General features: G+C 40.8%; 1 protein-coding gene across 1 annotated transcript; it reads left to right on the top strand.

Annotated features, from left to right (window-relative positions):
• The first annotated feature begins 15457 nt into the window (after positions 1 to 15457).
• On the top strand, positions 15458 to 55845 carry ptchd4 (patched domain containing 4). The gene is made up of 3 exons (XM_028041007.1): positions 15458 to 16520; positions 24714 to 25209; positions 49908 to 55845. Exons 1-3 carry the CDS (start codon positions 15921 to 15923, stop codon positions 51575 to 51577), a joined length of 2766 nt encoding a protein of 921 aa, XP_027896808.1. The 5' UTR covers positions 15458 to 15920; the 3' UTR covers positions 51578 to 55845.
• The last annotated feature ends 1122 nt before the right edge of the window (positions 55846 to 56967 follow it).

Here is a 56967-nt window from a genome sequence, read left to right as displayed (position 1 = left end):
GGCAGCAGAGAGTCAATAATATCAGAAACACGCCAATGACAGCAACAGCACGGCCTGAGTGACCATGATGGATAGGAATTCCAACCAATCAATTTATCCTGAGAGATTTCCGATAAGTTTGGCCCCGACCAAACCACAGGGTCCACAAGCTAATGTGAACAGACAGACAGATACTGTATTGATCCTTTGAGGGAAAATGTTCAGCCAGTTAGGCCAATTTAGACTGAGTCAAATGACTCTAAAGTTGCTGTTACGTTTCTATTTTTTGATAAACTGGTTGGCATAAACACTGTGGGTTTTAGTGTCAAAAAAAGGGAAAACAGTCAAACATCCAAGTCCCATTGTAGCCCTGAAGTGTGTGTGGGCGTGTGGACGTGTGCCCAGGTGTGATTGTTAAAGTAAATTCATGATAAAAGTAGTTTCTAATCTCTCACTATGTCATCAAGGGACTTGATATAAAACAACTAAAACAAATAGAAGTAACTACTAGAGATAGCAGGGCTCCTGCTGCCTTTCCTCAACTAAAATAGTTTTGTGCGAAGTATCACCTTTGATTCCAGTGTTAAACAAAGTTAAAGTTAGATGTTAGAAGCCAGTAGGTGAAAGAGTGCAACATTGTATTGTTTGCTGCAGGAACGTTACTGTTAGCCGTTGATGACTGAGCCCCTCTCAGGTGGGAAGCCCTGAGAAAAAAAAGCCAACTCTTTCGGCTGCTGGCCGATTGGATAATGATGGCTTTCCTATTGCCGTTTGATCTGCCTCAGATTAGGTGGAGCGCACCATTAATGCTGTGGACTTCATCTGATTTATTTCCCAGCAGCCAGTGTCCTTGCAAACATCTGTCAGCCCTGCCAGGGATGGATTGGCTGCCAGAGAAAACGCATCACAGGATGATGAGGTCCTCGGAGAATCGTGGCGAAATGACACCGGCTGAACAGCGTGGAGAAGGGGCGACTTGGAACTGGAAGGTGCCAAGTTTAATCCCGTCTGAAATAAGCGAAAATGAATGAGGGCTCCTTTCTTCTGCTGTTTACACTGCAGCATGAAATTCATCTCCAGCTGCTTCGGTAGCCCTAATTCTTGGCACAAGGACCGAGATATTTCAAGGATGCCACAGATGCGGAGCTTTAGAACCTGTTTCTGACACCAAATCCTTTTTAGAGGCTTAATTTAGTTTAATTTTTTTTAAAAAAACATTATGGATGATGAAGTCGACTGTAACACTAGAGAAGCTGCCAAAAACACTTGAAGCATAATTTTGAAGTGATTTTAAATTAGCAAAAGCGTTTTGTTGAGAGAAAACTACCAGTAGATAGATTAACCTGGGTGACAGTCTGCTCAGGAGTTAGCTCTGGACATCTACTGTAGCTCAGTTTAGCAAACTGGGATTTTCAGCTACTTCCATTCACTTCTGCTAAGCTACCTGTCTGGCTCTATAATATAATAACACATAATATTACTAATATATTCTTGTGACACTGAGATGAAAGTCACATTGCAAGTAGATTAGAATATCCAGAATGCTTCTAAGTCCCTGCGTATGATGCCTGTTTGTTAGGTCTCCATGGTACTGCTCTCAGTAAAGCATCTCCTCACTTCCTTCAAGGACAAATCAGCATGTAAAGCTACACCTCACACTCAAGCTGGAGTCTGGGCAACCAAAATCAGTTTGACCAAAAGAGTTTTTACGTAGAGATACTTTATGGTTCTTACGAGACTCACCTTAAGTTATGAAACCTCCAGATCTGAGATGCCAGTGAGCGACCTTTCACACATTTAAAAATGAATGGTATATTACAATATTTATTAAAGTTGTCAAAGTTTAAAGACAAACAGTTCCGCAAATTAAATATAACTTAGCATTAGCATAACTAGTGATTTTTAGAGCGGCCGAAAACTACCTTCCTTATTCACACATGACTAAGGCCGGCTCTGCAGCATACCCAAAGGCACGGATCAGAAAGGAAGATCTGAATATATATAAGAAAAAAAGTTTGTATTTTAGTAACTTGGAAAAACAAATTATCTCTGTATCATGCTGCAATCCAGGCACCTCTGTAGTGAAACTCATGTTGACACCATATGTTGTCTTCTGTGCAGCTGCTTGGAAGCGAGCGAACACCCACCGACCGTCAAAGCAGCAATTTTTGGATATTTTCCCAGCTACAGTGTCACGATCGATTAGCGGAGATGTGAATGCTTGTCGCACCCTGTCAAAGTGCTGCTGACATTTTGACAGCTTCGCTAGCAGCACCAAAAACAATATCATCACATCCCCATTCCACCCGATCACTAATTCCCCGGATTGGCTCTTTCTGTAATCACAGCATGGTTGGAAGGTGAATTGTCATTTAAGCACTTATTGAATTTCCCTGGTTCCTGCTTATCTGTGCCTGACACTCTCCATCTTCCCCTAATCTAACATAGCCCCTGGTGTTTAGTTATTATTGAACAGGTGCGACATCTAATGTCTCAACATTTCGACCCTTAATTCAATTCAACACAGGTTTATCTCTGAATACACATACAACTTCTGCACATTTATTACATTAAGAGCCAGTTGTACCAACATGAATGAATGAAAAAAAAAATCAGGAAATATAAGGCAAATGGTAAAGTTGCGGAGAGGCTGAAAGTGGAGTTAGATCATAGAGCAGGATCCCAAACTCTGAACATCTAACAGAGGAAACAGACCTAGAAATGGTCCACCGACAGCGACGGGCCATGGAAGGAGAGAATTCATCAGAGGAGAAGACAAGAAGTTCATCGTAACTTTGGAGGAGAAAATCTGTTGACTGGGCAGCTGTGAGATTTAATTCCAGCACATTTTAGCAACAGGGTGAGTACTTTACATCATAAAAACATGTTTGAAAAAAATGTTATAAAAACATCATACAATTGGGAAACCAGTAACCAACATTACATTTTGTCAAGTGCCACCATCAAAATAGTTGTCCTCCCCACAGAGGAGGTTCATTTTCCAGCATGATGATGACCCCTAGAATGCCCCCAGAGCCTCTATGGCATGATTTAATTTGAAGCATATTCATATTTTAGAATGACCCAGTCAAAGTTAAGACCCATATCTAATTAAAATATTTACAAATTCCATCCAATTCTGTTCTCTTCACAATTATTCTCTACTTGTTGCTGGCCTACGCTGAAAACTAGGGCCGGGACTTTAAGCATTGATTTCAATTAATTAATTACACGCAATGTATGTGATAAGACGCAATTACTTAATTATGTAAAAAATTTACATAATTTTTTTTTTATATATAAAAGTCCTGAGTCAGAACCTTTGTATTTGCTTGTTTCCCGTACACCCGTAAATGTGACGCACAGGAGGCGGGGGGATGGGGGGAGGGGGATTTCTGCTTCAAAAAACGATCTAATTGGTTGCTGGAAAAGACAGCTGTTTTGTTCAAGTTGTGCTAAATGGAGTTAGCCTATCAGTGAAGCTATTCAAGCCCAAAATAGCACCTGAATGCTAAAGATGTTGCAGCAGCGCCGACGTCACCAATGCTAACATTAGCATCCACATCTTTAAGAATCATTTTTTTCAAATAAGTTCCAGGAATAATCTGGAGTTAGAGAAATGTTTACAACAGTACTTTAAACCACTTTGAGGGAGTAATAAACTGAAAAAACAGATTAAAAACAATATATAGATCTTTGTTTTGAGCTCATATTGCTTTTTATTCAACAATTTAGCAGTAAAAAGGGTATTTGAATTAAAGTTTTCAATTCAAATGTGGTTTTGCTGTAAAAAGCCTAACATCAGGCCAAAAATAACTGAGAAGCATCCAAGGCAATGTGTGTGGAGACTCTCTGCAGTCTGCTGTAGAGGAGTTCAGTGGTGCTAATCAGTCGCTGCCCACGCTGTTCTCTGGTTCTCGCTCAGAGCTGACCTCCTGGCTGCTTGGCAGCAACCAAACACCACCATGAAAACGCTTTCTGCCCCCTAAACCAAGCCATTTGTTGTACTTGCTGTCGGTTGACATGTGTTAAGAACTGTTCCACCGTGTTTTAGGATTTGTCTGACTTTTTTTTAAACCTTCAGTTCATTCCTTAGCTTTCAGCTTTCAGATTCCTTGTAGTATGCTAGTATTTGAGACATATTTTTATTCAGGGTTTAGTTATGTTTCTCTACATATCTCAGTTTATGTCGATTCTGGAAAGCATTTTTTTGTGTGTGTTAATTTCTTTTCCTTGTTGCTTCTGTGTTCTAACCTTTCGGTCATTTCTCCTGTTGGCTTGTCTCCGGTTTGTTTTCATTTCTGTTTCCTTGTTTCCCACGTTGCCTGTATGTTCTATCAGATATTACTCTGATTTCCTCAGTTTTTTTCTTCGTTAATTTTTAACGTTCGTCAGTGTGGCACTCTTCATTTTTTTAACCTGAACAGCCATGAACCATTGGCTTCCATGGAGGTGTTTTTGCGGTGGCAGTTGAAGCCCAACACGTTTACTTTCACAACGGCTTTTGCTATAACACTTATGTGTAATTATGTGTAATTATAGATACTTAAAAAGAAAAACGATTAGAAATTGCATCGGCTTCATTTCGAATGCAATGGACACAAAGATGGAAAAGACGGAGAGAATTGGCAGGGAAAAACTTGAAAGTAAAGAAAGATGGAGAGAATGCACGACGACACGCTAGCAGTCTGCTAATACACCTGCAGAAAGAGAGGAAAAAACAGAATCAAGAAGCTAAACAACATAAATATTGGATGTAACGACTGAAAACTATACAAGTTAATAATACAAGACCTAGTCCAACTGAAAGACACATGAATCCAAACACCTGTGTGTGTGTGTGTGTGTGTGTGTAGGTGTCTGTGTGTGTGTGTGGGTGTGTGTGTGTGTGTTTTAGTGTTAGCTTGTCCAGGATGCTGCTGCTCTGGATTAAGATGGTTCAGAAATGACTGATGGCTGTAACTATAAAAAAAACATGTTTTTTTGCAGAGACAAAATGTCCGAGAGAAAAAAGCAACACAGTCATCTTCAAAGCAACGCTCTCGTTTCCATTTTATGGAAAAGGAAGGCCTAAAACGGAAAAGGTTTTGTTGGATTTAACGTCGGACAGTAAAAAATAAGCTTGCTTTTTTTTCCTCCTTACAGGGTCTGGAAACCTCTGATTTAATTTCTGCCAGTGACTGCTGCCAAAGCTGACTCTATCCAAATGAAGAGGCCAGAATGTCAGGAACACGGCACTGTTTCAGTGGAACAGGGAGGAAGTCATAGTGGAACTACAACTACAAAACTACAAGTCAGGGAAAACTAACTTAAAGGTGACCTCATTCCAGAGCTTTAACTCCGATTCCTTCTTATTTTTCCTCTTCATTCCCAGATGCCGCCCGCCCCACTTTGAACTGATGAAGAGCATCATTAGTGAAATAAGACATGATTAGTTCCCCATCCAGTTCTTTCATCAAAGCTGCCTTCACCCACTTTGCTTCAGTTTCATGTTCACTCTAATAAAAAATAAAGCTTCTGACTATTTCAACAGCTGTGCCTCGGCGCCGCCTCGCAATTAAGACGGCGTCGGCTGAGCATGCGGAGCAGGAAGACGTCAGAAAAACTCAGCCAAAGACCCGAAACCAAGCAAAGGCTGAAGGAGACGCTGCGCTAACGTGGCGGCTGGTTTACGGGAGAGTTATTGATCTCGCAGCTGGCGGCAAACGGAAGAGCAAAGTCACTCTGATACAATGCCGACAAAAACTTTCAACTGCTTCTATTTATAGCTGAGCCTCATCTCAAACAAATGTGTTTGACGAAACAAAAATGTTTTCTTTTTTCCAGGTGTTTGAGGAGTTTCCTGCATGTTCAGCCTGTTTGAAACTCCAGAAGTTTGATGATGAGCCTGAAGCATGAAGCGGTCCTGAGGACTGCAGCAGTCGTTCAGACGTACACAAGTTTTCTTTTCATTGTCAAGATGTTTAGCACGTTTCACCAGATGTTGTATCTTTCATGGAATAGGTGGAAATGCAGCTTTGAACGAAGAAAAGCTGCCCCTTCAAATGGATATAGAAATTAGCACTGATCACATTTAGTTGGCGAGGTTTACCTCATCTATGGAAGAGGATTAGGGCCACAATGAAAAAAGAATTCTGACTTTAATCTTCTGGGATTAAAAGTCAGTATTTTTTACTGTGAAAGCAGTAAAAATTAAAAAAATTAAGAATAAAAAAACAATCACAGTTGATCCATGAGTTATTAGGGGGAAAATACATTTTCAACATTGGACCAGATTGGTTTGAAAACTCTTGTTCCTAGAATGCAGCAGAGAATACATGAAGAGAATATAATGGGACACGTTTTACGTGTTTACACTTGGAAAGCTTTAAGTTTTCTTTCCAATGTTTCCATCATCTGCATTACGTTTCATCAAAGACAAACTACTGAAATACCTCCCGATCTCCCATATAGTTTTTTGGCGTTTGTAGTTTCCATAAGACACTTTTGAACTAAATATTAACTAAATAATGAACAGTATGGCTGCATTTTAGTCAAAGCCACCCAGCTCTATGAGCCAGACTGATGAAAACCATGAAAAGTGTGCAGCTGTGGAAGATTAGAGGGAGCGTTCCTAAAGTCATTTATTTAGACAGCCATAATTTGTTTCAGTCATTTTTAGCATAATGTGTTGAGCAATTAGGGGAATGACTTTTGATTTTAGCTTTTCATTAGCTTTTTAATTCTGCATGTGTTTGATAGGTGAGTGCGTGCGCATGCGTAGGCGTGTGCGTGTAAATGTGTGTGTGCTGGGCTCAGGTAAGTTGTTAAAGAGGAATAATAACCTCCAAAAAAAAGGTTCTTACCGTCTTCTGATTTGAAACCAAGAGGCGTTACAGAAGGACATAGATTGTTTCTCACTGTTAAGCTAAGTTCTTCTTGTTTTTAGCTCATTAAAGTATTATTTTTTTTATATCAGAATAATCAAAAATTTCGAAGTCTACCTCAGTTTCTTAGCTAGTATAATTGCTATAACTTGGGTTAAAAACTACAGTAGTTTGTTGGATGTTTGGCCCGTTTCTCCTGATAGAACTGAGTCCAGTTTGAAGGTCACATGGTTCACAGACACATTTTCCAGAAACACAGCAATTAAAAAAAAGATTTTTTGCTAAAAAACGTTTTGCACTAGGATAGGTATTTTTTCGATTGTATGTAAATAGATATGTTTCTCTAACCTGCAATGGGAACATTTGCTCTTTCTCAATGCACCATTATCACTGTTCTGTTAATGTCAACAAAACACAAGTTTGCAATTGAGCTGTTCCAACTAGGTAAGAAATGAATATAAAATCACACAAATAATCTTATTTATGCGATAAGTCATTAAAAATTACGGCAGCGGATGAAAACAGTTACATGAGAACCACCTCGTTCTAGTTGAACAACTTTTTATCGAAAATGTGAGGGTTTTTTTATGTTGACGTATTTCCATTAAGCAAATTTCTTTTCTTAATTTCAATTTGCACAATTTTCTGATTAACAGAAACGTAGTTACTGACAACATAGAGCACCACAAGGCAATACTGTCCATCAAAGGACAAAATAAATAAAAGCAAATGATCAGATGGAGAAAACCTGTAGAAGAGTGATGGGAGGCATGAGGAAGATGGAGGACGGTTGCACTGAAAAATCTCCTTCAGCTTGGAGGGCCATATATATCCAGAAACGCTGCGTTTGCATGGTGGTGAGACAGCCTTGATGAGCGCCCGGTGATTAACGAGGCTCAGACAGAACTGGCCCCCCGTCGTTTAACGAGAGACGATTAATTTCTGAGGAAAGTGCTTTCCTGTATTTTCCAACTCTAGCTCACTTTCCACACTGTGTTCTTTCTGGTCAGCGATTGAAAGGAATCCCAAAGGTTCAGACATAGAAAGCCAAACGGCTCAAACAACTGGAACTGTATTTCTTCTTCTTCCTTCCCAGCCTGTCCACTCACCGTCCTCTTGATGGGGATTCACGCATGGCAGCTCAAACCTTACAAGGCCAGACACACATACTCATGTTTGCATGACTATCTTTGTGGGGACTTTCCATTGACTTCCATTCATTTCTACAACCTAAACCTTACCCTAATCATTACATACCTAACCCGTAACGTTAAAAGCAAAATCATCCAGAACCCAAAACGCAGACAAAACAAGAGGACGGTTCACCAAAAGTTTTATTACAAAAATAATGATGTAGAAGGGTGTGGTCACACTGGTGGGTTAGGGATGGGGGATCCACAGGGGTCAAGAGTCCAGCCAGGGGAGGGTTGGGTGAGTGGACAATGGGAGATCCGGGGGTTGGGGGGGGGCTCAGGGGACAAACAGAAGACAGGGACAAAATTCACCAATCAGAGGCTGAGTCGTGAAACAGTCCAGGGTCATGCATGGGAGGGTCTCAGGCAATGAAAATCCAGTAACCAGAAGGCAGGAAGCAGGGTCAGAAACAGGCAGGGTTCATCAACAGGACTTCCAACAGCAGAAGGATTAGGCAAAGATCTGTGATCAAAAAACAGGCAGGATCAGAAAACGCTTTGGAACATGAGACAAGACATGACAGCTGTGACAGTGGCAACAGACGATCTCTCACTGAGCTGGTGAGGAGCAGCTGTTTAAGTAGGGAGCAGCACAGAGCAGGTGAGGGTAATGAGTAATCAGCACAGTTAAGGTAGAGCTGAAGGGCTGGAATCATGACATAACCCTATCCGAAACTCAATTCACACCTCAGTCCTAAATGTAACCCCAGAACCAAAAACAGTGTTTCCCTTTGTGGGGACCAGGCGTCGGTCCCCACAAAAAGCAGTGGGTCCCCACAACATAGTATGTGTCAGGAAAATGGTACCCACAAGGTATTACAAACAAACGCATGCGAACACACCCCTGCACACGCACACACACACTGCAGGAAAATGGGACAAGAATAGGAGAAAGTTTTATATCAGATCTTTAGCATCTTGTTAGACATACACTGAGAAATAAGATAGTTTAATTAAAACACTAGTTTGTTTCGAGCTTTCTCCATCTCTTGTCAATAACTGCGTTTTGACATTTTGAAAATAAATTCACTTAATTGAAACACGGCAATTAACGCAAGGATGAGGTGGGTATTTTTTTGCCCATATCAAAATCACAGAAATAGGAAACACATTTTTGCATCAGAGAAGTCATGTGATCAACAGCTGGATGTTGCCACTGCCGGAAAATTCAAAGAAGAAGATGACAGGAAGTGGCAGGAAGTTGACAGCGCCTCATGTTTTAAAATAACTGATCATATGAACTAACTTATTCACTTGTGATTTTAATTTCTTTTGTTATTTAATGGAAGCATCAGAATTGCGAATTTGTGTTTTATCGATATTAGTGGAATGTTGACAAAGTGTTTTGCACATTTGCAATGGAAACACAGCTATAGTGGTGTTAGCGAAACACTGAATCCCAATTTGTTCAATAATTAAAAAATTGGTGTGTGAATGAGTGTGCGTTCTTTGCTTCAATATGAAGTCAGTGTTAGTCAAATTTACACAAGTTCAGTCCATTTCCTTTTTAAACCGCTTGTGCCACTGCTGAAGCTGAGCTGCTGTTTCAGGACTGTAAACATTTAAAAACAGCTATTTAAAGCATTTAGAAGATTCAGAAAAGCAAAAACAGACAGAAAATTTCAAAGGGGAAACGTCGTAATTTGCTGTAAATGTTTAGAAATCCAAAACATGGCCGTTACGGAAGATACCACTTCTGGTGTGGACGACGTTTGAAATATGTAATCACCGCTAATAACGCAAAAGCAGCAGAGCTAAACTTGTGGCAATGCAGTTGCCTGGAGGATAAAGCTGCTGAATTATGGCTGTAGTTTAACTCCCTGCCCTGACTAGGGAACTGGGGGTTAATGAGGTATGGGGGTATAATTCCCCCTGCACCACTTACCAGGCTTTGAGGAAGCCACTGAACCTTAATAGAGGCTAGTTCCACTGTAAGAAGAATTTTACGTTCTTCCTAAAGGTAAAATTATGTCAGAGCAGTGATGAAACTGGGACAACAATACTTATGAAATCAGTTACAGACAGAAGTCATTTTGCTTTTATTCCTTCTTTGGTTTGCTTCTTCATTCTGGTACAATTCTGGCTAATCAGATCGAGGTAATTTGATCTCAAGCTGAGTTGGGCGGATCGATCCAAAATATCGATAATATCGATGCCAAGTCCGTATCAATTTCGGATCAATAATTTTGTTTCACATTCCTGAAAGTTTGACTTGTTTTGCAGTTTCTTAAGTCTACCGTAAACATGTTTGCGGTATATTTACTTCAAGTGAAGCCCATTAATCATAAAGATTAACAGAGCAGAAAAGAAAGAAGGTGCTTGTAGCGTTCCATGACGCTTTCAGGACAATCAGGGATGATTTCAACAGAGCGCTACGACTGCCACTTAATCACCCCCAATTTGGGTGAAGTGGGCTTACCATGACCAGTAGAGGATCCATTAGAGTCCGGTCTGGAGGGAGCAGTGGAGGACAAGTAGGTTCAATCAAAGCTGTCCTCATTAGGCAAAGCCTGTAGACTTAATTCTTTTAAGCAAAGTCACGCTACAAGGCAAGATGAAATAGTTTTGTCTTATTCAGATTTCTGGAGAGAGAATCATCCTGGAGGCGGCTATTTTTAGCTCCCACCAGATGAAACTTACTCAAGATGAATAGTTAATGAGAACAGAAGGTGAAGGGAGCAGAAGGAAAGAATTCGGTGACAAAACATCTGAGTTTCTGTTCTTGACATAATTGGGTGGACCTTGCGTGGCGGCACGCGTTGCAGTGAAGATCGACTGAGTCTTTCTTGTGTCAAACCAAATGACAACACCTGATATGTGCAGCAGGAGGTCTCGCATTGTGCGGACTCAGCGGTTTTAGATGTGCTGCCATGAAGAGCGGAGAAGGCATTCATTAGCTGTCACTTCTTGCCTGCGTTGCTGATGGAGCGCAGACAGGAATAGAATCATAAAGCCTCGTTATTTAGAGGTATTTTGGGAATCGGGATGGATGACACTTCTGTGATGCTCTTTGTGCCGGCTGCCAGCTATTTTCAGGAAACCTGCACGTGTTCTCTTTGATTCTGGAATCACAAGGATATAATTATTCCACAGCTTAAAGTGGCAGGAAGCAACTTTAGGGAGCTGTGAGGCAGCAAGGAGTTGCAATGCGTAATTGTTGGACGCTTTAAATGGGGATCCTGGAATCTGGAGAAGTCTCTATTTGTTTCCTCCAGGTGGAAGAAGCAAATAGAGGAAAATTATTTTAGTTTTTGGATTTTATTTCCCGTGTCATTGTTAAAGAAATCCAACCATCCATTTCAAGAATATGTACCCCTCTCTATGCTATTTTTTAAAAGTATGACCGGGTTGCCCAGCTCAGCAGTGTAGCCACATAATGCATGAGATTATAGCCAATGGCTTTTTTCCATCTCTAGTTCCATTGGCAGGTTATTGTATATGATGTTTAATATTAATAAGGAAAAACAAACTCAAATTACTGCACAAAAATAACTTCATGAATGAGAAATGGGGAAAATTGGCTCAATACTTTTAACTGTAATTTGATAAGTTCAATTAGCATGACAACACTAAAAACAGAGTTGTGTGCTGCTAAGCTGAGCTAGGTGAAACAGGATAATCGTGTGACTAGTTATTTAGAGATATTTTGGGAATACCTCAATTCCGAAAACAGGTATTGACATGCTAAACAGATCCATGTTTTGTTTTGCTAAATAGTTTTGGCCAACTATTCATTGTAATCTGAGACTGCAGTACATGTAGATGACATTGCAATTTTTGTGTGTCATCCATCTACAGTCTGTGCTCCTGCTTGGCCCCGACAAGGAAAAAAAATCTAGACATGCCCCTGGGTGAGTGATCATAATTTGGGGGATATCTAACTACACTTGTCAATGCTCCCCAGCAAAGTTGATTCAACATATCAATTTTGTTGACAAAATGCTAAATGTTGCCAAAAATATTACATCCCACTATCAGTTGCTGTTGTGAAGAGATTTCCATTAGCGTTTCCATTACAGATTTGCGCAAAATTTGTTCAATATTCTGCTAATGTTTAAAGGAATCCCCCTACAATTTCCCAACTGTTGTGTTTCCATTAAATAAGAAGTGTAAATATAATTGTTCACGAGATAAATCATTAAAAAGTTGCGTCATCATCCTCCTACCACTACCTGTTGTCTTCTTCATCTTTTCCACTAGTTGTAAAATCTGGTTGTTGATCACATGACTAAATCTCCATTGCAGTTTTATGAAGTACATTAATTTAGATAGTCAAAAAAACACCTTATCATAGCTCAAAATGGGCGTTTTGTTCAAAATTGTTGCGTTTCCATTAAGCAAATTTATTTTTCTGATTCTAGTTTGTGCAATTTTGCGGTGAATGGAAACACAGCTACTATTATTCACCTTCCCTGAATTTCTTATCACATTTTTAGGAACGTTGGCCCAATACGTTGTTAATAACAGCAAATCAGCGAGGATTTGGCATGCTGAGGTGAGCGACAGTTCATCAGTTTAGTATCGTCATAATATGCCTTCAGTGTAAGTAATGTTATCAGAACATTTCACTGTTAGATGAACTCTCACAATGAAAACGTTTGTTGAGCCAAGGAGTGAAAAACAGATTTGATGATGTGTTCAGCAAATGGGGCATGTTTTAGTGTGTCTGCTAGCTGGTGTATAAAACTGCATTTAAAAATCACAGTGTAGAGTCTGTCTTGTGAGCAGTATGTGTGTGTGTGCGTGTGCGCAGGCGTGGGTGTGTGTTTACGAAGGTGCTGATGCATGGCTCTGATTAGCAACGAGGTTGTGACACCTTTGGAGGACCCTGCAGGATTACAGGACAACACCAGCATTTGGGAAACAAGCACTCAAGCGGAAAATCACTTTTATAAAGTGACACAGACCCAAGACAAAACATAGGCACACACACACACACACACACACACACACACACACACACACACACATGCAGAGGGATAAATCCTGTTAATTCCTTACAGAAAACTACACAATAGACCCACATTTCCACAAATTTCATAGATTGTGAAGAAACATCTGAATGCAGATGTGATATCTATGGCTTATTATGGCAGTATGGGCAGAAACAGTGAAAAACTTAATTGGCAATTAGCAAGAGTGCAGTAGGACCCTGATTGCCTACAATATTCGTTGTAGGTGCTGCTGCTTTGGGCAGCCAGGGTCTCCAGTAGCAGTCAGTCTTACAAAGAATATAAAGAGCCCTCTGATGGAAGACTATTGTTGTCCTTCTCTCTGCGTCCAGAAAGCCTGCTGTTCAACTTGGGTTCAAAGTTCAGGCATTACTTACGCTTTAGAGATGATATTCAGCAGCTCCCACTGGGAAAAATAACATCTTGTTGCTACGGTTCTTGTTACACAGCAACCAAAGCCAGAGGGCGTAGTTGTCCAAACATGCAACACCTCAGCCAAAAAAGAATAATTATGAACAAAGGTCGACAAAAAGAACAATAACATAACGGAGCTGCTTCAATACAGCGACATATTACTGCCACTGAATATAGAAAAATGATTTGCCTCATATGAAGACTGCTATTTCAGAAAGGTACTTGAAAATGTTATTTGCACTAACAAATCTCATTTATTTGTTAGGAAGGTTATGTGCAGCCAAAAGAGAACCGTTAGTAAGATCAAGTTATGGAAAAAGTGAAGGCTAAATTTTTTTTGCAACTTTGACTGCAAAATTGTTGAAAAAGGATGCCACAAAATCAGCAATTTTACTCCACACCAATTAGAGGTGTGCGATCGGATACCAGTTATATGTCGGGCCAGTATCACCGATATTGATACGGATACCGATACGGATGCCAATACTTTTTATGTATATTTGATATATCATCAAACATCTGACCTTTAGGTGTTTTGTTTGAATTATTTTTTGTTAAAAACCAAGGATAGAATTTAGACAAAGGTTTTTATAAATACTTTAATAACATGTTGACATGACAAACAGAAACAGTAGAAAAATAAAACTTTTTTGTGCTTTTTTCCTAAATATGAAAAAATCCATTTGTAAACAAATAAAAACAAAATAATTTTTGAGGTATTGGGTTGAAATTTCAAGAGGGAATCTGAAACTAAAGCATTGATCTTTCCATGCTAATATTGATCTGTTACTGATACCAACGTGGTATTGATATTACCTCTATTACCTCAACCTTCAGCAACAATCACAAAAATCATTGCAACATCATGAAGGAACTGCATAGCCTCAAAAAGAGTTGAAAAGGGCATGATGATTTATAAATTTGAACTCCATAACATCTCTTAAATGTTCTGAACTGGATTTTCAAATATTCTGCTATGTAACAGTAAGTTCATATTTTTGTTCTAAACAGTTGAATTTTATAGAGATGTTTTTTTTTTTAAAGTGGGATGAAATTTAATCTGGGATTGATCTAGGACACTAACTCCAAAAAGTTTAGGGGTGGAAGTTCATATGAGTTGGGACAGACTTCAGAAAGAACTTAAAGGGGCAGTAGCCCAGGGCTCAAGTTTTGGATTTACTAACATTGCAACTCATATTAAGCTCATGGGCTCATTCCACATGTGGCAATTTTCTTAAATGTTGTTGGATTTTTTTTATTAATTTAAATAAACAGCACTTAAATATTTATAAACTGTGAAGTTTTTGGGAACATGGGGCAATCTATGTAGATATGCCTATTAGTAGCTGCGTTTTCATGACAAATGTGTGAAAAATGGTGAAAAAACACAATTTTGCAACTGCGGTGTTCCCATGAAATGAGAAAAAAAATTGAAATCACGCATGAAAACGTTTGTTTGTTGTTGATCACTTGACTGTGATGCGGGGGAAAAAAACCTGTTTCCATTGCAGTTTTTGTGTAACGCGTCTATTTCCGCAGGGCTGAAAAACCGTGCTAGCGCAAAAACATTTTCCCGAAAAACGTGATTTTATCTTTTTTTTGTAATTGACGTGTTTATTCATTTCAATTTGCGCAGTTCTATGCTTCATGGGAACGCAGATGGGGTTCTGAACCCAGGGGTTCTTATTCTCCTGAATCCAGCCCTGTGTGTGAGTCATGAGGCCAAAAGCATACAAACGCTTTCAGAAAATGTAATCAGGTGGGTCTTGCGTCCTTGAACCCCCCCGCCCCCCGGTCCTCCTCTGGCGTGCAGAGGCAGCACAAGCTGGGTTTCCCCCATTCATGAAGGCAACACTGACTCATTCCTGCCAGCGCTGGTGGTCACTCAGCCACCTGCAGGAGCGTTTACAACTCTCATGTTGCCTCCTATGTTCCTAAAATAACCAGGCAACATCGCTGCACCCCCTCCTGCCCCCCTCCCCCAAATCCCCCAGTTCCCACCTCCCTCCACCCAAACACCCCTTCCCCTAACTCCTCCCCACCCTCAGCCACATGCTTCCCCGTTATGTACATAAACCAGGCGCCCGCCGCCGCTGTGAGGGTCTGTGCAGGCAGACAGCAGAGGCGCACATGCACACCGCACCGCCGCGGCTCGTCGCTGCCACTGCAGCCGGAGTGCAGCGGAGCAGACCGGGAGGCGGAATGGCCTGAGCTCGGCTCGACTCGGATCGCCTTGACGCGGCGAGATGCTGCTCCTCTAACTGGCCGCCTGTCCGTAGCGCGTCCGCCCGTCTGGCCGGCCGCATTGCTGCAGTGCTGCTTTTTTTTTTTTTTTTTTTTTTGCCTTTTTGTTTTTTTTTTCTTCCAGGTGTTGTGTGTGCGCGTGAGCGTGCTCGCGCGCGCGAACGTCCGTCGTATAGCCTGGTGGTAATTCTTGTACCACCAGGCACAAGAGTCGGAGGAGTGGGTGGAGAGGGGTTTGGGGGGAGCAGAAGAAAACAGGAGTCTGATGTCACATGTGCTTCATCGGAGGAGACGGGGCATCTGCGAGCCGGATTCTGTGGAGGATGCTGCGGCAAGTGATACACAGAGGGCTCAGGGCTTCCTTCTACTGGCTCGGCTTGTTCGTCAGCAGGCACCCCGTCTTCTTCCTCACCGTCCCCGCGGTGCTCACCATCATCTTCGGCTCCACCGTGCTCAGCCGCTTCAAGCCCGAGCGGGACCTGGAGGTGCTGGTCGCCCCGACTCACAGCCTGGCCAAGATCGAGCGCAGCCTCGCCAACAGCCTGTTCTCCATCGACCAGTCCAAGCACAAGCTGTACTCGGATCTGCACACGCCCGGCAGATACGGCCGGCTCATCCTGCTGGCCAGGTCCGGCGGCAACATCCTGGAGCTGGCCGACCAGGTCCTGCAGGTCCACCGGCAGGTGCTGGAGCTGCGCGTCGCCTACAAGGGCTTCAACTACACGTTCGCGCACCTGTGCGTGCTGAGCCACGGGGACCGGCGCTGCCTCCTGGATGACATCGTCACCGTGTTCCAGGACATCCAGCAGGCTGTGCTGTCCAACAGCAGCTTCCACAAGGTGCCGCTCAGCTACCCCAACACCACTCTAAAGGTGAGCGCTTGCTGCCGGCCGGGGCTGCGCGTGCACGCCGCCGTGTTGCAGCTTGGCCAGCTCTGTCTGAGCACGCGCGCGCGCGCTCTAATTTCTGAATGAAACGGAATGCGGCGCGCGTGGGGCGCCTTCTGCAGATTGCTGCATTTGTCATCGGCGAGGGAAGCCTCCATGCAGCGCAGAGCAGAGCAGAGCAGAGCAGAGCAGCCGGCTGGTCGCAGGCTCTGCAGGTGAATTGATCGGCTGCATGTCTGTCCTCACACACACACACACACACACACACACGCACACACACGCACGCACACACGCATAGGGATATCCTCGTTTCCCTCCCCCCGCCCCTCTCCCTCTTTTTGATGCAGTGTCTCCCTCCTGCTTTTTTCCCTCCCAGCTCTGCTGCTGGGTTTGCGCTGCACACACGCAGCTGCATCGCTCCTCGCCGGGCTTACAGGTGAACATCCAGACCGGGCAGGCCGGCGCGTGCCTCCGGTGCCTGATGACCAGATTTGAGGCTTTTCGCCCTGAAAGTCCTGCACAATGTGCAGCTCATTCAGGAGTCGGCAGTGCAACGCGAACCCCGCATTGTTTTTTTGGGGGGGGGGGAGGGGGGTTCTTTAAATAATGTAGAATAATTCAGATTATTTTTCAGAAACAAAACAAAACGAAATGCTTTTTTTTTTTAATGAACCAGTAATTTATCAGAAAAGGAACAATCTGCACACATGGCGTACACGGTTACACAATTCATATACATGTACATAACAGTATAAGGTTTTATAATATGTCGTTTTAAGGCTCACCAAAAAAAAGCTCATAATTTGAGCTCATTATTCCATAGTTTCACACTGGTTACTAAAACACATCTAGTTTTTTCTTTACTTTTCTTTCTAGCAGGTTAAAATGTTAACAAACCTCATAAGTTATATTTACTGAGCTTAAATAATTACTGATTTGTTCAATGATTTATACATTATGCACAGTGTTTTATACGTCTTTCGATTTTGAAGCGTTACTTTGAGTGAAAAGTTGATCAATTAGTTCAGGACTTTATTAATAATTCTAATAGGTTTTGGACTAACTTTAGTATGTCAATAGTTGTTTTATTTGCATGAGCAATATGGCAAATAGTGCATAACCAAGTAGGAGTATATAATATACAAGGCTTCATTTAATAAATATTTCATTTTAAACAATACTCCAGTAGTTTTTGCAATTTAATTTCTAATATATTCAATGTGAGGCTTTCAACTAAGTCTGTTGTCCAGAATTGTACATAAAATTTATTTTTATAAACATTGTCAGTTTAAACTCCATTTATATGTAGCTTCATATTATTATAGAAAATATAAATTCAGGAAATATATCTATATTTTTAATGTAAGGATAAATTATTATAATCAAACCACTTTTAAACCCAGCAGGTTTATTTTTCTCTTATCTGTATTAGTTCATCCATATTCTTTGCAGAGATCAGCAAACATACATTTCCAAATGCTTGATGCTATAAAAATATTTAAATTGAGAGTAAACATTTTAGGTTTTAGGACTGAGCCTTGAGGAACACCATGTTTTACAGTTTCAGATTGTGACTGTATTTTATTCATTTGTACATATTGTAACCTATTACTAAAGTAACTCATTAACCACTAATGTGTTTATCCCACCATATTGTTCACATTTTTCCATAGAAACATAAAACATTGGCCTAGCGACCTTTACACACGGGACAGACATTTTTGCCTTTGGTCCAGCTGAACAAAATTTGTTTAGCTAAGCAAAACAAATTCACATATTTAGCTCAGCTTACTGAAAATTGAGTTTTAATTTTGTTTTTAGGTTTCCAAATAGTGAAAATCAAACTTTTACACCAAAGGAAATGAACACAAATTTTCAATGGAGCGTAAAATGTTTTGTAGAAAATGACTGAAAAGAAGCTCTTAGTTTGCTACCAAAAGGCAAAAATAGTTACTTTTATTAAAAAAAGAATTGTTCTTACACTTTTTAGTGTTATTCTTTATGAAAATGCTTTGCATATATTACATGTAAACAGCTGGTATTTTGTACTATGTATGTAAATGTATGTAAATAATCACTGAGGCTTTATCTTAGTATTTACAGTCCCATCAAAATGGAGGGACAGCTTATCAACAGTAATAATAATCCTTTCTTACAATTTACAAGCATCTTAATGGAACAGCATGGAACCTACAGTAGCAGTTTTATAGCTTTTTTCCTCCAATATTTGGGGGTAAAATAAGCTGGAAATATTCCCATGTTCCAGAACAGACACATTAATTATTCTAAGCTCTCCCCACACTGAGGTGATGGAGATACTTTTAATTGAGTTATTTTTCATCTAATTCGACTGCACACGCATGACAAGAGTAATTGGATTACTGTAATTAGATGAATTAGATTAAGATAGTACAGTTGTTCATGGTGTGTAGTCTTATAATGTCTCTTATGCTTTTTGTTTTTGTTTTACATTTAACCCAGATTTGAATCCAGATTGGTCAGATTACATAACATCAGTTCAGTCATGGTAAACAAAAAAATAAGCTGTCATTTGATAATATTGGCATATGATTCTATTGCATTAATTTAACTTGGGATGCATCTGTTACAGTTTTCTGGCCGATCACTGATCTTTAAAAAGTCTGACCTGCCGATTCTGATTTTAGCCAACACAAATGTTTCTTTTTTGTCTAAAAAGTTATTAAATGAGGTAACAAAGTTTGTCAGTAATGTATTTCATGTGCCAGTGCAACGCTGTGAACCTTACTGGAAATGACCTGCTCTGAAAACAACCGTCAGACTGAGAGAGAGAAGAATCCAGCCGAACAAGATGGCTGTCAGTGTTAATTCAGTATATGGAGGCACTGAACGGCTTCCTTCACTTCCTCTGCTGTCATCGCTAAAACTACTGACAGACTACAATTCTAAAGCAGCGCAGAAAATCAAAGTCATCGTTTACAACTTCTCCTTCTGTGCACTGATTGACCCGGTTGAAATTCTACCAGAGAAATCTGGTACAATGGGAGAAATCCCAGACAGACAACTGAAGGGAGATGAGAATTGAACGGAATTGTGCAGAAAGGTGACGGCCAGGCTAGCAGTCTACCACTCTTGGACATCTGGTTTGTGATAGCTCAATGAGCGTCCGTCCATCCATCCATCCATCCATCCGTCCATCCATCCGTCCATCCATCCATCCGTCCATCCATCCATCCATCCATCCAGCCATCCATCCATCCATCCATCCATCCATCCATCCTAGGACTTTTGCTGACATTCTTTCGCTTGGTTCACATGGCAAGATTTAAAAATTTGTCTGCCGGTTTTCAAAACCCCAGAAACTACACGGCACACAAAAAAAAGGAAATCTTAGGTTTGGTCATACACTGTGTAATGCTGAGCCACATGACAGGAACAACACACCACACCACACACACACACACTCAAACATTCAGATGTCAGACGGGAAATCTCATGAAACCTCTCGATCAAACAACAGTTCACAATGGCCGACTGGGAAGAAGCAACGGCAATAGAGTGCAGTATATTTGTTACAGAGAAAAAAACAATAGAAAGAAGTTTCACCAGACATTCTGGTGCGCCATGGCAGTTTGTTTTGTCTCCTGTATTTTAGATTCGCCTTCGTGTTTCCGCCACCTCGCTTTCTGATCGACTCAACGTCACATTCGACAGGCTGCGCTCTCGTTTGACTTCATGGAACACTACAAGACAATCCAACACGTTGAATAACCTCGATAACACAAATCACACGGAAGGAAAACCTCTTAAGATTCTCTTTAGAGCCATCTTGATAATCGGGGCGTTATTAAGATTGTCAGAAGAGGGAAATGGGGACAAAAGTCAACATTTTCAGTTCAGCTTATTTCTCTAGCATCAATTCACAACATATAATTTCTAGGCACTTTACAGAAAAGTCAGTTTAATTCAATCATATGTCCATTCCACATAGCTGACATCCGGTACGGTGTTGGGTACCTCGTCACTCCTGCTTGCTGCTGTTATTAAATCCGCTCCCTTTGAAGCCTGACGTTTTTTTTGTGTTTCCACTGAAAAAAGAGGCGCCGACCGGCACGTCTTCATTTGCCGTTCTGTAAATCCTGTTTGTCTCTCTGTCCTCTTGCGCTAATGGAAAACTCAGAGCAACTCAGATCACAACATGCTATTATCTCTAAAATGTCTCAGCCCAAGTGGTGTTTTGCCATTTCGGAACATTCGCGAGCGAGAGAGTCCGAGTACAGTGGGAATTTGATCTTGGTGCCGAGTGTGTGAGATGACAGAAAGTGTTCTCCATTGAAAATTGTTCATACACCGAGCCGTGTGATTTAGTCGGTGTGACTGGGCATTTTCACACAGTGTGTGTGATGGCAGAGGTTGTGAAGTCACTGCGACTGCCGAGCGTCATGTTCAGCTTTGAGCTGAAATGTTTGCACAGAAGTTCATATGGCTGCCATGGTATACTTTAACTTAAAAAAAGATCATTAAATCAGTGTCAACAGTTAACTCAGAATCATACTCAAAACTATAAAAAAAAAAAAAAAAAAAAAAATTAATTATAGTTTAACTCTTAACCAAACAAACAAACTCCCTCACCCCCAAAAAAACCATTCTGCATTCTGTGGCTCTATGGTAGAGTAGTCGTCTTGCGATCAGAAGGTTGTAGGTTTGATTCCAGCTTCCTCCTGGCACTTAACCCCAAATTGCCTACCGATTGGTGAATGTGACTCTAGTGTAAAGTGCTTTGAGTGGTCAAAATGACTGGAAAAACGCTATATAAGTTCAGTCTGTTTACCATTTACTAAATGTTTGAGAATTGACTAATAACATCAGACAGCAGCTGAAAGAGCTAAAACAAACTGGTATAATATAGCTTAAAATGATTATTTTTGTAACAATTATTGTTAAAAAAAAATTCAAAAGTTCTCACCCAGGTTCTGCTGAAACCACAGTATAGAGAGAATAGGTGAATGAATCCATGAAATGCTGAACCGTGACTAGGCGGGTATAATGTGTTCACCTTAGAAAGAGAACAGTTTGGGTGAGGATGAGGTGATATTTCAGCCGTAGTGAATTAGATTTATTTTACAAAACTGCAATGAAATCACTTTTTTTGCATCACGAGTCACATGATGAACAACCAAATGTCACTACTGGTGAAAACGATAAACAATATAACAGGAAGTGGTAGGACGATGGTGGTTTGTTTTTGTGCTGCTGGCTCCACCTGAGCTCTTATCAAATTCATTGAAAGTTGCATCATTCTAACGTGTTGAATCCATAGACCTTGTGCAAAATTTCTGTCTACAATTTCCCCTAAACGCTGCATACATAGTCGCTCTAAAGTAGGCGGGGCTTGTTGCTCCAGCCGCTGATTAAGACGCCGACGTCTTCTCTGATTGGCTGTTGGATGAGCGCTAGAGCCATGACTGAACATGGGAGAGGGAGTAACTAAGGTGAGAGCGGCGGGGGTTTACTACTGAAACTAAACGGGGGTGACGTAACTGACGGCACAATACCGGATATTAACGGGTAAAAAATGTAGTTTCCTGTTCGAAACGGGAGACTTGACAGGTACGTGACTGAATTATGAATACAGGTCATGTATCTGTTTACATGATGTTTAATGACACATCGCGTCAACAAACTTATTCACGTGTGATTTTAATTTAATTAGCTATTTAATGGAAATTGTCTTTTTGTTGTTGTTGTTATTTTTTACATTGGCAGAATATAGACAATAGAAAGACAGGTATTTTATTTTTTTTAAACTCAGGTAATTTGTCTGATTTTAAAGGTTTATTGGTAATCTGTGACATACTTTGTCACACCACTGCCGTGATGCAGAAGTGTTTGTCTCCCTCTGTCTCTCTCTCCCTGGCTGACCCTCATCTTGGCCTCCTGACGCTGAATCAGTCACTCCACACTTCGCCGTGTTCCTGAATCCCGCTTCTCTCCGCCTGCCCGGCTGACAGGCTGTCTGGACTAATTCGTTTGCCTGACTTCTTATGCCTCGTCCCGCTCTTTGATGTCACGACTGGGATTTATTTCTGCACTTGTAATGGAGACACTTTGTATTAAAAAAATGGCGGGGGGCTTCTTTTTGCTGAGCTCAACTTTAGCTCTGCTCCTGGGAGAAAGCGCTTCAGATATATACCGTTGTTTTTGCTGTCTGCTGTACTTTCATTTTGTTTGATCTTTAGTAGCTGGCAGGTAAATTAAAAATACATTAGAGCAGAGCAACAAAGCCATGCTAACGGAGAAATCCTATGGAATTGGTCAAACAATGCACAGTGAAGCTGGTATTATGGGCTGTTATTTGGAATGAAGTGAAATTATTGGGAATGATTTGAATTGTTTACAAGTGACGTTGAAACTGCTTCGACTATAACTAGGTTTTAATATTAAGTATGAAGTGTCTTGAACAAACCAAAAATAATATTGTTTAGTTGATAACACATTTAGCATGTAAAAATAGGCTTAGATTATATATTGATTTAATAGGATTTATTTAAGTTTTATTTGTACAATAATTTATTTAAATGAATTTGAACTAATGGGCCTTGATTGGACACTAACTTTGTTGGTTTAGCTAAACTCAACTGGACTATAAAAAAACCTACATTGTTTACATAATGTACAGTTTTAAAAAAAACAACGTTTTACTACATTACAAGGTTATCTTTAAGAGGAAATTATTTTAATTCACAGTTAGAAGGTATCCCTCATAATAAGGCCGAATGACCCTGGTTGGGATTTTTCCTCATGGAGTTCGCATGTTTTCTCCTCCGGCTTCCTCAAACCATCCAAAAACAAATTTGTCCTTTAGTATAAGTTTGTGACCTGCCTCTTGTACCCCAGGCTTCCAAGCATATGACAGTATATGTAAAAATACATATCAAGGATTACTTGTTGTAGTATTTTAAAACAGTCGCAGTGACAGACAAAAACCTTCCCCATTCTCCTCTTTATGTCCATTTCCACGAACAAGAACAGAGAAGGAGGCAGAACTGAAGAAACATTTCTAGCTGATTATTCTGTCCTATTATTCACCGTATCAAAGCTTAATGAAATGTTCAATATTCATCCAAAATTGTTATTTTATTGCTGAGATTTATTTGAGTAAGTATTGTTGGAAAATCATTGACAGGCTAATTGAGCATTGTACAATTACACAGATAAAAGTGAAACCCAAGCTTGCACAGTGTTGCTAATCGTAAGTGTATATAGTTTTAAGTGGACAATAATCCACCAGTCTGACAAAACCAGTCCAACTTGTCCCACCCTGATGATTCTGAGTGATCCCAAACCAAACGTACTGTTGCCATGGCAGTTGTACAGTAAACAAGACGGCTCGGTAAAATGTCGGAGGTTCTGTTAATTGTAATATTCCACTAATGGGATTAAAAATGCGAAGTGGACAACAACAATATGAGAACATCTAACACTTAGAAGCATTTCAACATTCCATAGTGTTGCAGGCACAAAGTTTAACCGTTTGCTTGGCAGGCCGCCAGATTTTACTTGCCCCTCTCCCCACAGGTTGAGCATCCATCCATTTTCTGCACACCCTTGTCCCTAATGGGGTCGGGAGGTGCTGGTGTCTATCTCCAGCTAACGTTCTGGGCGAGCATTTGAGCATTATTTGTTTATTTACATATAGTTTTTTACAGGGCTGCAATAGTGAAACTAAATAAGGATTAAGCTGTAGGTTTAGGATGCATTGAACTTGGAGTGCAGGGTTCGCACCAACAGCACCATCTCTGCCTGTTGGCCTCACACACTATTGTTTCCAAATGATAATGCTTGGCTGGTGGTAGGGTGCTTTGGCAGTCCAGCAGCGGCTCAATGTGTTTTTGTGTTAAAATGTTAAAAGTAATAAAACATTTTGTGTAAGAATTTACAGTTCAATTTGGAAATGATAGCTTGAGTCTAACAGGTGAGTGGTACACATCTCCTCATGCCCTGTTCAACGCGTCCACTATCTAACTACTAGCTTAATCCGTCTTCACCGTCACTATTACTGGTGAACAAAAACCATTTAAATAAACAAACAATACTCAGCCTGGTGGGCCACCAGGCTTATGCTACGCTGAGTGATGTCAAAGTATCACATCCAAAGTTGTGATTTCAACTAATTTGAAATGTCTGAACTCTCTGCAGGATGGACGTGTGTCCTTCATCGGCCACCAGCTTGGAGGGGTATCCTTCTCACCCAACAGTCGGGACCAGCAGGTCAAGTTTGCCCGGGCCGTCCAGATCACATACTACCTCCGTAGCATCGGCCCTGTGGTGCAGGACGTCATCGCAGAGCGCTGGGAGAATGAGTTCTGCGCTCTGGTCACCAGACTGTCCACGGCCGAGGCGCCGCACCCGACCGACCAGCTCCACATCCAGTCACTCACTTCCTTCAGCCTTTGGCGGGACTTCCACCAGACCGGCATGCTGTCCAAAGGGGAGGTGCTGGTCAGTCTGGTTCTGGTGCTCCTGGCTGCCACCATCTCCAGCTCCATGCGGGACTGCCTGAGGGGGAAGCCTTTCCTCGGCCTCCTGGGCGTGCTGACCATTTGCATCGCCAATGTGACAGCTGCAGGGATCTTCTTCATATCGGATGGGAAGTTCAACTCCACACTGCTGGGAATCCCGTTTTTTGCCATGGGTGAGTGGAAACCTCGGTCTTCCTGAGACTGGGTTTGGTGTGGCCTTATTCTAGAGGGATCTATGAAGAACAGAGACATAAAGCTGGCAGATTGTGGTTTTAGAAAAACTATAAAACTGTCATGGATGCCAAAGGTTTCTTGCTAGTAGCAGAACTTTCTCAGTAGCTGCGTTTCCATTGACGATATAACTGCACGATTTGACATGTCGAAAATAAATTTGTGATGCAATTAGCAGAGTTTCGCCCAGAAAACTTGCTAAGCCCGGTATTAGGGCCACTAGGGCGGTCCACCAGCGCCCCCCATGTTTTTGTGTTAAAAAATGTTAAAAGTTACAAAACTTCAGAGCTGCACGACCAGGCATCACAATTTGGAAATAGTGGCGTGTGATGGCAACGGACAGCTATGGGTGCGCATCCCCTTGCGCCCAGTTCAGTGCGTCAAATATAAACTTATATTAAACCATTTTTAATGTTACTGGTGTATAAAAACCCTGTTTAAAATAAACAAACAGAGCTTAGTCTGGTAGGCTTTTGACCCGCCAGGCTTATAATACACTGGTGGAAACCCTAACTATACAGTTTCTGAGACAAACTTCACTTTGACAAGAAACATTGTCGTGTTTTTCATATCACAAGATATAAAAAAAACACATTAAATGGAAAATCAAGAAAGTCTTCATGTATGGCAATTATTATTTGTTGGGCTAATTGAATCCGCTGTCTTTGTTGCTTTTCCCCTCTGCTTCCCCTTATTATCCTTTCTCATCGACTCCGTTCTTTAGCCGTACCATGCTTGCTTGTCTAACTTGTGTTTCTAAGGTCACGGGATCCCAGGGGTTTTGCTACAGCTCTGCTGCAGGCTGGCTGACACAGCTCAAGTTTAAGTAAGATTCAGGAACAGGAGGCTGGATCAGCTCTCCGTGACCTACAGGCACAGGAGGAGGAGGAAGGAGGGTGTGAGAGGTGTGATAAGGTGATGAGAGGCGCTAAAAGGGAATGTCAAGGAGAAAAGAACAGAGAAAGAAATGTGTGTGTGACAATGAGAGGGAGCGATGCTTTGGTACGAGGAGGGGGAGAGAGGAGGATGAAGGATAAGATACACAGTGGGGGGGCTGGATGGGAGGGGAGAGATGGAGAGGACATGATTACAGAGCTGTGAACAAGCATATGCCCCCTTACCAATTTTCTTCGGTTCTTGCTTAAATGTTTTTATTTTAATATCAGTAAAAAGTAAAAAAAAGTGAAGAATACATAACAATAAGGTTTTCACATTTTAGGGAAAATTTCCCCAAACCAACCTGAGCTCTACTTGAACTGTAAATTACAATAACCTAACAACCAGGGGTGGAACAAGATCTTGTATGACAAGATCACATGATATCCTAATATTTCTCGTTGAGGTAAATCTCGTGCGGTAGCTGCGGCTTTGCCTGAAGAAGCTGGAACAGTAGATGTCCCAACTGCACTTGGATCATTTGTTTGGCAGAATTTGAAGTTTCCAGGTGGAATTATAAATGCAACAGACAAGACATGAAAAATGTGTAAGTACTCCAAGTTGTATAGATGCATAAAGAGGAGGAAAGCGTTGCCATAACAACCGCTAGATGGATGTGTAAGGGTACGTTAAGCTACACAACAGTCACAGCCTTCTCTGTCAGTAGCAACTGGGAAATGTCATACAACAGACCATGCACAGTGAGTGAACTGTCTGAAGAGATGAAAACTAATCAGAAAACGAAAGATTGGTTGGTGGCAAAATCTATAAAAATGAAGAATAAAGGCCTTTTTGTAGCATCATTTTATATTTGAAGTTTTCTTGAAAGTAATATTAAAATCTTGTTTCTTCTTGTGAGTTTTAGGCATCGTTGCACCCCAACTAACAGCAAGTGCCGTCTACAATGACTACAGTCAAAGTGTTTGTGAAAACTGAAAACTTTGGCATGTTCATCAGGTCTCGCCATAGCATCTATAGCGGGTTTGGTTCTAGAGTTGGATGAGGTTACTCTAAAACCTTCATTTAGACCTTCTTTTTACTCCATCCACAGATAGAACTACTGTTGTTGAAAAAGGAAAAAAAAATTAACAGACGCAATCTGCAACAGGTGAAAGGCTTTTTCACAACGATGTGAGTCTGTCACAAAAACATCAACCAGTAGTGTTCACTTGGGCTGTAGACCACATCTGGCCTGCGAATAGTGGGCAAATATTTAATACCGCACTAAAAACGCTCATTGTTACCTGTCTTAATTATCCAAACAAATATCCCTTATCCCATTCATACGAACAGTGGGAACTGTTTCTGCACTACCACAGGAGCTAGCGTCCGCTGTGTTCCTGGTCTTCACTCTGGGGGTGTTCAGCCAATCAATGAAAGTCAACGAAGCAAAACAAATGCTGCTCCTGGATTGGCTGCTTGCAAATGTTTCAGATATGCTGCATTTTCTTTTGAATATTTCAGATGCACGCTTTGAAAAAAAAAAACCTTACAAACAGGCAAAGTTTCCGCGAATAATTCAAAGTTGCATCCCAAAAAAAAAAAGCACAAATACTTTATTCTTTCCCATGGTTTCTTCATCCTTTTCTTCCTTATATCCTTCCTTCTTGTATCTTACCTTTCATTTTTCTCTCAATCCTTCCTCTCTGCCATGGACTCAATCAATTCAAAACCTTGATGTTGTCCTTTTGACACCGACCACTACTGCAGCCTCCCCACTACACAGCTGAATGCACAATGTTTTTGCTGCTGGATACTCTTCGTGACTCAACCCCCCTGGTTACTCACATTTTGGTCAATTTGAATTCGAAAAATTATTATATATATTTTTTTCCCTCAGAATCCTACAGTTGTTTGAGCAAACACTACGTTCTAAGTCTTTAATCTGGTTTAACATTAGCATTAGATGTCTATTAACAGAAAATGTATTATTCCCACGGTTGTAATGTGGTGGTAGGTCACAGTCTGAAACAATGACTGTCACATTTGAAATGCCCTCTGCAAAATGAGGAGTGTTATTTAAACCTGGACAAACTGTCTTTGGGTAAACTATTACAGTGTACACACCAATACAACAAATTAAGTTTAAATGCTTTTATTTTATTTTAGCAAACAGTGTTGGGCATTGTTAACTAAAAAGTTAGTTACGCTAACCATAAATATTAGTTCTTCTAGCACAAAAACACGACATAAACAGTATTTAGCAGAAGCTAATGCTAAAGCACTAACTTCAATTCAGATTATATCTTCTCATGAGACTACAGCTCATGAACAGAGCACCAACCGAATGAAAACTTTCCAGTATTTGTTCGGATTGTGGGAATTGACGGTGTTTGCCACGACAAGTAATCGCTATGCTTGACTATAAAATCTCAACTGTTCGCTCGGTGTGTGTATTCTGCACTGTGTGTACCCAAGTAAATTCTATTTTGCAGAATTTATCCGGAAAAATTATTTAGGGTAAGCTTAGTGCTCTAATTGTTTTCAAAGTTATCAAACATGCTAACCCAAAAATTAGCTTTGCTATTTGTGCATTAGCAGATTAGCAGAAGTGTCCCCAGACCTGTTAGTAAGAGCAAAAGTGTTTCAGGTGTTTGAAGTGGAATGATAGTATTTTGGACATTTCACCCACTTCCTTCTACCTAGCAAGATGCTTGGATGTAAATAACCGTCTAATGTAAATGTGGCAGAAGTTTAAGGGGTTTTAAATATTGCCATGATATAACATTTTCATTAGAGATTAACTTTATTTTGTATCTTTGCCAGGACCTTCTGTCAGCACTAGAATGAATGTGTGCTTCAGTCTTTCAGCCTAACCTTTTCCTGATCAGTTTGCAAGGATCCCTGAGGTCCCTCTGTAGTTAGCTGTGTGTTTTTCTTTCAGATAGACTAAAGTGCAATAAGGGGACGTTCCTCTAAGGGGAACACAGTGTAACAGCCAACCCCAAAACCATATGAATATTTGAGATAGTTGGCAATAGCTCAATGTCTTTGCCAGCAGTGGCACAAAAACTAGATTACAGGCTTACATCAAGAGAACCTCTGCAGTTTTGTTTTCTTCATGCAGTCTCCCTGTACACCTTTACTGTCTCACCTTGTTTCACCTTAGAATCCTTCTGCTGAGTAGCGTCATTGCAGATTCCTCATGCTGAACTTCTCTGAGGCAGCAGATGCTGGGAGTTAGCCTGAAGCTACAGGTATCTGGTGATTAAATCCTAACAAGTTACTTTGCTAAAGCAGGGCTGCACAACACACACATGCACCTCTTCCTGCACATCCCCGTGATTCATCTGTGTTGCTGATATACACCATAGACCTAATTATCTTATCCTAATGTAATCTCTTGGCCTCTCACTCTATCCAGGTATGCATGATTGCTGTGTTTTGACAAAACTAAAGCAAAAATCATATTTACAAACTTTGAAAGACTCTAGGTTTATTTGTTAAATTGTTAGTGGTGTGCTTCAGATCATTGTCATGCTGCCTGGCTTCATTAACCAGGAACTTGTTTCTGAAAATTAGAATATTACATGAGATCAATACTTTTCAGATCTCTGAAAAGTATCTTCCTTCCTATGCACACCATACTTGGTTGGGAATCTTTTTGCTTGAATTGCTGCATCAGTGCTCCGTGGCATGGAGGAGGTCAGTGTGTGGTTCTGGTGAGGGCTAATCTAAGCCCAGGTTGATGGTTGCCTTCAGGTCATCTACAATACAATGTGTTACAAGAAAGCGATTTGATTGGCTGCGAACCGCATTCGTAGACTGGACCATAATTTACGTCATTGCATGAACGAAGGCCAGACCTTGAAACTCCTCAAACCAAACATCTGAACCACTACAATGGACCGGCGGACATGGCGACTGCAATCACAGAACTGCTTGGAGGTGTCAAGAAAACTGGTAGGGGGTTTGAGATCTATCCAGGTACACGCAGAAAAAGGTGCATGAAAGCCTGAAAGAAATAAAGCAATCTTGTGTTTTGATTTATAATGATTGAATGTTTTGATTTATAATGATTAAGTTGGACATGTATGAATACAATAGGTAAAATGACTGTGTGTAAGTAATCACTGAATGATTCTGAAGTGTACGAATCATGATCTGTAATGACATAACAACAACGAAATGATTAAGGGTTGATGATTTACAATAAGTGAAAGAGGTGATTAATGCTTATGATTAATGCTTAATGGAAATCAGCACATAGTTTTTAATATTTGACCGTGTTTAAAAGTTAATCAGAGAAAAGCACATAGTTTTTAATGTTAAAAGGAAATTTTAATGTTAAAAGGAAAAGGGGAAAAAGGAGAAGGGGAACTTGTGAGTTCCTGCTGTCGCAAGCAGTTCTGAACAGATGGCCAGACGCACAGGATGGGTGGAGCGGTATGGTTGGCTAAGATCAACACGCTGAGGGAAGGACGGGACTTTCCGTCCCAGCCAACCACGTAAACTAACACTCCCCATACACATACATGGCAGAGAACTGTATAAAGGCAGACGGAAAAGGAGAAGTTCTTGTTCTTTGTCTGCGGCACCGAAGTAGAGCTAACACGAAGAAGCAGATCAAGGAAACAACAGCAGACCACACCCTGGAGCCACGGGAAAAGCTGAAGCTTCGTGCCGCCAAAGGGAGACAAGTTCCAATCGTCCAACCCGGGTTCCTGATTCGATCGTCGGTCTTACCTCAACCCAAACATTGCAACAGACTTGGAGAAAAGACAAAGGTTCCGGAGGGATAAAGAGTTGGGTTTTCAAAAGCAATTGAGCCCTCTCTACTTTGCTTCTATTCTAAAGAGGATTTGTCCACACAAAGGACAAAGATTCAGACCAAGGTTCTCGGACGTTCCTGTTGCTAAAGATCCACCACAAACTGGGTATGAGTTGAACTTGCTTCCTAAAAAGCTATCTCAGAATCTGCGACATAGGTTAGGGAAAAGAGACAGTAGGGTATGATTATACATGTTGATTTTATTACACTGCTCTTGAATTATATACAATTGATTATTGATTTGTATGTCACATATCCCTGCTTAAGCTTGCTTAATAAATTCATACTCTAAAATTCTAATGAGGTTGGTGGACATTGGAATTAATTGAGTCATTTATTCATTTTTCAGTTCTTTTAATAAGGGTAAAACTAATGTACATGGTTCTAGTAAAGAGGAGGCTTCATAATTTCCTTTGGCGAGAGTAAAATAATGACCCAGGGACTTACATCCAAGTCACTAAATCTAGTCTAGTCGGTTCCAAGAGCTAGTTATATTTTAGAAAGCGAGCTACCGTTAACAGAAGTGGTTATTGGAATTATGCAGCTGTGAGGGCTACTCAGCTGATTGTTTCTTAACTGAAAAGGGTCGTAACTTCTGGATTGGAGGTAGTTAGAGCTAGACGAATCGCTTTCGACACCAGTTTAAATAGATTATCTCTTATAGATCTCTTTTAGGGTAATACCCAGGTCTTAGAGATTTTCCGGACCTGTTAGACAGAGAACTGGTCAGTAGTCAGCCCCGGAGGGTTGTGATGAAGTGGGCGGGGCTAGCTATTGCAGGATAACGGACAGAGGAGAGGAGTATAGTCACAAGTGGAGCCAGGAACATACTGTATGTGTCACCCTATGGAGTGGAAAAGTCTTTCCCCCTTTAGAAAACACAGTGGACCAGATCCAGTAGATGACTACTACTCTACTGGTCCATCATTGACTGGACTACAAGTCTCTTATTCTACTTCTTTTTTCTCCTAGAAATGACACATGCAACCCATGTCTGGGATTTGTCTGATCATAGTTGCTCTTGAACGCGGTGACTCCTCAGTCCTCAGTCCTTGTGAAGCTCCCTCGTATCCTTCAATGGATGTTACTTGGCAATCCTCTGAAACTGTCCCAAGGATGCCATTTATGCCCACTCCCTTCTTCTCAAGGCTGAATCATGAACTTTAACCTGAACTGAAGCAGGTGAGGCATGCAGTGCTCTAGATGTTCCTGGTTGTTCTCTGAGCTCCTTGATAAGTTGTTGGTCAGATGTTGAGAATTGTTTTATCAGGGGAGGATCCTGGGGAGGATCACCGCTGCTCCAAGATTTTCTCCTTTTTGTTTCTCACTTTTTCTTGATCATGAGGGCAGGGTTTGGTATGTCGTGAGCTTATTTTGACCTACTTCATGCTGAACGCAACTTCTGTTAAACTGATTACTGCCAGAAGTTCCTGGGAAAAGTTAGAAGATGACCGTAGAAGTGCTCAGGTTGAAGCAAAAGAAGAAAACGTCGTATTATTATTATTATATTATTATTATTATTATTATTGCATCCTAATATCCACAGGAAGCTTCTCACACTGATTGACATTGGTTGTAGTTTGTTTTTTAGCTTTGGAGAACTAAAATTGTGGTTGTTTTTATCAGTCAGGTTGAACAACCACATAAAGATTCGATGAATTTTAGCATAAATTGATCAATTGGCTTATTACAAATTCTGTCCTAAACTTTGTTTTTTAACCTGTAGTAGTATTTCTTGATGTGTATACACGTTTCTTTGATTAAATCAATTAGTTTAATCTGTTTAACTCTTATTCACACAAATTACCATTTTTGCTATTATTTCCTGTTATCATTAGTTAAAAGGTAATTAGAATCGAATTACCGTTGATTAAATTAGTCATAATTAGATTAGATAAAAATCTGTTTTTATTGTATTTATTTTCTTTCACAGATCATATTTCTATCTGATTCTATGTGTCTTGACTGTTTATAAAAGCTCTAAGCAGAGCTGTACTATTAATCTCATTGTACTGCTTATTGTGCAATCACAATGAATTTAATCTAATCTAATTTTACCTAATTAGATTAGGTAAATTCATTCTTTGTTTACATATTCTAAACCTAATCTTGTACAAATGAATATCCTCAAACTGTCTACAAATGGAAATCATTAAAAAAAAAATTTCGAGATATTAATTAGAAATGTTACTAGGCAGTAAAAAATAAATAAATCTGAGGTTACATATATAGAACATGTAAAGAACAAAGCAAGTGGTTTTTGCTGCAGTTCTAGATGACAGAGCCAGACTGATGAGCCAAGTAGTAAAAGTGAAACGTCTGCCTCCTGCAGCTCTGTGCAGCTCATTAAACATACAGCTGTGTCATGTGTTCATCAAAGCCTACTTACATCCCAGTCAAACTAATCCATTATTCCCTCTCAACAATCCAACTAATGACATGTGTGGCCTCTGAATTGTCGGGGAAGCAGAGCGGCTCTGTCCGGCGACGGCACCGCCGCAGTTTTCTGGACCTCTGTTTCATAAAGAGTTCCTTTTTATTCCTCCCTGGTGCCTGTCCGCTGTGTTGCCTGCCAGTTGGCCAATTACTGCTGAGCTGAGCTTGTCACTTCCTTCTCTCTCTGGATATGTGACGGCTGTTAGAAGTGTAAAAACAGTCGGGGACCAGAGTACAGGAAAGACAGCAGAGCAGGTTCTTCAAACGAGTTCACTGCATACACAGCGTTGACTTGTTTTGAATGTAGGAGCAACTAAATCCCTGATTTTACTCAAAGCCCTGGAGATCCATTTTTCCACACGGAGTTGTTTGTGGGTTAGTCAGTCATCGGAAAGTCAGTAGAACTTGTTAAAATGCTTGAAATGCTAAGATATAGCGATTAAAAGTTTTCCATGCCTCGTTAAAATACAGTAAATGCAACAATCTCCCCATTTTTATGAGTGTATTAGTCTTTGTGTTCATCAAAGAAACTGAATGTCCATTTTGCGCAATAAATTTTTAATTGAAGCTGAGATAATTTTTATAAAAATATGTTTTTTATATATATTTCTTAAAACTGTCAACAGCAGGAGAAATAGCTTGTCGTCTTTTGCAAAAGATGAGAGAGAAATCCTACAAACGCTAAAATCTCTCGCCACTGCATTTTTCTTTACAGGGAGGAAGATGCGTTCAATGTCTTCTTCCGAGGTTTTTGTGTCATTTCCTTCAGTAATTCTTGGTGCAGCGCCACCACAGGCAAGAGCCAAGCACAGGTTTTTTTTAAAGGGTTTGGCTCGAGTGAAATCAAACCGCACCGGCTGAAAATGCAGCAAATGCTGCAGCTTTGGATCCCAATCCCAACCGAGTCTACGGGACGATGATCTATGAAAACATCCTCAGTTTATGCAAAGTTCTGAATTTCGAAAAAAGTAAAAACATGTCAGATAAAAGGAGGGGGAAAAATAGGAACATATCATTTGATATGTGGTTTTTGGTTCCAGGCAGAGATGTTTTCATAAATTCTCCTCTTGCTTCCTCTCAGATAGGTGTTACCCTGTGATGTCGCTGTCAGTGGTGCTGTGTGATATACAAGCTTCCTCTTGTTTTCCCACTCTCAGCTGTGATGTTGGAACTTACTGAAATTCCTTCATACTGTGACAGTCAAGAACAGCGGCCGTCTTTGCTGGCGCCGACGAGCCCGTTGGGGATTCCGGCCGGTTGCTATAGGTTACGTTGGGTGGCTGGTGATCAATCGGTGGATGTTGTGGCCGTCAGTGGCCACCTGTTGATGATTGGATGACAACTTCTGGGTCATTGTCATCCCTTACACAGAGAAATCATCAAGCGGTCTTCACTGCATTGAGCTGTGCTCTTTGATGATGTGGACCTAAAAGGACAAATTGACTATTTCTTGAAGAGCAAGACATTTGGAGCCTTTACTAAATACTTCCTTTAGATCATGTTGCTATGTGCAACAAAAGGTTGTATTTTGTCATGTGTGCTAGATTTTTCCATCTCGTTTTCTGTTAAGCTAGGTTCTGAATGCCTCATAGAACCAGTGTTAAATGCTCATGTCTGCTTCTCTAATTGGTGTTGGGAGAATGTGAACGTTATTGTATGTGGAGTATAAAAAATAAAAAACAGTTCCAATGTAATTGCACTGACAGCAAGAGAAAGTCGCAGGTAAATGCAAATAAGGAAAGTGTCTCAGATTATAATTGGAACATCTCTTTAAGTTTGTAATGTAAAAGGGCTCAAAGGTAAATCCAGGAGAACACAATATTTTCTTAGATCGTTTTTCAAAAGCATTCAGGATTTATTTCAACTTCATTTTTACCCTTCTGATATTACAATTTTGATCCTAGGTTCTAACTTTGAGGATAAAAGTGCTTTTTTGAAGTTACATGCTACTTATAAAGTGTTAGAATTTGACATTTAGTTGCGTTGCATGTAGTTGAGGGCTGGTTTCCATGATCGATGCATTCCAAACTTTTAAGAGGTTACATTTACCAAACCAATAAACTGTGCCTTATGTCATTCTTACGGTTTTTGGTTCTTTTCACAGCATTCCAGATGAAATGCCAGAGTGATCAGAGTTTCTGTTACCGTAGAACTGAAGGTGCATTCACACCAGCCCTGTTTCGTCTGCTTTAACTGAACTGTAGTTGTTCTAGTCCGGTTCGTTTGGGGAAGGTGTGAATGAGCAATCAAACTCTGATTGAGACCAAACAAGCAAACTCTGGTCTTCCTAAAGACCTCGGTCGGATTCGGTTGAAGTGAACTCTGGTGTGGTTCGAATGCACATATGAACACCAGGCAGATCACAGACTGCTCCAAAAGCAGAAAGCAGACTATATGGCAGGGCATTCTGGGTAAATACTACCAAAACAAACACACAGGTTGTGGTTCTTTTACCAAAGACAAAATAGAGATCCTACAACTGCTCAAATCTGACGACACTCCATTCATTTACATTTCATAAGTAAGGAAATTGTCTTCTTCAGAGATATTGTATGTTTCCCTCAGTAGTTCTTGTTGCAGCGCCACCACAGGCAAGAAAGTGAACAAGATTTTTAAAGGGTTTGAATTGTATTTGGTTGATATTACCGTTTAAAACCTGACTATTGTTGGAATATCTGCCGTAAATTCACAAGCTCATCTTTTTACACAAGACGGAACGACAAAGCTCCAAAGAACTGAGTCTGGGAAAGCCTCAAAATTTGACAAAAACAACGCAGAGTCCTTCGTTGGTGCAATTTGCACGGCCTCTTCGTCAGCCGGTCAGACAAACATTTGAAGTATTTTGTTGCAAGCACTGAGGAAGTTTGAGTGGAACCTGGGCTGACCATGTGTCAGCAAGGTCTTATCATTGAAACAAACGAAACGTCTATAACAAGTAAAACATGGTAAACGCGTGTGTGTGTGCAGCTTTCCACACAGAGACGCGTTCCGGAGCGCCGCTGCACCTCCTCCTCATTATGTAAAAGGTATTGATGTTCACATTACTGTCAGAGCACCGAGGTTTAGAAGATGGCTGACCCAGATGCACTCTCATAAATATAATCAGTTGTAGTCAATGTGTCTTGTCATGACCAAACAGGCAGGTGGCTGATGGATTTACGTAAACGTGAACATAAACGCGTCACATGTAGCAGAAAAATAATGTGAGAAGACCGCCTGATTGGATGAAACAGATCAGGTCTTCCCTAAGCTAATGCTGTGAATGCTAACGGCTTCAGATTGAGAGAATGACATTATTCGTGACTTAGCAGGAAAACAGATTTCCCAACGTAAAGAAAACGTGACTGGATTTAAATTCAATTCAGTTTATTTATATAGCGCCAGTTCACAGTAAATTTCCTCTTGAGGACTTCAGGAAGCTTTTCCAGAAACCAGGAGCCATTATTAGCTCAATACTTTTCCACTGCCTGTACAAGGACTGAAAGTACTTCAACTATGTTTGATTTTAAAGGGAAGTCGATTTATGTAAAATCAACTTTCTTAAGTTTTATGTCAAATGATAAAGATATCAATCAAAATCGTACCTGGCGTGTTCTCTTGATTCTTCCCTGCATGTTTGAGAAATCTTAGAGTCTCCCGTGGCAACCAGCTGTGCTTTGCTCCGTTGCACTTTTGGTCCAGAAAAATTCAGTGAAAATGCGATTATCTGAGAGCGTTTTGGGTTTTTGACCCCAAAAAACTGTGTGGCTGAAAGATTTTCATCACATAACACTGTGTGTACGTTTTCTATCCAATTTAAATCTTTCTCTGTAAGGATCGTGAATGCAAATAACGATAATTAATAATAGGAGGTTGAATTATCTGCTCTCGTCCTGTTGGAGGAGAACAGCTATTTGTGCGAGTGTTTTGATTATTGACCCGGATGAGAGCCACTTCGGCTGATGAGTCAACGAGCAGATGTGTCGGTGGGGTGTGTGTTGGGGGGAAAGGTAATTTATTTTTAATGGAGGATTCAGCAGGAAGCAGGCTCTCCAAAGGACCCCTCTAAATATAGCATCAACAAGATGTTAGAATTTGGATTTTTAATGCTCTGGTAGAAAAAACACAAAGGTCTGTCTTTCCACTGGTTCTGTTTGTGTCGAGTATCTTTACACAGTGAATCATCTGTCACTGTTTGGTTCTGTTCTCTCTGTCCTCTACGCTCGTCATGCTCTCTTTCACCACATCCATAATTCTACTTTATTGGTCTTCCCATCAGCTTCCTGCCTATTGATGAAAAAACTAAATTTCGCAATTGCGGCGTTTCCATTAAATACTAATTCCAATATGAATCCCACATGAAAACATCTATTTATGCAATAAATCATTAAAAATCATGGCAGCGACAGATGTAAACAGCTACCTTAGATATATTTATAATTCAGCCAATCAGAGGAGACGTATGCGTCAAGCATTAGAGCAACAAGCCCCGCCTACTTCAGAGCGGCTACATATGCTGCGTTTTGGGGAAATTGTAGTCGGTGATTTTACAGAAGAGCTATGGATTGAAAATGTTCAAATTACCTACAAATTTTTATGAACTGTGTGATGCTGTGAGCGCTCTAAAGCCAGCTGCACATTGTCTAAGGAGGACAGTGCTAACGGCACATTGTTGCTGTATGCAAACAAGCATGACTCATATGATTTGAAAAGTATTTTTGATGAAGAACTGCGACCCGCACACATTTCAATACAGTTGATACATCACATTATCCTCAAACTCATACAAAAAACATGTCTTTTTGAAATTAGCGCATTTCCATTTAGCAAGTTGATCTGGATTTGTGCAATTTTATGGTTAATGGAAACACAGCTACTGTCTCTAAACCAAACATTATAGGTCTTACTATTATCTTGTATAGCTTTCCTTCCATGCTTGGTGATACCTGATGCTATTCTCCACCCATTCCACCCTGCTTGGACTGTCTTGCTGCTATTACTCTTCATCCCTCTCTTTTCCAGTACATACCTCCACCTCTGTAGTTTGTCCTCTACGTGATCCCTGCTCTCACTGCAGTGAACCATGTCATCTGCAAACACTGTAGCTCATGAAGACTATTGTCTCCATGAACAAACTTAATCTGTCATCCTGTCCATCAACAAAGCAAACAAGAAAGGGGCTCAGAGCGACCCTTGATGCAGTCCCATTTCCACCTTCAACTCCTCTGTCACTCCTACAGCACACCTCACTGCCGTCTCACAGATCTCACACATTTCCTGATCCACTCCAACATTGTCCTCATCCAGCACCACATCTCCTGTGGCAACCATCAAGCTGTGTGAAACACCTGAGTGAACCTAGCTCCACCTTCGAGGACGCAACTCCTCCTCTGAGCTGCAGTTTCCACATTTCTGAGCTTCCGCCTCACAGCAGCCCTCTCCTGTGACTTCCCCACTCAGTTCCTTCATTCTAGCCAGCAGCAATTAGCAAACACCTGGTGGAACTGAACATCTGCTAATTATAGGAGCTACTTCTCAGTGCAACTCTGCTAAAAATGTTGTTAAAGGGTTAATAGAGGAACCATGTTGTAGTGACTTCCTGAAGGCAGAGTTTTATAACGAGCAGGAGTTTTTAAAGAGACAGAGGCCCAAATTCAAGATGTTAAATTACAAAGTCATATTTATAGCAACTGAAGGTAACATAGTTACTTGATTACAGTGACCATACTGGCCCTTAAAGGAAGATTTGAATCAGGTGATTCCTATTCAGTGAATTTATTAGAGGAAATCTGGGCGGGGCAGGTACATGCTCAGAAAAGTCTCCGTTAATGTGTCAGTAAGATTACAACCTTGGGTCAGTCCATAGCACGACATAATTGCCGTCTTGTCCTAAATAGATACATTACTGATGCATTATATATAATCTATAATGTGATAATAATAATTGGTCTGTCTTCTGAATAGATACTCTAAGGATGCACTTCATTATCAATTAAGATTATCCGGACACTGCTTCTGAAAAATATCCACCGTTAGAACCGTGCTCTCTGTGTACATGCCCGCATGTGTGAGTAAGAACAGATAAGTCGGCAGGAGTGCCTTATCTACTGAATGTCCCAAACCGTCAGGTCTGACCCAACTGGCTGGTTTTATCTAATATAAGGAGAAAGAAAAACAGAGGTTCTGGTTAAAAAAACCCCCAAAAAACATGACCCATAAATGATATTATAAGTCCAGCAGTTAAAAAATCAGATACAAAGTTAGTATTAATAGTTCAGATGTAATTCCATACATCTTGGAATTAAATTTATAACTAGGTTTTACATTAATTACAAATTAACTTGTTCAATAATTCAATAATTATATGTTGCGCAACAAGACATCTAGTTATTCCTTAAAAATACATTCAATACGCATAAACCAAAGATGACCTCAGGTATCATGGGCACTTCAATAACAGTGCTGCGAGCATTAGCATTTCAAAAGATGTCCAAAACACCATAAAAATAAATAAGCGGATAAATGTGAGTTAAGCCGAATTGAAACATTAAGATTAAGATATTACAGGATCTTAATGTTTTTATTCACAACCTTATCAAAAAACAGCCAAATTTCACAATGGATTTCTGTTCCCCGATCTTGGAAGTGTTAAAGTAGACAACACGGCAACTAAAAACAGATTTTTAGAGGTAAAATTTACAACCACTGACAAAAAGGATACAAATAACATGAATTTTAAGCAACTTACCGCTGAAGTTGATAACTCCACGTCAAGTTTCCATCAGGTTTTGGGATGTGGAAGGCTTAGCCAGCAGCGAGGGTCCAGAAGCCACATCAAGCAGTGGCTTTGGGAGCGATTCATTTTTATAACAGCGCCACCGGTGGCTGGATGACTGAACGGGTTAGACATAGTTTTGGTGAAGTTGGCTACTGCAGTATTTCTGGTTTATTTTGCCGCATAATACACATAAACACTTGTTTGATGCTGGATTTTTACTGTTATCAAAATGTGGGAAACAGTAATTGATGTCAACTGTGTCATCATTGATGATGATTTTCGATATTGTTGAAAGCGATTAACATACATGCAGTATAAAACCCACTTAAAAAAACAGTACAGAAAATTTTAAAAAGTGAACAACTGGGTTAGAATAAAAGACACTGAAGAATGGAAGGAAAGATGTGTGCTTATGAAAGATTTAAATGAACACATTGCATCAGAAATTCTCTTAGCGGTGGGATGGAGGACAGAGGAGAGCTTGAAAATGCAAATAACCCTAAATTTGCTGCTTCATACCTCAGGGCAGTTCCAGAAGATGTGTTTCAAGCCCTGCCAGACTCCTACTCAAAATCTGGTATAATGTTGCCGCCGTGTTGCAGGGATGCAGTTTTTAAATCACTCAGCATTCATTCCAGGTTTATTTTCGAGTTTCACTAAAAAGAAAAGCACTCAAATATCGCTGGTTTCTCCAAAAACAAGAAAAGGTTTACTGTTACTGCAGATTTACATAGTTTCAATCTTTACACTTAAAATACTAAATGCTGCAATATAGAAAGAAATAATTAAAAAATAAATACAGGGTGTATAAACCTCCCCCACATCTCCCAAAAAAATAAAATCAGCAAAATGACTCATTTGTTTTAATAAGGATGAAATCATTCATGTGGTCCAAGTTGTAGGTGCAATTACAGTTTTACCTGAGCAAAGAATGTAACCACAAGTTGCCAATAGATCCATTATGTGTGGGTGTGCGTGTGACTGGATGTATGTAGCTTTAGAGGCAGGTATCATTAGGAAAGTGCTAAACAGTTTAACTTCAGTCGTGTCATCGTCTGGTTATTTTCCATTAAACTTATCATCACCATCCAAAAATAATGACCTACGTCACTATTTGCCAAAAGTGATTTTTCTTTTCAAATATCACATCATGAAAGGAAAAGAATTACAGGCTTTTCTATGGTAAAACATTCATAGCCTGTGCATCACAAACTTAAGCATGTGGAGTTAAGACTAAACTCCCTTTCAGATCATCGATTCTACAGGTGATTATTACATCTGACAATCAACGGAAAGGTCAATCCACTCCATTTATTAATGACCTTTGTCTTTGTTTGACTTTGTAATTTAACGCCTTCAAAATTGGGCCTCTGTCTCTTTAAAAACTCCTGCTCTTTCTGAAACTCAGTCTTCAGGAAGTCATCACAACACGGCTCTGCTATTAACCCTTTAACAATGTTTTTACCAGTGTTGTGCTTGTATGATGAGCTCAGCTGATGAGCATTTCCACCAGGTGTTTGCTAATTGCTGCTGGCTAGTGTGAAGGAGCTGAGTGGGGGGAGTTGTGAGGAAGGGCTGCTCTGTGAGGCAGAAACTTGGAACATGCAGCTCAGAGGAGGGGCTTTGTCCCCAAACGCTATGTGCACCCAGGCGTTTTGTATAGCTGAATGGTTGTCATGGGAGATGAAAGGATTTCTCAAACCTGCATGAAAGAACCAAGTCAACACTCCGGGTATGTTTTTGATGAAGAAATAACATTATAACGTGATGTAAACTCAGAAAAGTCGATTTTACATAATACTGCCCCTTTAAACACAAACCCCCGTGTTGGTTTGCTGTGGGAAACTCCCATTGTTAAGTACAGCAGTGGATCTGTGATGCTGGAGACGTTTAAGAGTCCGGGGAACCATGTTAGACTGAACGGCTTTATCATATTGCCACTAAATACAGTACAAGATTCATATGTTGCTTTTAGCATATTTTTACCAGGGGTGCCAGAAACCATTATTTCTTTTCTTTGACACACCACACAGACAACTTCATCAAACCTACAAGGTGTCTTCCTGTTTTGAGTGTAACAGAGACAAGCGTCCGTTTCTCTATTATCGCTCAGTTCTAAATGATTCTGGATTTTTATCCTACTGTGAGTCTTAACGCTTTGCTGATCCTGGAGCTTTTCCTCCAGAGCCACAATGTTATTGGAACATCTTTGCAAGTGTTGGACAGACTTCCATGAGATTTGCTGCACAGGTTTTGGGTTCCCAGGAGGATGTTTTGTAATCAGCTTGATTGCTTGGCTTTTCATCTAACTCCACTTTCATTTACTCCTTCAGTGGATTCTGCCAGAAAACACGAAGCGACACGCTGCTCGGTTTAAGCACACGCACCACAACCCAAGGTTTAAAGCTTTAGGTTATCCATGTCATGATGACGCCTGTGTCTTCATGGCCACCAGGGGACGCTAGGAGGGCCTCAGAAAGTGGGAGAGTAGAAATGAAAAAACAAAATTTAAAAATCAAGAAATTGAATCTAAAACCATTTTTAATCAGTACTTTAAAATATTTTTTTTTCATTATTCATTCATTATCATACAATCTAAGTTAAAATAATGTCCTGAAATGTTGTTTTCTTTCTGATTGGCAGTCAGTTTTATCAAGCTGCTTTGCTCCTGTAGCTAGCAAAATGAACAAGTTTTTAAGAAGAAAAAGAAGAGAAAAACAATTGCCCTGCTAATAGCTCCTGGCTGAGTAAAAATCAGAAAGTTTGAGGCAGAATTCATGCTAAACAAATGTAATGAGTAAATATTGAATAAAAGGGATGAAAAACATTCTAAAAATGTATATTTATGTAATATCATTGTCTGTGGGTTCGCAAAAAGTTCCCACAGCAAGAAGCTAAAGGTTTTCAGGGGCCATGGCACCGAAACGTTTGGGAACCAGTGGCCTATCAGATCCCAACTATGTTTAATTTGTAAAAGCAGCAATTGTGTTTCATAGTTTACCAGTGTTTTTTCCATCATGTTTACCATTCTGCTAATAAATGCTACTAAATATTGTGACAAATTTGTTAATGCCATATGGCCTGTGTCTGATATCCTCTAAAAATGCAAAGAAAGATCAATCCTACAATCATTTCTCCTGAAAATACCCTGATGTCTTTGACCTTTATATGAGACTTCACACTGAAGTCTTTTGCCGTTTGTTGCTAAATTGGAAAAATCGGGTCTTGAGTGCCTTTGAGATGATTTAGCTGTTTGAACTTATGGCTATTTGTGATTGCAGTCTGACGTTTTTTCCCAGAGCAGCTTCTGATTCTTCCCTTTACTTTCCCCGGATAAAGAAACTAACCGTCTGCAGACTAGTTCTGAGTGATACCTCCCCGCTCGGTTAAGATCTCCTCCAGCTAAAACTAATATGCGTGCTAACAGCTGCAATTAGCCAGAAAAGGACATTTAGGTAAAATGGTGGCGATAAAGATTTCCTTGGGAAAAATGTCCTTTCCTTGTTGCAGAAAAGCTCACTGGGCTTCTAATGGAACAAAATCACCCAGGTATTGATTGCTATGTGAAGATTGCATTTGGGTCCCCCCGGTGTTCGTCCTCAATATCTCTTACCCCATCTGTTTTTATTGAGTTCAGTTCGGTCTTCTGCAACAAGACCTCCTCCGTGCGATATTGCCTCCTCTGTCATCATCACCTTTGTGACAGGCCGGCGCTGTTAACGGCAGCCGGTATCGAGGGAATCCACAGCAAACGGGACCCCTTCACACACTCTCTTGCCATGTGATGGATGTGTTGAGGGGGACATGCCGGCCGCAGAAGTTTTAGGGCAGTAATTCTGCTTAACGACCTGGTAGAATTCTGTTGTAGGCTGGGGAGGGAGATGAGGGCAAAGAGGGCAAGGACCGCCATTACAGAAGACCCGTGGTCACTGTGCGATACTGTAAGGCTGACTTCTTTTATCCCCCTGACTTCCTTTGCGGCAGAAAATAGCCAGCAAGACAGATGGAGACAAACGGCCCTGTTACAATCCGTTCAGCGCTGTACCTGCGCTGGGGAGAATGCTGGGATTGCAGCACCTCCTGCCTCTTTGTCCGTTAATTATCATCTCCAGTTTCCATTTGTTCTCCCTGTCTGCACACATCCTGTTGCGTAACAGGGTCACCAACCTTAACCCTTCACCTTCATTAGTCCTTAATCAAGCTTTTCCTCGATTAGATAAGAGGTGAACAGGTGAGTCGGAAGAACGGATGGGAACTTTGAAGCTCTGTTTTTGCGAAAGTTTGTCAGAGTTGTCGGCAAAGATTAGCAAAGTTAAATTGACGCTTGAGTCTCATTATCAGAGTGTGACCCGGAAGGGACAGACAGTTGTACTCTGGGAAACTTTCTTAGACCAGTGACCAGCGATGATGATCTCACAGTTAAACAGGATCTTTTGATACAGTGCTAGGCAGAACTTTACATACACTCGTCATTGGCCTGATTGTGGTCATTTCCTTCCTACACCGTACCATTCTCATCTCCCTTCAGTGTCTGGGGTTTTTTTCATTGAGGTTGATTTCTTCATTGTAATTTCAACTGGACCAATCACTGAGCAGAAGGAAGAGTTGTCAAGGATTGATGCAGATTTTCTGCACTGCTTTAGAATTGTATTCTGCCTCTACGTACATAGAGGGGTAGTTTGGCATTAGCAGCAGAGGAAATTAACAAAGCCATTCAGTCCATGTTAGCCACACTCACAAATACGGATCAATTAAATTCGGAGCAAGAGGAATATCAAAGACATTTTATTGCTGTCAAAGATGCTGAGATGAACTGTAAAGGACTCCCCACAGGGTTACTTGCAGTTCACTTCATCGAACTGGCGCATTTCGTACATCATTCGCGATTGTATAAAATGTAAAACTTCAACAGAGTCCATACCTTCAGCATCTCACTATTTAGTAGAAGCTCTAGGATGTCAATGTTACAAATACAGGAGCTGTATTGGCCTTTGTAAATTGCTCTCAAATGTCAGAGTCACACTGTTGGCTTTTTGCATTGGCTTGTAGCATTAGCACAGCTAACAAGTGGCATCATTTTGCATTTCCTTTTGTTAGTCTGTCTCATGGAGAAAGTACTTCTGAACAATAACCTTGTTAGCCTGGTCAGCTGTTTTTTTCTGGATGTACTCACCATGCTAGCAGAGTATAAGGCTGCATTTCCTCCAGCGTTATTTAGTCCACTTGTATTTAGTTCATTTGACTAGAAAGTCCAGGTCACATACGGAGGTGTGAATAATATAACTCTGATGAGAATCAAAAAAGCAAACTCTGGTCCACCTACAAACCTCGGTCTCGATGTGGATGCAGTGAACTTTGGTTTGATTTGGATGTATACGTGCAGTGCCAAGCGGACTGGAGACCACTCTAAAAACAGGTAGTTGACTAATGCGCAGGGCATTCTGGGTAAATACAACCAAAACAAATCTGCGAGTGTTGTGCTAGCGGTAGAAATGGCTTGTGCTCTTTTACCAAAGACAAAAGAGAAATCCTACAACAGATAAAATCAGATTTTCTATTTACACTTTGTGAAGAAGTAAGTTGCGCTCAGGTTTTTGTGTCTTTTCCTTCCGTGCTTTTTGTTGTAGCGCCACCCCAGGCTAGGAGGTGAACAGGTTTTTCAAATGGTTTGGTTCATTTGACAGAGTGCAGTGTGAAAGCGAACCACAGCAGCTGAAAATGGAACAGATGTCACCATTTTGGTCCCTTAAACTTCCAGCACCAGGTTGTTGTTTTGGTCTGGTGAGGTTGAGAGTCTCTGCTGTAGCAGCAGCTGGATGAAATACAACAATTTGGGCAAATAAGAATGGGTCCATTTTTATTGATTTTCATGCAAATGTTTGTCTTTTAATAATTTTTTTTAGTGTCAGTTGTATAAAAGCATCAATTACTTTGACCACTTTGATTCCAATCAGTCCTATTCCTCAGATTGTTTTTCTCAAAACACGCGTCATGATCAGAGTGAAACTGCACCATTCTGATAGTAAGAAGCATGATTTAAGCTGACTGAAGTAAATATCTGTGCACAAATAAAACATTTCTATTTACGGTGCATTAACACACTGCATCCCCAGTTGCCATAGCAACTCAGATTCACTCCAACACACAGATTCCCTGAAGTACAAAGGAACTGAGGATATTTTATTCACTCGGCAGCCTTGAAGGTACCACTAAAGGAAAACAAAGTTAGCCAGGGTTCCTGACATCTGAATGTGTTAATGTTGTCATCAGAGATGCAGTGTGCTCATTGTTACATGGTAATTCCTGGCTTTTAAAAAAAACAACCTCGTCTTTATGCAGCATAAACAAGTGTGTTGTGTGCAGAAGTGATTTCGAGTCAGACTGGTGAAGTTTTTCACTGCAGCTGCCAAAAACAAGATGACATCACTGGGAGAGTACAGTCGGGCTGCTCTCTTTGCTGACTGTGTACTCGGCGTTGCTCAGCGGAGTGTGTGTGCGCTGATCAGAGAACAAGATCAAAGGAGAGTATGGGTTTCCACTGCGGAGTTGGAGTCTTGTTCGGTCATAAAATCGCAGAAAAATTGCATGGCTTTGTGTAGGGAACATCATGGTGACTGGGTTTAGTTTTGTTAACGCAGTAATTATAAACGGCAGAAAACAGCATCTGTTGCCGTGTGTCACATCCACTTTCCCCATCGTCCAAATCAAATGTGATGTTTATGTTAGTACGTCAGAGTTCACCGTATGATTGTTCAGTTCCTTCCGATTTCACGCTTGACTTTTTGCAGACGTTTTTGGTTTATGTCTTTTAGCATCTACTAAACATTAGCAGGTCAAAGTTTAGGTAGGAATTTGGCGGCATCATGGTTGAGCTACCATGATGGCTGCAGCCTCCGGCGCCTGTCTACCCATGTCTTATGTTGTTTATTTGTATTTTATTTGGACGGGCCATACTAAAATAAAACTTTCTTGTGCTTCTGCACAATAACAGTAAAGGTATTCTGATTCATTCATTCTGACGTTGTTCCCAGCAAGAGTAAACACCAAGCGCATGCGCAGAGACTTCCTGGATGAAAACCTGCTGCAGAGCATCTTGACCTGAGACTGGGACTTTGAGTCGCTATGACTCAAAGCACATAGCGAAGATCTCTAAAGCTTCAGAAGCAATCTATGAATGTCAGGCAGAGTCCAGACTAGAAACTGATTAAACGTCTCTGGAGATATCTGAACATGGTTGACAGACGTCTCCATCCAACCCGATGGAGCTGAAGAAGAACTGCAAAGAGGAATGAACCAAACATTCAGAAAGGCTTGAGGTTGTAAAAGCTCAACAAGGTATTAAGCAAAGGTTGTGAATACTTTCCAGATGCACTGGAAGTGACACAGCCTGATTTGTTGAATGTTCAGCAGCGACGGCAGAAATCCTTGTTGGTAATGACTCTAACAAGGGATTCATCTCCAGATGGGCTGCGTATTGTTATCCACCTCCACCTGCCTGAAATCAATCACCATAATAAATTATAGATCCTTTTCAATCATGTCTACAAAATGACATGCTTCTTTACATCCTGTTGGATAATCTGAGTAGGGAGACGCATGCGGAGGCCTCTGGTGTTCTTCCCTCTCTTCCTTCTCTCTAAACCAAGTGACACTAACTAATTGACTTGCAGGACAGCTTAATACAACTAAAAGCAGGAAGCGTCATCTAGCTGACTCATTACATAGGCTTAATCCTTTATAGTTAATTAACTCTTTTCCCCCTCTGTGTCAAACAAGGGGAAATGTAGAACGCCCTCAAGGGTAGTGAATCCGTCCACCTGCAAGCGTCGCGAAGGCACATCCTTAGACTGATGACTGGGGTGTTCCAAATGTGGCGGCGTTCACCGCTCTGAAACATTCATGCGACCCGGGAACATGGAGTTGATTGTGCATTCGCTGTTTCCTGCCGAAGCACATTTACTCCCAGCCATGCGGCTCGTGCATTTTTCAAACGCCGGCACGGCGTGTGGGTGAATGGGTGTTCCAGCGTGGGTGGTTTTGCACTATGCCTTTGTACGCCGTGTTTTTCTGTCTGTATTTTTGACTCGTGAAAAGGCCCACAGATTGGATTCCAGTGAATGGACCTGAAGAAGACGGATTTGGATCCCGTTGCGTAATCACCCCCAAGTACAATTACGGCTCATGTATAAGGAGAGGAGAGAAGGCGGTGGAAAGGAACGGTGCTAAGATGCTTACAAAGCATATAAAACAAATGTATGATTTATTTAAAGGTGCAGCAAAGGTTTTCTGCTGATTTGCATACCATAAAGGTCTACAGGAAATAGTTATCACTGACAGCAAGTCGGGGAGTTGGAGGGAAATAGATGGAGGAGAAGAGATTAGCTATAAACACAAAAAAAACACACACCCCTACACACACCTTGGGCAATGTAGATAGTGGACTGTGGGAGGATCTAGAGTACCCAGAGAAATCCCACGCTTGCACAGAGAGAACATCCAAATTCACGCAAATCTTGGAGACATAGTTTCTAAGATCCATGTGAAAAAGATGCAGAATTCTGTCGGAAAATATTTGATCCACTTAGCAATTTGCCAAAAGCAATATTTGTCATCCAAATTGCACTGGCTGTTCTTAATTAAATATATGTTTTCTTTTTAGTTATTTTTAATGAAATACCAACTTTATTTCTTTGAGAAGCTGTTGGCTGTTTATAGAAAAGTGGAATTCATTTTGACTCAATATTTATTACGGGTGCGCGGTACTGGGAATTTTTATATTGATCTAATACTAAGTATATACTGTAGTGCAAAAGTGAGCCACACCAACTGAAAGTGTTTGAGTTTTGGCCTCCAGTGGAACCAAGTCTACCGGACAATCAGGTGTGAAAACAACCTTAAACTTCCTTCACCAGGTTGTTGTTTTGGTCTGGTGAGGTCGAGAGTCTCTGCTGTCGCAGCAGCTTGAAGAAATGCAACAATTTGGGAAATAAGAATGGGTCCGTATTTATTGATTTTCATGCAAATGTGTGTCTTTTAATAATTATTTTTTTGTGTCAGTTGTGTAAAAAAATAAATCATTTTGAGCATTTTAGTTCCAATAGTGTCTAGTCAATCAGTCCTATCCCTGAGATTGTTTTTCTCAAAACACACGCATCACAATCAGTGTGAAACTGCACCATCCTGATGGTAAGATAAAAGATTTAAGCTGACTGAAGTAAATATCTGTGCACAAATAAAATATTTCCATTCACAGTTCATTAACACACAGCATCCGCAGTTGCCATAACAAACTGCTCCTGGGCAGCCGTGGCTACTATCTAGTAGCTTCCCACCAATCCATGTGGGCGTGTGCGTGAATGTGGTGCCTTTGGCTTTTATGGATTTGATTAATTGCTCCTTTATATTTTTACATGGATATATTACAATCTGAATTTTTTAAAAGTTGTCCTTTTGGAATGGGTTTTTAAAATTTCACGGTCTTTGTGTCCACAAGAGCTGCAAACAAAGCAGGGAATCTCAGTTTTGCAAATTATCCATGTTACCATGGAAAGGACGGAAAAAAGTACAATGTTATTATCATCATCCATCCAATATCCTTGTAGAAATTAAGCAATGTGGATTGGTGGGTTAGATAGGTGACCATGTTTCTGAGTGGTTTGACTCATATGACCACATCAAATACTGTAACTCTGAAACGTCTATGTTCATATCCTGACATTCCTCTTTCATTTCCTCTGCAGGTCATGGAACCAAAGGGGTCTTTGAACTTCTGGCAGGCTGGAGGAGAACAAGGGAAAACCTTCCCTTCAAGGAGCGCGTGGCCGACGCCTTCGCCGACGTGATGGTGTGCTACACCATGACCAGCTCGCTCTACATCATCACCTTCGGCATGGGAGCCAGCCCTTTCACCAACATCGAGTCGGTGAAAATCTTCTGCCAGAGCATGTGCGTGGCCATCCTGGTCAACTACTTCTACGTTTTCTCTTTTTACGGCTCCTGCCTGGTGTTCGCCGGACAGCTCGAGCAGAACCGCTACCACAGCGTTTTCTGTTGCAAGATCCCCTCAGTGGAATACTTGGACCGTCAGCCGACATGGTTTAAAACCATGATGAGTGACGGCCACGACCTGTCCACCCACCACGACAGCGTGCCGTACCAAAATCACTTCATCCAGCACTTCCTGCGTGAGCATTACACCGAGTGGATTACTAACACCTATGTCAAGCCTTTCGTGGTCATCCTTTATCTTATCTATGCTTCTTTTTCATTCATGGGATGTTTACAAATTAGCGATGGATCGAACATAGTGAACCTGCTGGCCAGTAACTCGCCAAGCGTTTCGTACGCCGTGACCCAGCAGAAGTACTTCAGTAACTATAGTCCTGTGATTGGGTTTTACATCTACGAGCCCATCGAGTACTGGAACTCCACTGTGCAGGAGCACCTGAAGACTCTCAGTCATGGCTTCAACAAGATCTCTTGGATGGACAACTTTTTCCACTACCTCCGGGTGGTGAACATCAGCGCGTCGACCAAGAGTGACTTCATCAATATTCTGAAGGGTTCTTTCCTGCGCAGCCCAGAGTACCAGCACTTTACAGAGGACATCATCTTCTCGAAAAACCGCAACACAGACGAGTACGACATTATCGCCTCGCGCATGTACTTAGTAGCGCGGACCACGGAGAAGAAGAGAGAGGAGGTGGTGGAGCTCTTGGAGAAGCTTCGCCCCTTGATGCTGATCAACAGCATCAAGTTCATTGCCTTCAATCCCACGTTTGTTTTCATGGACCGCTACAGTTCCTCCGTCATCTCGCCCATCCTGACCTCAGGCTTCAGCGTGCTCACCATCCTCATCCTCACGTTCTTCCTGGTTATCAACCCGTTGGGAAACTTCTGGCTCATTCTCACGGTTACGTCCGTGGAGCTGGGCGTCTTGGGTTTGATGACCCTCTGGAACGTCGGCATGGACAGCATCTCAATCCTGTGCCTTATTTATACTCTAAACTTCGCTATGGATCACTGTGCACCACACCTGTACACTTTTGTGTTGGCCACTGAGCACACGAGGACGCAGTGCATCAAGTTGGCACTGGAGGAGCATGGGGCGGCCATCCTGCAGAACACGTCCTGCTTCGTGATCGGGATCATGCCTCTAGTGTTTGTGCCTTCCAATTTGACCTACACGCTGTTCAAGTGCTCCCTGCTCACGGCGGGCTGCACCTTGCTGCACTGTTTTGTCATCCTGCCCGTCTTCCTGACTTTCTTTCCGCCGTCCAAAAAGAGGCACAAGAAGAAAAAGCGGGCGAAGCGGAAAGAGCGGGAGAGGGAACGCGAGCGGGAGAGGGAACGGGAGGAGATAGAGTGCATCGAAGTCAGGGAAAATCCTGATCACGTGACAAACGTTTGAGCAGTTACTAACGTCAGTGATCTGTAACCGTGGCTTACTGGTAGACTCTCAGATGGTGAGGCATCTCTTACGGTGCAGGGGAGCGTACGGTGTCCGCCACGGAGTGGTTGCTCCCTAACAACAGCAGCTAAGCTGACCGGGTTCTAGCGCAGCCCCAACTGGTTGATCATTCAGTCCCTCGGTCCAGACAGTGTGTCTCATTAGCACAAACTGGTTACTTAAGCTTTCCCCAACTCCTAGAAATACAAAACAATTTAGTTACCAAAACTTGCCTGCTAAATTTCTAAAGAAAACTGCAGGACTACAGTAATATCTGGGTTTTGATGTTACCAGTTGTGTGTTCATCTCCTGCAGTCGTCTCTCAATAAACAGATGAGGGTCATAGAAGTTCCTTAAGGGGCGGACACTGAGACGCTTCAGTAAGAGTGATATGTGAGCAGATAAAACAGACAAAGACGACTCTGCACACACCTTACATTAACCCCTCAATATCAGTAAAAGGAGACAAAACCAAATCACGTGCAGAGAGAAAAATACAGTAGGCCGAAAGCCCACTGCATGCTTTTCTGTAGCATCAAAATTAGCTCAACAGCTGAACCTGGCAGATAGCTTACACTGTGTCCTTTACGAAGAACTATCTTCCACATTAAATTGCGAGGATAGAATTGTCAAGGTTCAGCCAAAGCAGAGGGAGAAAATTTTGTTTGTTCCGGAGTTTGTAGAAATTCTTAGGCAGGGGCCAGAAAATGCTGCAGTGAGCTGCAGAGGGCGAGAGCCGGTGGGAAGGGACTGTTGTGCAGCAGCAGCATTTCAAAGGCAATAAGCCTAACGGCAGAACTCCAGTGTTGTGCATTGAAAACATTAAAACCAAAATGTCGGCTTATTATGTTGAGCTCTTCAGCGGATCAATCGCAGCAGAAACTCTCAGTTACGGTGCGGTTGGTGATTGTCTCTGTGTCAGGCTCGAACACGGTTCAGTTCCTATTAACGGTGCCAAATAGTGTACAGAGGCTTTTGTTCTCTAGTTTGTTTGTTTTTTAATTAAAAATAAAATATCAGTAAGTTTAAATATTCATGAGAAACGAAATGACCATGAATTGAAACCCTGTCATCCCAAAACTGACTGCTGTTGATTGAAAATGATGATGCAGGTTTTACAATAAAAAATGAGGCTAGTAAATAACTAAGACTTGTAGTGTGAGGGGAAAAAAATACCTTGGAGAAAAATCCCTACAAAATACACATTGTAATTTCTAATTATTTAGCATTTTGTTTCTTCCAAATGAAGTTGTTTTTTTTCTGAAAGCTGTGGATTTCTATTGATACAAATTTCATTTCTTGGATTTTTTTTTTTTTTTTGTACTTTTACATCTAAACCCCTTTAGCCATTTACACTGACAAAACAAATAGAGCCAAAGTTACAAATTGTTGAGTTACTTTTATGCTTTTGACCAGGTAATATTGATGCACGGCGTCATTAAAATTCTAAACAGAAAAACAGAGAGAAAAGCAGGAAAGCTGTCTAGTAAGAACGACAAAGCGTTATATAGCTAAATAAAACATTTATATACTGTGTGGTACTTGGCATGGGCCAGTATTGGTATGATAACATCAAGTAAATGTAGTAGGGATTCAGGTTATAACGATGCTAATACGCAAATTTTAAGCAAAAACCAATTAACATAAACGGATTGAATTAATTTAAAATAATAAATACTTGAAATATTCCTGCTTCTGCTAATACAGCATAGTGAATATTACACCCATGATAATACAATTATTATTTTGGGCAGTAACATAGAATATGCTCCTGCTGAACTTATTAGCAGTGTAGATTTATTGTGTAGACTATGAGTGATGTCTGGTGCTTCTGTCTGTTTTTCACTAGTGAAAAGGTTTAAAAACAAGTTTTCGTGAGCAAAATGAAGGCCTGGATTTGTAAGGAAGAAATAGTAACAGCTGATGGTCCAGTTACATCAGACAAAAGCACCAGAGTTCAGATTCTACTATCAATGTAAGAAAAATAAGTGACAACATCCAAAAAAAGCTGGGGGATATCGACTGACTTTTTTTTTTTTTCCGAATGGACGTCACAGAGAATAATTACTTTACTTTTGGGGGATTTGTTTTACTTCACAGATGCTAACAAAACGTAGCCTGTTGCTAACGTTTGTTTCAAAATTATTCCAAACGTCTTCGAAACCCTCGGAAGCCAAAAAAAAAAACACAGTGATTGTTGATCCCTTCTTTTGAAAACAATGTGCCTGATCTGTTTCAGAAGCAGTCGGCTTAACCTTGTCTCTAAACATTATGAGGATTTTGGTTCTTCTTCTGGCACGCAGGATGGAGCGGGAAGCCCTACTCTAAACCCCAAACGAATAAAAGAAAACTCTTAAGTTCTATGACACTGTAATTAGCTCCTCTTTGAACAAAATTTCAACTGTGGGAAAGTGACATTTTAGAACATTTTAGCAGTTTTCTAGCCTGGTAAAAACCAGTCCCAAAAACCAAACCAGAGAGTCTGGACCCTCGGCCATTGAAAAATGATTTCTTACTGTAAGGGTAGACTCTGTTCAAGTTTTTAATTTTACCCAATCGCCAACGTTTGGCCATGACAACAAAAACAATTTGGGGTTTAGCGATTTGGCTCCATGCTATGGCTCAATTGCCAGGGCTGTAAAATCCATCCACCACTGCCAAGATAGAAGTGCTGAGCCAAACACGACGCCTATAAATGTTCATTTAAAAATTTGGGAGCATAGCCAAAGCAAATTGAATGACTTTGTTCACTTCCTCTGCTGCCATTGCTAAAACTACAGGCAGATTCCAATTCTAAAACAAGCGCAGAATATCGAAGTCAAGACTCCTGCCTGTGTTCGCTGATTGGTTGAAATCCTACCGGAAAAATCCAGCTCATTGGGAGAAACCCCAAACGGAGCACTGAAGGGAGATGAGAATTGCATAGGAAGGTCAAGGAAAGTGATGACCAGGCTGGCAGTTTTTGACTTTGTTTTGACTTTTAACCTTTGGTATATTTGACATAGAACAAAGCCCATGCCTAGCAACTACTGAATTCTCTTTGCTGCGAAACATCAAATAAAATTGCATAAGTAATAATTACATTGTCCTCTACACATATTAAAATGGGTACCTTCACCTCCCAGGGTAAACAGCATTATCTTCCTCTACCACAGCTTGATGAGTGTCCCTGTTGAACTCCCAGAACAAACCCCAACAGATGACCTCTGGCAAGCAAGTCTTAGCTGGTGGTATGTAATAAATAGAGGGGGCCCCATATGTGCGCAGATATAGCTGATGCCAGTCGATATCTTCCTAGAGGGCTGCTAAAGCTGGTTTAGAGGAAAGAGTTCCTGTTTTGTTTCTTTGTACCAGCACCAACACGGTGAGGTTTCCTTGTACAGCTCCACTAATACCGCATTTGGAATCTTCATGCAGAAGCAAATTTCATTGTGGAAAATGCATTGTTTCACGAAGGATAGCAAACATTTTAGTTACTAACTATCCGACTGTTACTGAGCCCACATTTATGTGCACCTTAACTTGATTTCAAAATTTTGGACAGAAGTAAAAAAAAAAAAGAAAAAGAGAGACAGCAAGAGAGAAAAAATGTTCCCAATAGTCTGCTATGAATGAACAGTGTTAGCGGGGTTAGAAAGTTTGTGTGAATTTCTCACTGAAGTTGCAATTCCATCGACGAGACATTGCCCCTGCAGAAGAATTAGGCCTTTTTGTAGCCATTTGCCACAGCAGATGCAGTGAATGTCGCATACTGTAAAACCCATGTCATGTATATATAGCGAGATGGCATGAAATGTTTGAATAACGGTACTGAAATGCAAATTTTACTAATTTACTTCCCAAAAATGAACTGTGTTCGCATGGCATTGTGTTGTATGTATGCATGTATTTCCTTTTTTGTTTGTTTTTCTTCTTTTTCTTGTATGAAGTCTCCGTATTTTTAGAAATTCCTTTTTCTCCCCCTGAGCTATGGTGACTTCTGTTGTTGTGATGCATATTCTGTGACACCTTGTGCTGCAAAAGAACAAATCGAGTCACATCTGTTCCAAAACAAAAAGCCAGAGGACATTTGAAGTGTAAGATAACTGTAAATTGCTCTTTTTTAAAAATATTTTCTATAAAAAGTATAACGCAGAAAGATTTTTAACGACGGAATTTTGTTATAAAAACCAAAAAAAGAGGAAAAAAAAGATGAACAACGTAGGCCAGTAATAAAAAGTGGAATGTTACCAGTATGCTACGTCCAGTTTGTTACACAGCTGTGTCAATGATTTTTTTGTTGTTGTTGTTTTGTTTTTAATGGATTTTGAGGCCACCATGAATGTCGATATTATGTTTCCTGACACATTTATCATCACGAACTGACAACACAACATTTACGGGAAGCAGATCCCTTTGCAGCTTGTTCAAAAAATCTGAACAGTTGTGCTACGTTACAGCAGAAAAACGGTAGGTTAGACACGTAAAATATAGTCAAAATGATATAAACCTTTGATGTATTTCACTCTACAGCAGGCAATACCTGGTAGCAAAGCTATGTAGACTCGTTGCTAAATGCTTCTCAAGCGTAATTCACGAAATGATCTGCTTTAAGATCTTCGCAGTCAACATTTACTTCCTAGTAGGCTACAGTTTTGTCCAAGTGTTTACACGTTATACTGAATTCAGCAAAATTTGCCTATTTGCATAGAAAGTAATTTAAAATGATTAGGAAAAAAATGCTAAATCATTATCATCTTATCATAAGCTGTTAAAATATAATGAGGGGAAGGCATTATTTTAACATAAAATGTGATTTACAACTCATTATTTATGAAGGGTTAGCCAAACCTTAACTAATCTGTAACTAAGCACTGACTATAACTACAGAGACCCAGACAGTTTTTCAAAGATAATTTTTGACTAAAAAAAAAAAAGTCACGTTCTGGTAATGAAAAATGCTTAAACAGCCGTTAGCAGGTGGGACAGCGTCAACATGAATAGCTTTAAAAGTCAAACATTTATACTATTATTTTGAGCACTGCTGGCGTAATGCTAGGCTAGGCTAAGGACGTCAAAACAATCGCAGCTTGCGTTTTCTCCAACACTATTTTCTGTCAGTAGTAACATTTGGTTCAAAGTCAGACTAAAATGAGACAGATGTTCAGAAAGGACACCTTTCCATGAAAGAATTATGCAGTTTTACAAATTTTATACCCAATTCTTTTCTTGCTGTGGGACATTTAAATCTGCCTTGGAATCATTTCGCAGCCTCTTTGACAAACAATGATTTCTAGTAAATTTCTATATTCTGTTTATGGTTTTCTGTGAGGAAATATGCGTACTCTATGTTACTGATAAATATTGCAGAT

This window comes from Xiphophorus couchianus, chromosome 15, assembly GCF_001444195.1.
Source record: "Xiphophorus couchianus chromosome 15, X_couchianus-1.0, whole genome shotgun sequence".
NCBI lineage: Eukaryota > Metazoa > Chordata > Actinopteri > Cyprinodontiformes > Poeciliidae > Xiphophorus > Xiphophorus couchianus.
This window is presented reverse-complemented; position numbering and strand designations above follow the sequence as displayed.

Excerpts from the sequence above, each read along its gene's own strand:
- ptchd4 (XM_028041007.1), top strand. The coding sequence starts at position 15,921 with ATGTGCTTCATCGGAGGAGACGGGGCATCTGCGAGCCGGATTCTGTGG. Across the intron at positions 16,521-24,713 it reads ACCCCAACACCACTCTAAAG|GATGGACGTGTGTCCTTCAT; the intron begins GTGAGCGCTTGC and ends AACTCTCTGCAG. Across the intron at positions 25,210-49,907 it reads AATCCCGTTTTTTGCCATGG|GTCATGGAACCAAAGGGGTC; the intron begins GTGAGTGGAAAC and ends TTTCCTCTGCAG.